This window comes from Enhydra lutris, unplaced genomic scaffold (genome assembly GCF_002288905.1).
Source record: "Enhydra lutris kenyoni isolate GAN:26980312 unplaced genomic scaffold, ASM228890v2 scaffoldscaffold11, whole genome shotgun sequence".
Classification (NCBI taxonomy): Eukaryota; Metazoa; Chordata; class Mammalia; order Carnivora; family Mustelidae; genus Enhydra; species Enhydra lutris.
In genome coordinates this window covers 36,896,165-36,968,253 of record NW_019154095.1, presented here as the reverse complement: position 1 = coordinate 36,968,253, position 72,089 = coordinate 36,896,165, and the positions used below count along the sequence as shown (strand labels likewise).

Below are 72,089 nucleotides of genomic sequence, written 5' to 3'. Positions count from 1 at the left end.
ACTCCAGCCAAATGCTACAGAAAAACCATTGCCCCACCTCCACACCTACCAACAAAGACCAGTGGAGAGCATATGCTGTAACGAAGCTCTCTAACCCCTTCACAAGTATATTGTCAGAAAAGGTACAGTACAGACCCAAGACATTCATCCTCAATATGGAATAATTAGCCTTCCTACCTACGTGAGGTCAGTGGAGACCATTTGGGGGCCTAGATTACCACCACCACCTGACAGTAATAAGGTGCCCTCCCTTTCTTCTCTTGCAGTGGTATCAGAGAACACTAATGGGGAATCCCCATCCAGTGACTTCACTGGGGAGCAAGGCCTTATTGGGGAGCAATGATAAGGCATCCATTACACCTCTCAACCAAGATAGTATCAGCAGAGGTCTACTGCAGATACTGAATTCCTCCTAGTCACAGTGAAGAACACCTCCATTCCATAAGTGTTGATGGACACATAGGAGGAACTCAGACTTCCACACTATCCAGCAGTGATGAGAAGGTATCTCTCCTCTCTGATGAAATGATATCAGAGAAGGCTCACTGCACCAGAAAATATAAGATCCAGAGTATCTTAATATAATACATAAAGTATCCAAGTTTACTCACAAATCATTTGTCATACAAGGACCTGGAAAACCTCAATTTGAATGAAAAAAGATAATCAATAGATACAAGGAGATGACAGATATAATTATTTGACAAAGATTGTAGAGCTGGCATCATAAAAGAATGCTTCAACAAACAATTACAAATATAGCTGAAACAAATAGAGTATCAAGAAAGAAAGAGAACACCTAAAGAAGAACCAAATGGAAATTTTAGAAGTGAGAAAAAGAATAATCATATTTAAAAAACTTAATGAATGAGCTCAACGGTTGAATGGAGAGGAAAGAAGAATAAGGCAACTTGAAGTTAGACATTAGAAATTATTCAATCTAAAAAATACATAAAAAACACACACATACATACATACTATACATATATACTTACATACATACATGCATACATAAATGGAATTTTGGCTGTCTGTGGAACAATAAAAAAAAAATTCAATGTTTGTCCTATTAGAGTCCTAGAAGGGAAGGGAAGAAAGAGGCTGACACTCTAAAAGTACTTTAGAAAAAACTTGCCAAATTTATCAAAAGATACAGACTTATAGATTCAAGAACTCGAGCCAACACCAATAAGGATATACCCACCAAAGTCAAACTTCTGAAAACTAAAGACAAAGAAAATTCATAAAAGCAGTAAAAACTAACACTTAACTATAGAAGAAAAACAACTTGAGAATCTTTAATATGAGGAAGGCCAGGGGAAAATAGCACACCATTTTCAAGTGTTCAGAAAAGAAAATATCAAGTCAGAATTCTGTATCCAGTGAAAATGCTCTTCAGGAATAAAAGGGAAATGAAGACATTCTGAAATGAAAGAACACTAAGAAGATTTACCAGCAAACTACACTAAAAGAATTGTTAAAGGAACTTCCTTAAGAAGAAGGGAGAGGATGCATATATTAAAAAATAAAAATCCTGGAACATCAGGAAGAAAAAGCAATGAATAGAGTAAAAACATATGTAAATGTAATAGAGTATTTTGAGTTGCACTTTTGAATTTTCTATGTTATATTTTTAACAAAAATTATAACAATGATGTGGATCTGAAAGTATGTGAAGAAATACTAAAAAAAATCACATTGTACATGGAAAATGGAAAAGGTCTATAAAGTATAGTGAGGTTTTTACACTTCACTTGAACTGATATAGTGTTCAAACCAGTAGACCTTATAGATTTGTGCATATATAATGTGGTATGTGTATATATAATATAAAGAAGCAAACACCAAAACTGCTATACCAAAAAAAAAAACCCTGCTATAAAGAGAAATATAGTTAAAATACTGTAAATAAATAAAACTAAACTGTAAAATTGTTCTAATAACCCCCATAAAGATAAGAAAACAAACAACAAAATGACAGACATAAGCCCTACCATATCAATAATTACATTAAGTGTAAATGTTCTAAATACACTAAAACCCAGAAAATAACAGAGTGGATTAAAAAAACAAAATAAGGGGCACCTGGGTGGCTCAGTCATTAAGCGTCTGCCTTCTGTTTAGGTCATGATCCCAGGGTCCTGGGATCAAGCCCAACATTGGGCTCCCTGCTCAACAGGGAAGCCTACTTCTTCCTTTCCCACTCCCCCTGCTTGTGTTCCCTCTCTCACTGTGTCTCTCTCTGTCAAATAAATAAATAAAATCTTTAAAAAATAATAATAAAGACAAATTTAAAAAAAAAAAAATCTATCACCTAACCATATGCTCTCTATAAGAAATTCACTTCAAAATGACAGTATAAATAGGCTCAAAATGGAAGAATGAAAAAGTATATACCATGGAAACATTAATTAATAAAAGCAGGAGTGGCTATATAAAATTAGATAAAGTAAACTTCAGGCAAAAATATTGTTGAAGACAGGGATATTATATGATAAAAGGATCAATCCATTTAGAAGTTATAGCAATTCTAGGTGTACACATCAAACAAAAGAGCTGCAAAATATGTGATGAAAATGTAACTGGTACAAAATATAAATATTAATTCACAATTAGAGTTGCAGACTTCAATACCCCCTCTCAACAATTGATAGAACTAGACAGAAAATCAGCAAGCATATAGAAAAATTTGATAACACAACTGATGTGATTTAATTGATATTTATAGAACACTTCATCCAGCAATGGTAGAATAAACATTTTTTTCAAAACTCACAGGACATAGATCAAATATATCTTAGGAAACAAGCCTCAGCACACTAGCAAAAAAAAACCCAGAATCAAACTAGAAATCAATAATAGGTAAGAGGAAAATCTCTAAATACCTGGAAACAGATTTTCAAATAATCCATGAGTCAAAGAGGAAGTTTTAAGGGGAAAAATATATCCGTATATTGAACTTATTGAAAATGAAAATCCAACATATCAAAATGTGTGGGACAGAGTGAAAGCAGTGATTACAGGGATAATTCTATGACTTAATACTTATATTAGTAAAGAAGAAAAGTCCGTGGGGCACTTGGGTGGCTCAGTGGGTTAAAGCCTCTACCTTCAGCTTGGGTCATGATCCCAGGGTCCTGGGATCGAGCCCTGCATCTGGCTCTCTGCTCTGCAGGGAGCCTGCTTTCTCCTCTGCCTCTCTGCCTACTTGTGATCTCTTTCTGTCAAATAAATAAATAAAATCTTTAAAAAAAAAAGAAAAGAAGAGGAAAAGTCTAAATCAATAATCTAAGCTCCTGATATAAAGAGAGAAGATCAATATTTACTTAAGGAAATAATGAAGACCAGAATTCAATGAAATTGAAAGCAGAAAATAATAGAGAAATCTAATGAAATAAAAAGCTGATTCTTTGGAAAGATCAATAAAATTAAAAGAAATCTCTTGGAAGACTGGCAAATGGAAAAAGAGAGAAGACATAAGTTGTCAACGATAGAAATAAAGGTTACCATTACAGACCTTACTTGAAAATATCAATTGAGAATACTACAAAAACTCTACTATAGACCAGTATTTTTTTATGAATATAGATGTAAAAATCCTTAACCAAATAATAGCAGATTATTTGAATTCAGAATTCAGCAATACATGGAAAAGGGAGGCACCATAACTAAGTTGGTTTTATTCCAGGGATGCAAGACGTTTCCGTATTTGAGCCTGAGGCATTGCCTACTGTGCTAAGGAGGCACCTTGTTTCAGTGTTTGAAAATCAAAGGATGTAATCCACTGTATTAACAGGTAAGGGGGGAAAAAAACCATGATTATATAAATTGTTCCCCAAAAAAAAGATTTAATAAAATTCAACATTTATTCATGGTTAAAACTCTCAGGAAGCTAGGAATAAAGCACTTTCTCAATTTTATAAAGAACATCTGCAAAAAGACCTATGGCCAACATACTTAATGGTGAAAGACTTAATGCTTTTCTCCTAAAATAAGAAAAATTAAATATGTCCACTACCATTCAATGTCATACTAGAAGTTCTAGCCAGTACAGTAAGATAGGAAAGAGAAATAAATACAACAAGGTTTGAAAAGGAAGAACGAAAACTGTGTCTATCTGCAGATGACATGATTGTCTTTGTAGAAATCTCAGAATCTACAAATGAATGCTTAGAACAAGGAAGTGAGTTTAGCAATTTCGGGATACGAGATCAACATACAGAGATTAATTTTATTTGACTACATTAGCAATAAGATCATTGAAACTGAAATAAAAATACAATATCATTTATGATCACCTGATAATATGAAATATTTAGGTATAAATCTAACAAAACACGTACAAGATTTGTATACTAAAAACTGTAAACCATGGTTGAAAGAAATCAAAGAAAAGCTAAGTAAATGGAAAGACATACTGTTTTCATTGATTCAAAGACCCAACTTAGTAAAGATGTCAGTTGTCCTAAATTGATATATAGGTTTAAAGCAATTCCTATCAATATTCCAACAAGACTATTTTGCAGATATTGACAAGATTATTCTAAAATTTACATGGAAATGGAAAAGAACTAGAATTGCTTAAAAATTTTGGGGGGATGGCAGTATAAAGGGGGAAGAATAACTACCTCTTTTTCAGAGTTATATATTATATAGCAATAGCAACCTAGAATGTGTAGTATTTGAGGAGCGATAGACACATATGTCAACAGAAAATAACAGAGAATCCAGAAGTAACCACATATCAGTGGAGCCAACTAACTCTTTTATTAAAATATAAAAGCAATTCAATGGAAGAGGGATAGTCCTTTTAATAATTGATGCTGGAATAATTATATATAAATAGACAAAAATAAAAAAATAATAAAAAAATAAAAAAGACCTTTGACCTAAACTTCACACCTCACACAAAAATTAACTCAAAATGGATCATAAATTTAAATATAAAATGCAGGGCACCTGCGTGTCTCAGTGGGTTAAGCTTCTGCCTTCGGCTCAGGTCATGATCTCAGGGTCCTGGGATCAAGCCCTGCATCGGGCTCTCAGCTCTGCAGGGAACCTGCTTCCCCCTCTCCCTCTGCCTGCCTCTCTGCCTACTTGTGATCTCTCTTTCTGTCAAATAAATAAATAAAATCTATAGAAAAATATATATAAAATTCAGAAACACAGATATGTTTGAAGAAACCGTAAGAGAAAAGCTCTGAAACCTAAGGCTTGATACTGAGTTTAGGAATGTGTGACACCAAAAACATAATCTATAAAAGAAAAAAAAGGACGTAAATTGGACCTTATCAAAATTAAAATCTTTTATTCCATGAAATACATGGTAATGGTACAAAAAGACAAACTGTAGACAGGGAGAAAATATTTTCAAACCACATGTCTGACAAAAGACTCATATCTAGAATATATAAAGGACTCTTAAGACTCAATAATAAAAAATTAAACAATCCAACTAGAAAATGGGCACAGACACAAAGAGATATTTCACTCAAAAGGAGATAAGGCAGGCATATAAGCAAACTAAAAGCTGTTCAACGTTGCCAGCCCTTAAGGAAACACAAATTAAGACCACAATGAGATGTCACTACAACTTTTCAGAATGGCTAAAATTAAAAATAATGACAATACCAAATCCTGGCAAGAATGTAGAGAAGCAGGATCTCTCATACATTGTTGGTGGAAATGTAAAATGATACAATCACTTTGGAAAATAGTTGGTAACTTCTCAAAAACAACAACAACAACAACAAGAAGAACATACATTTAACCTTAAGATTTAGCAATCACAGTCCTGGTCATTTTTCCTGGAGAATTGAAAATTGAAGTTCACACAAAGACCAGTACAATGATTGTATCTAGTAGGCTTATTTGTAATAGCCAAGAACAGGGAACAGGTCACATTCCCACAACAGGTAGATGATTAAAAAAACTGTGCTCCCACAATATCATGGAAGACCACTCAGCAGTCTAAAGAAATAAGCTATTGATACATCAAGAACTTTGATGCATGCCAAGGGCATTATGTTGAATGAAAAAAAAAAAAAAAAAAAAGCCAGTCTGAAGAAGTGGCATGCTGTGTGATTCCATATATACAGCAGTTTTGAAAGGACAAAATTATAGAGGTCAAGGACAGATACATGGTTACTGGGGGTTAGGAATGTTGGGGAGGAGAGGATGATTTTATGTAACCATAAAAAGGAATAAAAGGGATCCCTTTGTGGAAATACTTTTGTACCATAATTACAAGTTGTAATTACATGAATCTACACAGTTGTTACAATAACATAGAAACACACACACACACACACACACACCCCAATATCCAACGTCTGTTTTTCTGTTTCAATACATAACACTATTAATTACCTAAGATGTAACCATTGAAGGAAACTGGATGAAGATTACACAGAACCATTTCACATTATCTATGCAACTTTTTGTGAATCTGTAACTATATTAAATAAAGTTTAGAAAATAATTTGTTATATAGCCTTTCTTGAGTTCCATGAATTCCTAATATCTTTTTAATAAACCCCTCTTTTGCTTAATGTGGTATGCCTTGCTTTCAACCAAATTACACTAACTGATATGTAACATTTATATAAATAATTCATCTCATCCTCAGAAAGTGAGTAAGAAAAAGACTTCTAATGGAAAAAGGGATCAGAGATTAGAATTGTCCTTTTCTTCTCTTATGTCAAAATGAGATTATGTTAAAATTGACTTGTGTTGTCCTTTCTGCTGAACACAATCATGCATTTCACACACAAAACCTGACCCCCAAGTCCCTGCCCCAGGCACTCTGCCTTGGCTTAATCTATCAGGATGAGCAGAGCCATCCTTATATTTGGTAAAGGAGACACTATCTTTTTATTATATTTATTGGACTTATATAGTTTGTTGCAAGGGTAGGGAGTCACCTAGCTAAGTAACCACCAGGATCTCAAAAGGGGAACATTAATTTCTTTCATGTATAATGGTATGGGAAATCTTTTTTTTTAAGTCAATATTTGTAGTTATTCATAGACCTTCTTTGAAGTCTTACAGTGTTTCTCCTTCAGTGTGAGTCAAATATTCGAAATGTAGTTGTTTCTCTCTGTCAATTCTGCTATCAGCTGCTTGACATGAATTCCAAGAGGTCAGGGTTAACACAGTAGAAAACATGGCCGGCTAGGTAGCAGGGACTATAGATGGAGCAGATTTCCTTATAAGGGAGAAGGAGCAGAGCAGGAAACAACACACATCTTAAGTGTGGCCCTGCTTGAAGAATGCTGGAAAAGCTCCTGACCTGTCCAGCTGCTTGAAATCAAACGTCTATTCCTTTTCACTTACAACGTCTCTGTTTTCAAAATCCGGAAGAGCTGCAGTCCTAGTGCAGACATATTCCCACACTTGGGGTATTTTCTTTTCAAGCACTACTTGATATTCTGAATAGGTGTCAAATATCAGCTGTGTAGGTTGGTAAGGTTGGTGTGTACTTTCAGGCCAAGTGGGAAGAGAAAACCAAGGGTGGGATGAAAAAGACAGGTTGAGTGTGGCGTGCTTAAATGGGCTGATGTAGCTGGAAGTTCAGAACCCAGACTAAAAGTTACTTAAGCAAAAACAAAGGCAGAGGCATGGCCAGCATGAGAAACCCACTTAGCACCAGGGAGAAAATAAAACCTCATCCAGGAATCTGTGAGCATGAAATTCTGCTGATAACTCTGAGGTCACATCTGGAGGAGTTAAACAAGGAAGCGAGGTGCAGATTCCAGGATAGGTACACAGTGAGGACAAATAGTTACAGACAGTAGTTCATTGTGTCCAAGCTTTTTTTTTTTTTTAATATAATGAATGTATTGACTTAGGAAACTGGAAAGTCCAAGGACAGTGCCAGCCAGGTTTAGTTACAGTGGTTTGGAACATGTCTTTAAACTCTCTTCTGTCTCTCTCTCTCTTTCTCCCCACCCCCATCCCCTACGTTCCTCACTCCCATCCCTGTTTTGACTCTACTTCCTGCTTCCGTTGGTTTTATGCTCAGACAGTGTTTTACCTACATTTTCATGAACTTCTCTCAGCACCCGGATGTCCAAAGTCGGAGAAGAGTCTGACTGACCCTGTTTGAGTCACAAACCAACCCCACTGGCCTGGGTACTTGAGTACCCCATTCACATGTGATCAAGTCACCCACCCACATCTGTGGGCAGGAGAACTGGAATTGGCCCCACTGGTAATAGATGAAATGGAAAACAGCCAACCTCACCTTGATCCTAAAGTACTAACAGGAGTGGGAAGTTGCTCTTGCAGGTAAGGTAGATCCAGGCATGTGGGAAATTAGAACTTGGGTATAAATACACTAGAACATTTGAGAAGATTATATAAAAGGAAACAGAAGTGAAGGAGGGTACTGTAGACAAAAAAAATATATACTTCAGCCTTTTTTCAGAGAAGGTGTGTATAGAAGGAGGCCACACATGGAGCACTTCTGACATAGAGATATGACATTAAGATACTCACACAGAAGGTCAAAGGAGGAAAAATAAGATATCTGAATTTCCCTGTGACTGCACCGGGCTGTCTATGAACATGACAGTTACTCTCAGTGTGTGCTTACATGGAGTAAGAAGTCTTCTACTTCAGAAAGAAATGAAAAACAGAGTATGATCATCAAGCCTATGTTATCTATCTTCCTCAGCTCAGTAATGAAGGAAACTGAAAGCCTGCACTCTGGAATAGTCTGCAGCTGCCCTTAAAACCATGAGTGAAACATCATGGGGGTAGACCAGGAACAGAGGTCATAGAGCAAGTCCTATTAAAATACGTAATACTCATGGAGTGATAGATGTTTTGGAGCTTTTTGTCTGGTATAAACACTGAATGTTAATGCACCATTTTCTGCCCAAGGTGGTTTGCAAAGTACTGCATAACACTGGTAGTGTGAACCTTACCCTTCATCTGAGTTTTTGGATAGACTAGCAGCTCTTTGAGGACATGTCTTGAGATCATTCTATATGTATATTATTTATATATTTCTCTTGCCTGGCATGAATAATGTAAAGTCTGTTCTAAAAATTATCATTTATTTGATGGTCTAGAAGTAAGTGCTCTGAAGATCAGGCCTTTGAAGTATGTCCTTTTTTGAAAGCATACAATCCATTCCCTAATATTTTCATCCCTTTCTAAGATCACTACATTGTTTTAGTTTTGTTATTTTATTGTGCTGCACATAAATGCTTATATGCCAACCATGATTTGGCCCCTTAACCATAAGAAGTGCCCCTATCAGTGCCCCCATCAGACAGCTCTTTGACAGTATTATTAAGAATTTCAGTCTAGGATCTTTTTTATTATGCCCGGGTAGTAAATCAAGCCTTTCTTTCCTCTTGGGACAGAACAATCCCAGTCTGTAGCTTTATGGCATCATTTGGGTTTCAGAGATGAGCACTGATGAAGCACCAAACCAAAGTTGTTCCGCTCTCTCCACCCAGGGAAGCCCCGTGGAAAGCCGGAGAGGATATTTCAAGTCACACCTGTGGAGCTCCTCCCTCACTGCTGTCATAAGCGGCGATCCCTGTGTCCGGATTAATCCCACAACTCGGAGGCCAGATTGTAAATGCACTTTGGATTGTTCCCTCTTTCACCATTGAGGCATCCAGGAGGTGACCACACAGAGTGGGGAGGGAAAGGGAGATGCCGTATTAGTGGGTATTTCTGCTGAGAAGGAAAAGGGACATCTGCTTTCATTTTCCACTCTCTTCTCTCTGGGAGGGGACTTCTTGCTATCGCTGTTCCCGTGGCCCTTCGCTCTTAAATTAAAGACGTCTGAAGTAAATGGAACTGTTTATGAAGTATGAATTTAAGATTAGAGTTAAATGGCCTGACTCACTGGTGATTGAAGGATGATTCACCGTAGGGGAAATCTCTGTGCAAAGCCATTAAATGTAGACTCACCAATTAGGGCCATCACATTAGGATCCTGTATCTCTGGGGTACTGCTGCCAGAGTGACAGAAGCTCGGAGTTGCAACCCTGGGACAGGACTCCAAGTGACTAAATGCTGAGGCAAGAAAACCAAGTCCTCTGTGGAGAAACATGAGAGGGACAAAGATGGGCTGACTGACATTCTCCTCCCACTGCCCCCAGGACAACATGTGCCCCAGTGTTTAAAATCGCTTCTCCTTTGACAACCGTGTCATGAAAGAACAGTACAAAGCCACTGCATCTGGAGCCAAACAATCTGGGTTGGGTTCTAGTTCCACCACTTACCATGCTCTTGAGCTTGGGGAAACACCTAACTCCTTCGAGCTGCATTTTCTTTACTAGCTGAAGCAGGGCCATGATAGTACCCCCCTGACCCGGCCATGGTAAAAATCAAATGGAATAATATCTGTGAAAGCACTTCAGAAATTATACACATATTTTTATTATTACTGTTATTACTACTATTGTATGCCCTGAATGCTCCTATCTGAGCGACTGCCTGATGCTTATGCTCTAAGTCCGTCAGCACTTAAAACTTCGGTCGATGTAAATTTTAAGATTTTTCTAGTATAAAAGTTGGTGAAAGAAGGACCTGCGAGGTAATTTGCCCCAGGCTGCAGAATCTACAGGGATAAGTAGACTCCTGTTTCCTGGTAAGGCAGTTTATTCCCCTTTTACCAGAAGTTCTGTGTTTGCATTGTTGGCTCTACTGCAAATAGGTTCTCACCACGCACTCTCTGAGCTTACTCATTTCTTCACTCATTGAGAGGTTATCTACTAAATACTCCTACGCTGGTGTAAGACAAACAGCAGTGATTTCATGGAATTCATAGTTGCATGGAGGAAGCAGTTATAGAACAGGTGATTAGGACCACCCTATTAAACAAATCTGGACCGGGAGAGGCAGGTTCAGGTTTTCGTCCTCAGACAGGCAGTGGGGGAGGGGTGGTTGTTCCAGGAAGGGGCCCTGGAGCTGATGCCTGGTGAATGTCGTTGTTAAACTATGATTAATCAGTCTATTATTTACTGCTCTATTTGTCATAAATGTTGCTTATATTTAATGCAAACAAGCAGAGTCCGGCCTAAATGCCAATGAACCAACTAGGGCTTAGAATAATTCCCAATTAAGATCACAGACCGAGCTAATTCCCTGTGCACACAGCCCGCGACTGCCTCTTGTACTCCCAGCAGAGCATCACTGAAGGTTAGAAGAGACCTCAGAGACCATGCCTTGCAGCCAGCTCGCTTCATAATCGGAGAGACCGAGATTCAGTAAGACAAGGCCCTGTACCTGAGACGGGCAGCCGACAGAAGGAATCCAATCAGTTAGCTACACAAGGGTGTTCATTTGCATAAGAATCCTGATCTGTATTAAACACTTTCCAGCTCTGAGGTAGGGTTAACCTTTCAGATGCAGACTGCTGTAAACTGATGGAATGCAACTCATTGAAACCATTTACTCCTGACCTTGAGAACAGGTAGAATTTCTTCCAACCTGAGAGCAGCTGTTTACACAGGCAGGACTTCTTCTGTATCGGTGTAGCTACCTGCAAGTTGAAGATCATGTCAGGATTTTTAGTGCCAGGTGCCTGGCCTCAGGTGAGGTGGGGTTGTCTATGTGCAGGGAGTTCAAACTCTTTCCTGCCAACATTGACTCTACCCCCTTTATTCTCCTTCTCCCTCCCTTGAAAATTTACTAGCTAAATTTACTAGCTATGTTTAATAACCTTACTTGAGGGTTTCATCCTATGGTAATTCAGATTCCTTGGGCAAGGTTAATACTTTTTCATTCTTTATCCATCCCTTCTACAAGAGTGAATTTGAGATTCTCTTCTGAAGAAATGTTTTGAGAAACATGAAGGGCCCTGAGAAAATCTGACTAAGGAAGAAAGAATACAAATGGGTTTGGTTGCCCACCTCAACATGCTTTCATTCCCTTCTTCCTTTTTTAACAGAACACTATTTTTTTGCTAAGGTGTGTGGCTGTTCTGCTTAAGGACTATGTTTGCCAGTCTCTACTGTAGTAGGAAGGCTATGAGACTAAGACTTTCTTTTACAATAGAAAAGGGGAAAAAAAAAAGGAGGGGATTTCTTGGAAGTTTCCTCAAAAAAAAAAAAAAAAAAACCATAGAATTATCCTTCTTTTCCTTTCTTTTTATGACCTATAGGGAAGATAGAATGGATAGAGCTCCAGCAGCCATCATGAACCAAGAGGTGGAAGAAATGTCCTGAAGACATCAAGACACAGAGAAAGCAACTTGAGTCATTTAGGACCCTATGGAGCCACCATTCTACCCCTAGATATTTTAAAACATGAGAGAACAACAAACTTATCCTTGAGATATTTTTGATTACATAAAATACAATATTGTCCTGAGAGAGGAGATGTCACCAAGATGTAGGTAGCAGAGAGGGGAAGTTGTAAGTGTGGAGGATAAACTTCCCATATTTTACAACTTAGCCAATCCCATCAGGTAGTAGGATACAGCATTCCTTCTCCCAGAAAATTAACTCCTTCTTGCCAATATGCTTATGAGTCTTTAGCTCTGATCCTAGTTCTAGTTGTTTGTTTTTTAAAACTTTCCCTATCTCCCCTTCTCCCACAACACTGACATGATTTTAGCTTGATTTTAAACTAAATATTTTATATTATTTAGAATTTAGAAGGAGTGTTGGAGAAGTTTTTGTTTGGTGAACATGACAGCAATCAGTCTCAGAAAAATATTTCCCTAAAAAAGATGAGAAAGCAATCTAATAGAAATTTCTCAATTTTTCCAAAGGCTTTCCTCTGGGGTTCTTAGATCATAAATTTCTCCTTTCAGGTGACGCCTGAGAGGACAGAAATAAATGGAACTTTTCTAGGACTCTGTCTTGGGTTTATGAAAGCAGGCTTTCTGCCACACAATTCAACAGTGTGTCTAATAGTCCCTGGCAGTTAATAATAATAATAGTAATAGAAGCAAGTAGTTAGATCATGTTCACTCTACACAGACACTGGTCTAAGTGCTTTACATGTAATAACTCATGTAATTATCGTACTCTATAAGTGTGGTTATTACCCCAAAATGGACACATGAAGATGTTACAATTATATTCAATGGAGGAACTAGAATTTGTACCCAGGCAGGTGCCATAGAAAGGAAGGCTGTTATGAGTAGATTTGTGTGGGCTTCTTACTCTGCATGGAGATCCCTAAACTCAAATTTATGTTTATTATGTGGCTACAGGGGATTGAGTGGTACATAGTGTAGATTTGTTGTTTTCATTAGTTTCATATGAGAATTTCAAGTTCTCTGCTCAGTGGTGTTATTGGTTATTGGAAGTTAATGGACTAGGAAGATGATAAATAAGGACATTCTGAGTTTGTTTTTTTTTATGCCTCTTGTTTTTTGAAAGCGGATTGGGCTTGGTAACTGGGAGCAGATCAGCTAGAGGCCACATTGCCTGTTCCCTCTGGTACCTCGGGCCATCTGTATTTCCCTCTCCAGAGTTTGCATATCACTCCTGTGCCTGCCCTAATAGGACATCTTTACGTGAACCGCCTACTTGCAGGTGCAGATGTCGTCAGCGAGCTATTAGGACAGGAGGTGTTCCCCACCAGTCGCGCATGGCTAAATGCCACGGAGTTGGGATGGGTGTGAGGGGGCCAGCCGTGAGGAGAGAAATATTTAATGAATTACGATAGTTTTCTTTTCTTATAGACAAAACCCCGACTAACCTTTTTCTAAGCCTAAGGCAGTTATTGGGCTTTTCCTGTTTCCTGTGTTTGTGTGATCTTTCTCTTCAGTGTTCAGTCCTATTACTAATCTTCTCTTCACAATTTGACAGCATTTAAGCTGCCCTGACAGTAAAGATTCTCAGATAACACTAGTCACTGAGGTAAGACAAAGAATTCCTCTCCAGCTTTAAAAGAAAGAAAGAAAGAAAAAAAGATTTAATGTTTTTCTTTTTAATAAAGAAAAATATAAAAAGAGAAATGCAAATTATCCACAGTCCTAGCACCCAGAATATCCCTATTAAAATTTATAAAGGAATAGAATATCATTTGCTTTTGGACACAGACATCTATCTGGATTGATTTAGCATGGTTCTGTCTGGAGGCAGGGTTCTGAGTGATAACCTCTCCAGATTCCTGGACCGAGTCCTGCTGTGGAGAAAGAGATATTAAAAAAAAAAAAAAAAAAAAAAAGAAAGGACAGACCTTTGGCTTATATCAGCTGGGAATCCATACCTTGCTTGGAGCTTTGGGTCTGAGCATTGCAGGTCAAGATTGCCCTCTGGTGGTCTTAGGCCAGACATACAAGCAAAGTTTGAAAATTTCACAAGCTTTATCCTGCGCCAGGCAATCCTCATCCCTAATGCTTGCTAGGGACAAATGGACATCCACGTACCATTTCTGCTCTACACATATGTAAAAGCCATAAATCAGGCCAGAAAATAAATAAAAGGTGTTCTCTTATTCTACCTAGAAAAATAAACTTTTTAAATTTATTTTTTATATTTTCAAATTTTTATTTAAATTCTAGTTACTTAACATATAGTGTGTAATATTGGTTTCAGGAGTAGAATTTAGTGATATCACACCCGGTGGTCAACACAGCAAGTATCCTCCTCCTTAATACCCACCACCCATTTAGTCCATCCTCCTGTCCACCTCCCTCCAACAACCTTTAGTTTATTGTCTATCGTGAAGAGTCTCTTATGGCTTGTTTCCCTTTTTCTTTTTTCTCCCTTCCCCTATGTTCATCTGTTTCATTTCTTAAATTCCACATATGAGTGAAATCATATGGTATTTGACTTTCTCTTGACTGATTTCTCTTGGCATAACACAGCCGACTGTGTTATGTTGTTGTATGTATGTATGCATGTATGTATGTATGTATGTGTATGTATGTCCGTCCATGTTGTTGCATATGGCAAGATTTCATATTTTTGATGGCCGAGTAGTATCCCATCGCGGGGATGGGCGTTTGAGCTCTTTCCATAATTTGGCTATTGTTGATAATGCTGCTATAAATGTCCTGGTACGTGTGCTCCTTTGAATCAGTATTTTTGTATCTTTCGTGTAAACACCTAGTAGTGCAATTGCTAGGTCATAGGGTAGTTCTATCTTTAACTGAAAAACATGCTTTCAAAATAACCTGGAAGCCCATTCTGGTAAAAGTCTCTCACTCCTTAGAATTTTGTATCAAACATGGAGACATGAGGACAGTCTCAGATCTAGCCTCACTCCAGATCGGCTCTGCTGTAATTTCCAGGGACCACTCCATCATGCCTGTAGACACCCCAGCCTCCTGCCTGAGCCCCACCAACACACCTGCAAAGAGCCCTGACTTCCCTGTGAGGTACATGATTACCAATGGCACGGTGAGGAGCAAACCCAAAAGACAAGACTGTGCAGGTTCCAGAAGCATTCTTGAGGCCATTTGTGCATTCTGGAGCTCCAGGCCCCCAAAGCATGATCTGGAAAATGGTGGTTATGGAGGTGGCGTGGACTTTTAGAGGGCAGTCCTGGTGACTACACTGGGTTACCTGAATCTGACTTGCTTTTAGCACTGGAAGTCCCATGTCCTGTGAAACCCTTCACTGGGATGTTAAAAGCCCCACTTTTCAATCTTGTGTCGGAAGATTAAGAGTGAAAAATCCCGTATGATGGCAACCCTGTTTCAGTGTGAAATAAATATGGTGCAAATCATCTGTCTTCCATTGTCCTTGTAAGTGGGTTGTCTCCTGATCATTTCTGTTGGCAAAGACAGTTTGTGGTCCACAAAGACAGATGGCCCCTGGCTGCTCCCTCTGAATGATGTGACCAAAGTCCGCATCTGAAGGGGGTCCTCATTCTGAGTAGGAACGGGAGGCAGCAGCTCTGCCTGTGGATTAACTCTTGTGTTTTATATTGAGATAGTATGAGTGTGATTTTTCACATTGTGAGTATTATGTTTCCAGAACTCTTTTGAAAAGTTTAGATAATTAAAATGAAAGCAATTACAAAGAATCTGTTTAGTCTTACTAATTACTATTTACTGCCACTGTTAACTAGCCAATTGTTTTGTTTAAATAATAGCATTTATGCAAAAGAGAAGTAAATAATGACGAACGTGGTAATATAATTTCAAATGGATGCTTACTTTTCATATGTTAGTGACACATTAATAACACTTATGTCCATTTTTATATTTTATTATTAATTATTATCATTATCATTATTTTGTCTACCATGGCTGTGCCCTTGACTGGTTCTTTAAAAAGCTGATCATCCTTAAGGCAAGTTCTACTTGCCCCAGGACTCCTTGTCTTGTGAAGAAAGTTATGACCTATGACGGGTCAGAGTGGGGTCAAAGCCCCACTACAAATGGCTCCTAATGTACAGGGACACCAAATTCTGATTGATACTTTAAAAAAAAAACACTATTTGTGTGTAATTAAAGGCAAATACCATAATTGAGTATGGTTTGAATTCTATACAGCTGCCATAGAACCATGTGGACGAATAGATTTGTGAGTTTACAAAGGAAATTATTTTGCAAAGAAAAATCATTTATTTTTGATGATGCTCACATTCAAGATCTCATTTTTTAATGTTACTGGGAAGCAGATGCTAAACTGCAAAATTAACTAGCGATTGCATTTCAGAAAGCAATGATATCCGACTCTTTATTAAGTTTACCGTTCCGTGAAGAAAGAGAAGAGCTTTTCTTCCATTAGCAAAGCAAATAGTACATCTGTGCATAAGAAAATGCAAGACAGAATTTGGTGGGCGAAATTCGTTGTTGTGGAAGGAATAATTGGCTTGTAGGTACCGCAAGTTTTATATCCCAGATCTTAAATCAGATAGGATCTCACAGGTTTCAAGCATTTCTTACCCTTGGTGTTTAGTTTTATTTTGATTCTAAGCCTATATAGATTGTATTAGGACAACAAAAAACAAATTTCAGACTAACAATGAGGGAGGAGAAACTCAGTCTCTGAGCCTCACTGTCTTGGCTTGATGCTCTGTAAGCTGAGAGTTTGGGGGATCCCTTCCACCTGCATGCGGCCTAGGAATGAGGAAAGTGTTGGCCTCACAGAATGAATGTTGAATATTACCCATGCAATCTGACTGAATTCCTTTATAGTTTTTGTTTCCTTTTGAAATTGTCCCTGAGTCTTTACTAAAGTCTTCTAAAAATTACTAAACTAATCCTAGCTGTATGTAAGCACAGTATGAAGTCCCAAGCAGGACTAGATCAAAGGGGAGCATAGGTGAAGGTGACCCTTGTATACGAGGTTTAAGACTTTAAGGCCTGTTCCCTTTCCCAGGTGAACCTTAGCCCTACAGTATCAACCTCGGAACAGCAGGTTATTATTTTTATTAATAGAGACAACGGTTTCATTCTACATGGATCACCCAGCATGGGAACTTTAGTTGGCAACATAGTCAGATTCTTCTGGGCAGTATTCTGTGCTTTTCTCTTGGGGTTTCCCTCCAATGCACTGCTGCATCCCTTCCCAGCATCTCTTAGGGCGTAGCTAAACTCTACACCATTTTGTACCTCCTCTCCATCATTACAAAGGATGATTTTTCTCTAACAGAGATATGGGGAGCATGTGTGTCAGATACCTAAGTGTATCCTAATTCAGGTTCTTCTCAAGGAGGCTTGTAATGACTGATTCTATGTCACCTTGACTGGGCCATGGTGCCCAGATAGTTGGTCAAACATGATTCTGGATGTTTTTATGAGGGTGTTTTGTTTGGATGAGATGAACATATAAATGAAAAGGCAGTTAGTCTTTCAACTTGGAGCTCCCCAGGTCTCTAATCTGCTGGTCTACCCTGTAGATTTTGGAATTTCCGGCCTCTATAATCACATGAGCCAATTTCTTAAAATTGGTATCTATCTATCATCTATCTATCTATCTATCATCTCTCATATATATACTATACTATAGCATATGTATAGTATATATTATATAGTCAGAGTGGGGATTAAGGGCCTTGGGGGTTGGAAAATAGTCAGGTGTTTTTCCAACTGGCATGACAGGACTTTGAGGGCTGAGTAATCTGAAAGGCCTTGTGGAAAGGATGAGACAAGCTGCAAGCTCCGTTTGACCAGTATCCATCCTGGGGGGGTGAGGAGGGTCTCCTCAGCAGGTGCTAACTTGGGCAGAGGCTGCCCCCAGTCATCAGGGATCACTCCTTGAGGCCATGACACTAGATTGGCCCTCTGGAATGTAGATACTATCCCAGAAACATGTATGTATGTAGGAGGATACTATAAAAGCACAAGATAAAAATAAAGATAATTTCTAGACCAAAAAAAACAAGAAAGAAAGAAAAGAAAGAAACCAAGAAGGATCATCATGTATACATATGAAACAAGTATGAGCTTTATAAGGCAATAAATAAAGTACCCACCTTTTCCAACCAGCTCCAAGTCCTGACTTCCTTGCTTCTAACCTTGATGATCCCATTTACCAAGGCAGAATATAATGGAATCACATGTATGTGAGTTCCTATTCTACCTCCTACCTGTGTATCCTCCTACACATAGTAGGAGGCAAGACTAAATTACTGAAGTTTACCCTAAATTGGCAAGACTTAAGTGTTCTAGCTTTCTACTGTTGGATGAAATGAGATCTTGAGATAGAAAATAAATCAATAAAAGTTACATCTGTTTGTACACTAAACATGTGGATTTAATATTTATTCCCATTTTGATCATTGGCTTCTAACGGTCAATTAATTCATTTTACAAACACAAACTTTCAGTGTAAGAAGAAAGAATCATTCTCCTAAAAATAAAGAAGGAAACTAGAATAGAATTTGCAAATTGATAAACCACGTGGAAGAGCCTCATCTGTTCCCACATCATTAACTATTCATTGTTACACTGCTTACTTCCAAGACGTATGTGAGCCTGCTCTTTCCTCCACATCACTACTGGAGCATGTCCAACCTCCTGCCACAAACTCAGCACACACAGGGAGAAGAAGGCTGGACTGGGGCCACCAAAAAATCTCTGCTCTAATCCCTAAACCAGTGCTCAGCAGGAACGTAATAAGTTGTTAACTGAATGAATGAATGCATGAATTTTTAACTTGCTTTCTAAAGAAATCGACAAGGGGATCTGTCTACAGGCAGATTTTATTTGGTTTTTGAAATTTAGACTGATTTTTCTATCACTTTGCAAACAGAACAGGGGTACGCGCACTCCACCGTGGAGTTTTAAATGAGGAAGTGTCCCAAAGCTTTTCGCTGTTAACCGGTAATCAGGTAGGGAAAGGAAAGTTTCTGGCCATGAAAATTCTTCTCTGTGAAGGGAACAGCTCTCAACAAAGGAGGAGATGGTGTTCTGTAGGGCAGGAGCATAACTAAGGCTGAGGTCCCTTTCAGATTATTCCAGACATTCTTATTCGCCGGGCTTACATGCCCTCCAGTGGGGGAGAGGATAGAGGAAAACCCATGTTTGCTGGGTTTGCCTTGTTGGGCAGAGGGCAGTTTCTTAGTCACTTTGGTGGAGAACTGCCTCTAAGGTCTTGTCCCTGACACTCTTCAGGAAGCTCAGGACTACAGTCCCACCTGTGCCCCTCTCTTCTAAGGCTTGAGATGGCCCAGGGAGACGGTTTGGCCTGCCCTTTGCTTTGGTGGCTGCTGTGATGAGGTATTTGGTTACCACAGCTATGTGGTAGCTGCGCAGGTCTGCCAGGGCTTCCACACACTGGTTATAGGCTGTCCGAAGCTGGCCATTTGCAGAGGACAAGATGTGGTCTCTCAGTGACGGGCTTGAGTGGATTTCTTCTATAAAGGCTTTATGGGAAGGAGGCATGTACTCCCTCATCCTATGCAGAAAGTCAGCTGAAAGAAACAAACCAGAACAATATCACAGCTCCACATGGAAAGTTAAGAGAACTTGTCAGCTCTTCCAGACATCAGTGCAGCAAAAACTTGCTTTTGTCCTAACTGTCCAATCTGCACTGCTAGATCTTTTGCTCACAGACGTCAAATGCTATATTTTTGACCACTGATAGGAGATGGAGAAGGAAAAAAGAAATAAATACACCCCTGATCACTGCATTGGAACTAGATCTATCATCCCATGTATAAATATTTATCCCATACACAAGATGGGGCAAAGTATCTTGCTAATCATGAGAGATATCTACAAATATAAGACATAAAACCCTTAAAAGTTATTTGCTAAACATTCTGCCAAATTTTGCTTCCTACGTGCTTTTGTTTGGAGGGAGTGCTAAGGAGGAGGAAAGTAACAGAGTTTATAAGGGCAAGAAAATGAAGAATGACTAACCGTTTTTTGTAATAGCCCCTTGAAGTCAAGGTGTTTAAAAATAGAATAGATATTTATAGGAAATGTGGAAAGAGAGATCATTTATAGGATATCCGTTAGGATATAGGATATCCATTAATACTGCCATGGTTCTTGTCAACTGACTTTTGTGGCCGAGACTGGATCCTATGACACAAAGTTCTAGTCATTTCTTTTCCTGATCTAACTTGAAAACTCTGTAGTCTGCAGTGCCCTTTTGCAACTATAAACAGTGGCTTGCTGCTGGCAGGTAAGGAAATGAACAATTTCAAGCTTCTAAACTGGTAGACCCCTCTTCTAGTCTAAATAGACTTGGCCTGCGGTTACAGCATTTTTTTGGAGAAAGGCTTTGGTGGAGGAGCTCAGACCCATCCCCAGCTGTATCCAGACTTAGTAACTTAATGCCACAGCCTTCAAACTCCAGATCTCAATCCCATTTTAGAGAAAAGAGGCTACTACCTAAGGATCCAGACAAAACTACAGAGAACAGCCAGACACACAGCAGTGTTTTAAGCTTTGGACATGAAACCCAATCTCCTGCTGAGATCAAATATTCATTGACTTCATTGACAATAACATTGTTCATTGACAATAACATCTGGCAGGCACACAGCCTCCTGGTTGACTTGCAGTACAGACTTCATGGCATTTTAACTTACACTTGGTCTCATCAATTGGTAAAAACATCTCTGTTCTTCCTTCCTGTTAAGGAGCAGAAAGAGAAAGGAAGAGTCTGACTTACCACTTTCCTTGCTATGGCGAATGCCTAAGAACTCATCAAAGGCGTGAAGCACTGTGCTCTGAGCTGCACTCCCCCCGGTGTACTGCAGGGGCGCTGTGGAGACTCCTTCGTAGATCAGCCCCACAGGCATTGCTGGGTTATCCTTCCATCTAAGCCAGAGGAAGAGTCAAAGAGAAAGCGTGTTTTCTGATATGGAAACAGCAAGTAAGAAAGCAAAAACAGTGCCAGTGGTAATTTTAGAGCACAAGGCTGGATATTTTTGTAGGATATGTAATTAAGCATACTTTGATTTCATAACAAGCCACGGAATACAGCTGTTCCTTTCCTCAGTTGAAGGATCATTGCAGAGAAGTGAAGGATATTTAGAGAGGAATCCTTAGCACAGGTCCTATGACATATTTATTAGAAAAATTCATTTATAAAGATGCTATCAGTGCTGATGAATAGGAGCAATTTAGGGGTTCTAGAAAAATCTTTACCTAATCTCAACCTTGATGGCCTGATACCTTTAACTCTGCAAATAGTCTTTGAGAGCAAACACACACACTCACACACACACCCCTTTGCCCTTCCTTGAAATAGCTTTAACAGCTGTCATCCTGAACTATCAGTTTTAAATACTACCTGACTTTGTGGGAACACCTTTGTCAAATATGTTCTTGATAGCAGGTATTGATAACAAGGGCAGCAATAAAGAGAACACAGTACAACCCTGCAGGTTACCAGAGGGACGTGGAGATGGACTGGAATTGAGGCTGAGTCTTGCTTTCACAAAATGGGTTTTCTTCCCTTCCTCTCTTCTGTCTCCTTGATTCCATTCCTTCCAAGGTGTTAGCCTATAAACCCCCTGCACATTCATGTTCTCATTTGACCTCTTTTGAGTAGATGTAGGCAGTTTTTAAACCTCCTTTACAGATAAGCAAACAAAGACTCAAAGCCGTTAACGCTCCAGGGCCACATTGTTAGAAAATGGGGAAACCAGAAGGGAAATCCCAAACTTGTAATATCTATTTTTTTTTAAAGATTTTATTTCTTTATTTGACAGAAAGAGAGTGAGAGAGAAAGAGAGAGAGAAGAGAGCAGAAGCAGGAGAAGCTACAGTGGGAGAGGGAGAAGCAGGCTCGCTGCTGAACAGGGAGCCTGACTCGGGGCTTGATCCCAGAACCCTGGGATCATGTCCAGCCAAAGGCAGATGCTTAACAGACTGAGCCACCCAGGCACCCCAAACTTATAATTTTCTATTTTCATTTTCTCGAGACCCCTGCATGAGGATTTGCACTTTTACTAAGAAATAGTCTTTTTTTCCTCTGATTGCCAGGAATGACCCACAGTCCCTGTTGTGAACAGTTTAAATAACAGGCTTAAGTTGATGTCTCACCTTCTTCCTGTAATTCTAAAAGTCATTTTGTTCAAGAGAAGGGAACCACATCACACACATAGAAAAGCCAGAGCCAACCTGCTCAGCTTGCTGTTCATGACTTTTTCCAATACTTCCTTGAGATAGGAAATGCTACAAGGAGTTGGGCTGTCTTCTTTGCAGGCTGGTTTGGTCAGCTGTTGTATGGTTTGCCACTGCATGAATGTCAGAGTGATCTTTGCAGTGGGGGACGATATCACTCTGGAAACAGATGAGGCACAGAAAGCAGAGCCGGAGGACAGCAAAGGAAGGTTTCTGATCGTAAGATTAGAGCACGTTGTAGCTGTTGGGGGAAAGGGCTCTTTTTCAGGCAGATAGACAATGTAATCTCAGCTTTGATATTTATTAACTGTGACCCTTGGCTTAGTTAAACATCTCTGAGCCCCAGGATCCCTATCCAAGTGATATTAGGATCTACCTTACTGGGTTGTTGTGGGAATTAATTAAAATACTACCTGCTCAGGGCCTGGAACATACTAAGCATTTGCTAAATATTAGCCATTTTATAGTATTCAGAGCAAGTTGGAATCCCTGCTCCCTTCATTCATTATGTTGTAACTTTGCACGTACCTTCGTGAGTCTTTGTCCTAATTTGCACCTACTTCCTAAAGCTACTGCATAATTAAATAGGTTCTAGAGAAGTTTTATGACTTGTCATAGTTCAGTACACTGCTTCAATAAAATTTCTACACGACATTTTGTGGGGAAGGACTATGAAAAACATAAAAGGAGCAAAGACAGAGGCCACGCGGGTTCAGAGTTGTCTTTGCCATTCTGTGGATGATCTTAGATGGTCATTTTGGTCTCTTTCAACAGTCCCTCCTCATCATGACCACTTCCGTATGTTGGACTTTCTCAGGGCTCAGTCCTTGGACTTCTGCTACTTTCACTTCCCAAGCAGTCTTATTTAACTCCACTGATTTAGAAAGCAACTGTATTAGGACTACTGAAAAGCAAACACATATACCTGGGCTTCTCCCTTATGGTCCAGACCCATGTATTCAACTGCCTACTTATAGATATCTTTACCAGAAATGAACATGTCCGAAACTGAGCTCCCAATTTCCCTTCTTTTTGCCAAATTTGTTCTTCTGACAGCCTTCCTCATCAGAGAAAATGGCAGCTCCATTTTTTCAGTGGTTCAGGCCAAAACCTTAGAGTTATCTTCAACTAATCCTGTTCTCCTTCCATAAGCAATCTGATAGCACATCCCATCAACTATACCATCAGTCATGCCCCAAATGAATATTTCTCAGCACCTCTGCTGCTTCCACACTAGTCCAACCACCATGCTCAATTGTGGGATAGGTTCTTAAATGCTCCCCTGTTCCGTTCTTGTTCTCAAATCATCTATTTTCCATTTAGAAGATAGAGCAATGATTTGAAACTTAAGACAAATCCTGTCATTTGTCTCCAGACTTGCTACTGCTGCTCTTCTCTTGTAGAAAGGAGCCAACGAGCCCCTACATGATCTGGTCTTCCACTATCACTTGTATCTTTCTTGTTCTTCCCCATGCATATTCCATTCCAGTGACACCATCACTGCAACGATTCCTCCATGACAAACATGTTCCAACCTCAGAATCCTCGCAATTTTTGTTTCTTTTGCTTGGAACAGGTGTCTACATGGTTTAGGTCTCACTTCCTTCAGGTATCTGCACAATCGTCACCTAGAAGTGTGGCTTTCCCAGATAATAATAAATAAATAAGAAACTTCAGCCACCACCCCTACCTCTCCCCCTTGATGCCCTGTGTCTTACTTTACATTTCCCAATATTGCTTACTGTTGTAATATGTATTTTATGATACTTTCTCTAATTATATTTGTTTATGCATTATCTGTCTCCCATGATTAAAATGTAAGCTCCAGGATGCCTGGGTGGCTCAGTTAGTTAAGCATCTGCTTTAAGCTCAGGTCATGATCCCAGGGGTGTCCTCTGGCCCCTTGTTCAGTGCGGAGCCTGCTTCTCCCTCTGCCTGCTGCTCCCCCTGCTTATGCTCACTCTTTTTCTTTCTCTGTCAAATAAATAAATAAAATGTAAAAATAAATAAATAAATAAATTGATAAATAAATAAAATGTAGGCTCCATGGGAATGAAGTTGCTGTTTTGTTTTATTGTACCATTCCCAGAACCAAGAACTATGCCTGGTATATGGTAATCACTCACTAAATAGTGAATGAATGAATGAATGAAAAAAAATCATTCTATAATTCCATATTATATATCTAGAATATGTGGATCCAAATGTTTGTCTGGAAAGGACCTAACCAGCTTTAAAGAGCTATCAGATACTCAAATGGCCAAGAGACATTGATCAATCTCTTTTTGATGCCCCAACATGAAGAGGATGTATTAAAGCCACATTGAAGGTGATAGAGAAAATACCAGCATGTAAGGCAAAAAAGATAAAATAAGGGGATCTACTTTCAAAACCCATGTTCTCTCCCCTGTGATGAGATTAGTCTGAGGAAAGGAAATGGGGTTTCTCTGACTAGCTCAAGTATTGCTTCCATACACTCTCAGGCCCAAACTGCTGTTTGTAAAGCAAAGGAATTAGTTTCCTTTCAAATCTCTGTAGACAAGGTTATTTTTAGTCTTTCTCATAGCATATTTATAGGAAACCCAAGAGGAAGTGTAAACAGAAAGAAAAAAAAAGGAAAGAAAGAAATGAGATGACATTTTTCCACAGTGCTGATGACTTTCCTGTGAAATTTAATGTGATTGGGAAATAAAAAGAATATGTTTAATCTACAGATGATGAAACTCTCCTAAATAAAAATATTTTTAAAAGGTAAATAAAAACAGTAAATCAAACATAGGACAAACCAAAAATATAGGAGTAGATTTCAATTTTTCAAGACAACACTCTTGAGAATTCTTAACAATCCAGATGATTTTAGCCATCAACACTTGTCAATACATTTAAGATTTGGTGCTGGCCACTTGGTTGTGCTACATGGAAAATATCTTTGAGGATCAGACAGAAGGGAAGCATTTATGCAGATCACAGATAAGATGCATCACTGACCCTGAATTTATTTTAATGAAAACAGTATCACCCTGCAGTGACCATATCATCATGATGGGTAGAGTTTAAAAAATATTGCCCCAAGATTTCCATCCTAATTCTTAGAACTCCTCATACTCTAAGCTATCATGCCTGTCAATATGATGTATTGTACAGCAAGACCAAAGAGACTTCATAAATGTTATTAAGGTTACTAATCAGTTGACTTTAACATAGGGAGTTTTCTGCATTGTTTCTGTGAGCTCAATCTAATCATGTAAAACCTTAAAAGCAGAGATTTTCTCTGCTAGTGGCAGAAGGAGAAATCAGAGGGATTTAAGTACTAGAAGAATTGGAAGCACCATGACTGTGTTGCAGGATACCATGTGATAAGGAAAGCAGGAGGCCTCTCTAAACAGAGAAGAGATCCTATCTAACAGCCAGCAAGGAAACAGACCTCAGTTCCAAAACCACAAAGAACTGGATTCTACCACAAACCTGAAGGAGTCTGGAAGCAAATGATTCCCCAGATTCTCCTGATAACAGCTCAGCCCAGCAGATAGCTTGACCTCAGTGCTTGGAGACCCTAACAGAAAACCAAGCTGAGCTTGTCTGGCCTTCTGGCCTACAGAAATGTGAGTTAATGAATGTGTGTTGTTCTAAACTGCTGTTTTAATTTGTGGTGCTCTGTTATGCAATAGTGGAAGACTAATACAAACTTAGACCCCAAAGTGAAGCACAAAGAGATTTCCCAGATTTAAGTGCTTCCTAAATCCCTATTTAGGAATTTAGGAATGTCTATTTAAAATGTTTTTTAAAAATGGCCTTTTATTCTCTAATTCTACCAAAACCTATCTGCAAGTTTTGCTTAACATTTGTTGCTAGGATCACCACTGTACAATCAGATCTTTGTCTGAACCCTGAACACGTGCAAAATGCACAGAGAACAAGAAGAGTTCTAACGATATATAATCTCTTTAGGGGAGGATTTTGGGACTGAATGCGTACACAGCAAAAGTTTGAATTCTGAGAAACACTTCCAATTTCATTCTGTATCTTCCCCCCTTTTTTCTTGTTTCCTCATCAATCAGGTACCTGTTTCTTTCAAGTTATTCTCTAGAAACCTTCCTGCTTCCACTCTCTGAGCCCTGCAGTGAGGAATGCCTACCCAGGCTGGTCACCCCTTAGGCTGTCTCACACTCCAGACCTACTCGATCTAGAGGAAATACAATGTGAGTTCACATTGTCACCCCCTTCCTGCACCAATGTAATATACCACTTTATCTATTGATAAATCAATAAATCTGTTGATTTGGATGTTGGACTTGTCTCTTACTACTTCTAGGCACAGCTTCAGAGTCTTTCTGTCCATAGCCTTCTGGCATCTCCTAGTTATCAAGACGGAACACTAGATGAATTCTATTTCACATTTTTCACCTCATCCATTCACTATCTCTACTTTCCACTTCTCACCATTAAAAAAACCAAACAAACTTAATTGTCTCAGTTTACATGGGTAGGAAAGCAATTTGATTAAAACATGTCAAGGTATAACTAGTGTATTTAAAAGAAGAAATGTATCTAAGGGTAGAGTTCTCTATCTGGAGCAATTAACAGGCCATGTGACAAAAGAGACCTGAAAATATGGACAAATGACTTGTGGTGGCTCTTCCAGGAACTTTAGAAGAAAGCTTTTAAGCCTCTTTCTCTGCTCCCATCTGCCTTAGTAAGGAGGAGGAGAGAATGGATATAAATGGTAGAGCTTTGTGGTTGCATACTGGGCTTTTTTTTCTGCCATTGAGATGGGATTTTAAGTGAATACAAATGAATCTAACATGGTGGCCTAAGGAAAACTATCCTAATCTTAAATGTTTAACTCCAGTGTCATTTGTCATGTAGATGGTACCCATCTATACCTCTTTCACCCAAGAGTGGATCCAAATTATCACTTTTCCAGCAAGAGTTTCTTGGTGTGTTTCTTGCTCTAGGAATCTTCTGTCTCCTCTCATAAATTTGGAATATGTTACAGAGGACTCGTGCAGGAAAACAGTTGAACTGTACTTACCCAGAGAGAAAGATCCGGATGACTGCATAAAATATGTCTGGATCAACATAATCTGGAGAAGCAATCAAAATGTGAACTTTACTACAGGCAAAAAAAGCAATTGGTAACATGTGCTTGGGTCCTGCTGCTCTCCTGGGGTCGCCCCCTCTATCTGATCTTCATGGAAACCTGGAAGACAGCAGCAGGAGGGGGATGGAATGTTCTCTTCTGTGGCCCCTCCCTGGCACTTTCAGAACTTTTAAACTGTTCCAAATGCTGCCCCTTTCTATTTGTGGCACTTCCCTTTTCTGAACTTCATAACAACAAAAGGAGAGGTCAAGGCCATCTTTAAAAAATTAATATTCTGAAACAGACATGATATTTGAAAGAATGTAGGAAATAGAAAGAAGAAAAGCAGAAAAAAAGAGTCATCCCTCCCAAGGCTTTCACAATAGAGGAAAACTAAAGTCATCGGTGCTCAAGCAAAGCTCTGCACAGGCAGGCGACCAAGGACAGAGGGGAGAGTGTCATGCTGGGGGGCTGCTACCCCAGGTCCGGTATAGGTTCCTAGAGCTGCATTCCTTGGTCTGTGCAGCTAGTGCTGCACACTCTAAGCCAGTGCGTGGGGTTAACTGACTCCACTAGTTTACTAACTTGGGTTTAAAGAAACATGTTCTCACATTTGTACCACATTTCTTTTCATTAACTTTTGAAGACTGTTCCTTCTTCTCCGCATAGTAGGGCCCCTTTGTGACCCGGCATGTTTCTCTCACCTGGATTCCTATGTTCCCTCATTTCTCTTTGAGGGAAAAAAAAAGAAAGAAAAACAAAACAAAACAAAACCCCAAAAAACCAAAACAGGGGTGCCTGGGTGGCTCAAGCGGCTGCCTTTGCCTCAGGTCATTATCCCGGGGTCCTGGGATCAAGCCCCACTTCGGGCTCCCTGCTCAGCGGGGAGTCTGCTTCTCCCTCTGCCACTATCCCTGCTTGTTCTATCTTGCTCTGTCAAATAAATAAATAAAATTTTAAACAAACAAAACAAAACACCCCCAAAAACATCTTTTTTTTTTTTGAGACCCAAATCATGTCATCTCTATACCATCAATTCCCTTTTCTACCATCATACCTACTCTCTGTTCCTCCATCTCTATGTTCTCTGAAACCCCATAGGCTGAGGTCACTTATATCTTCCTTAAGACTCAGCATTTCCTGGTGCTTCTGAGTGATGTCACAATCTCTCTGCTCTTCTGTGACAATGTCCCATGTGCTGGACTTTTATGTGGGCCCTGTTTCTATGTCTTCCCCATCTGGTGCTCTGTTCCCACAAAAATGCTAACTATTACGTACAAATTTTTGCTGAAGCAACAATGACAACCAACAATGACCATTATAGTCATAAAAGTAAAATGATTAGTCAATAGATATAAAATTATTTTAATGTAAAAAATTGTCAATAGATAGAAAAAATCCATTTATGATTATAATAAACAAAAATTAGCCAATTAAGAATAGGGGGAACATTATTGAACTGAAAAAAGAAATCCACAGCCTATTGTACATTTTGTACTTGATATTGAAAGATTAAAAATAAGTGTTTTAAAATGTGGAATAAAACAAGTATCATCACTTCCATTCAACACAGTGTTAGGAATCCTAGCCAGAAGAGTATGAAAAAAAAAATACTTAAAGAAATAAAAGTTGTAAGTATTATAAATGAAGGAACAAAACACGATTCTCAAATAATATTTTAACATTGGAAACCCAAGTAATCTGCAAATAATTATTAGAATTAATAAGAATGTTTATCAAGGTATTAGGTTCAAGGTTAATAGTCAAATATCAATTTCATTTTATAAACCAGCAACAAATAGTTAGGAGTTATTTAAGTCAAAAGACACCATATTCGGGGCATCTGGGTGGCTCAGTGGGTTAAGCCTCTGCCTTTGGCCCAGGTCATGATCTCAGGGTCCTGAGATGGAGTCCCACATCGGGCTCTCTGCACAGGTGGGACCTGCGTCCCACTCTCTCTCTGCCTGCCTCTCTGCCTACTTGTATTCCCTCTCTCTCTGTTGAATAAATAAATAAAATCTTAAAAAAAGACCATATTCACTAGACACAAAAATATAAGGTAATTTTAAGAAAAAAAACTAGAAGATATCTAAGTCTCTAATTTTGAATGAAATTTAAAGAAAATTCAAGAAATTAAAGAAGAAATCTATGTTAATAGAGAAGAAAACTCAGTATCAATATCAAGGAGAAGAAATATATCTAAAGAAGAGTTCTCTATCTGGATAAATTTTAGCCAGTAGCCAACAATATGAAGGCAAGATTTGGAGTGGCTTGTCCAACAACCCTAGTTGGTGTTTCTGTGCTATTCTCTGACTCTCCTCTTTCTTGATCATAAGACAGAAAGACTGGACATAATATCAGAATCATGTCATTTTTCTCCAAATTAATATATGGATTTAATGCAATGTGAGCAAAATTTTTAACAGATTTTTTTCCCAATCAATTTGAAAAGCTGATTCTGACATTTTACATGAAAGGCAAAGGGTCAAAAATAGCACAGTTACCTCTGGAAAAGAAGGGCAAGATGAAAATGAGAAATGCTATGAAGCTATAGTTCTTAAATGAGATTCCTGCTGGGAAAGACAGACAATGAAAAAAAAAGGGGGGGGGGGACCTGGAAACAGAGCCAGTCATTTCAGAAAATCTGATATAAGACAGTGCCAATATTGCAGATTAGGGATTAAAAAAAAAAGGAAACAAATCATTTCTATGTCATGTTACATAAAGATAATAATTACATGAATTAAGGACAAAATGTGAAAGACAACAGTTGGAAAATGCAGGAAAATATACTTATGATCTACGATCATGAAACAATAACTTGGGCAAGACCTTCTAAAAGACAGACTTCTGCAAAAGAAACGACAGATACCTTGACTGTATATAAATTAGAAAGTTCTGTTTTCAAAAGTCATGAGACAAACCGCAATATCTGCAACACATATAACTCATAAAGAGCAGACCACCAGGATGTACAAAAAAAACTTACAAAGGGATCAAAGATAAAAGGCCGTTAAAAACGCATTCACAAAAGAGAGACTTCAATGATGGGACCCACCAGCACGCACGCGCGTTAAGTCAGAGACTGCTGGACTGACGTCATCATCATCGCAGAGTAGGAGTTTTCACTGTCTGCCCACAAAGAACACTGTTCGGACAATCACGCGTCAACCAGAGAGGCTTTGTGACGGTCCGGGAAGTCATGCACACCGTCCGGCACACCCCTGGGCAGAACGACCAGGAACTGGCCGTCGTGAGGAGGGTAAGATCACTGCACTTGAATCACATCACCGTGTCCACAAGGCAGTACGGCTCGGTGCTAACAGACACCTTCCAGGGCTGTGATTCTTCCCGCGAGGGAAAGTGGGAGCCTGTGAGTGAGTGCCCGGGTCCCCCAGCTGCGTGGAATCCTGGCAAGCAGACCCACGTCCTTCTCACCGCATCCAGAACACGAGGCGTGCTGTGCCGATGGGGGAGACGGCGTGGCGAGGAGCTAGGAGAATGCCAGGGCTCTGGGGGCATTAAAGGGACGCAGATCATACTGGTCACCTCACAGGTTCCATTCAGAAACGCCCCCATGAGATGCTACGAAAGCTTCCCAGGCAGATCACCCCAATACCCTTAGTGCTCCAGGGTCTCACCCAGCCTGTGGCCAGCTCCTTGTGTGCGCTCCCGAAGGCAGAAAGAGTGAGCCTTTGCTGAGATTCGTGAGCTCCTGTAGCAAGCTGGCTGATTCTGTGGACTGGGAGAAAGCACATAAACTCTTGCCTTGGACACCGCCCTTGGAAAGGCAAATGGAAGGCCGTCTGCACCCAGCCGGTCTTTGCAGGATCAAAAGGCACACACAGTTAAAAATTTTGCCACCAGAGGGAGCAAGAAGAATGGAGCGGGATCGCCATAGACGGTCTGAGAAAGCCTTGGAATCCCTATCAGGGCTGATGGAAGGTGTTTCTCTCCTGAAACCAGTGGGTAAATCCTGGAGGAGGTGAATACTTAAAATATTTCTTGAAGCAATGCAGAGCTTCGTGGAACATTAAAAAAAAAAAAAAAAAAAAAAGGCAAGGAAACATGATACCACCAAAGGAACAAAATAACTTTCCAGCAACTGACCCAAAAGAAAGGCAGACCTGTGATATTTGCCTGATAAAATTAATTCAAAGTATCGGTTTTAAGGAAGCTAGGTGAACTATAAGAAAACTGAGGGTTGCTAGAGGGGAGGGGCATGGAGGGATGGGGTAACTGGGTGATGGACTTTGGGGAGGGTCTGTGTTGTAATGAGTACTGGGTATTACATAACACAGACCTGTACCTCAGAAACCAATAATACTTTATGTTAATTAACTGAATTTAAATTTTAAAAAAGAAAACACAGAAAGGCAATTCAATGAAATCAAGAGAACCGCACATGAACAAAATGAGAACTTCAACAGAGAGATAAAAATCATAAAAAAGAACAACTAGGAAATATATTTTGGTGACAGACTCTGAGCACTGTTCAGAAATACGAAGTAGAAAACTTTCTGCTTCATTAACATGTAAGGTAGGAGAACCACGTAAGCACTTTGGCTTCTGGGTCGAATGTGTGCTAAGAAGGATGGTTCTTAAAAGCCAGTGTCACAGAGGATCTAAGAACACACCTGAGTTACACCTCCTCCTTTTCCTTCCACGTGGCTTGCCAGTAAAGTGGGAAAAAGGCACCAAGGACTACACCTTCTGCCCAGATGGCCAGTTGCAGGTCCATTTAGTGCCTGGCCAGGCATCTTCCAGTGTTTCCTTGGTTGTGTTCAGCCAAACACAAAACCTGTGGGTCAAGCATCCTTCTCTTTTAAATCCAAGTGAATCTCTAGAGAAATAGAATGTCTGCTTTTGATTCATTTACACCGATAATAATTTTGTGTCATAAGCATTATTTTTGATTCATTTGGAAAACCTAAGGAGACTTGTTGTTAAAGTTTTCAGGGGTAGAAATTTAGATTTTATATTGAGAAGTAGTCTTTACACAAAGCAAAGCTAGAAAACCTTTGCTTTGGATCAGTGCTGGAAAACCACAGACATGGAATTACTAGTGTTCTCACATTACTTTAGTAACATTCATCTGGTCCCACTCAGGGAAGTAACACAGCAGGTACTCTGCCCCCTACGATAAAGCATTTTAGATGCATAACAGAACCATACATCTGATGCTCACGACCACCAAACTGTAAGTTTTTCATGTAATTCCAACTGTCAAAGCTGCATATTTCTGCTGGATGTCTTGTCATCACCTTAAGCATGACCTACCTCAAAGCAAGTTCATCATCCTTCCTCTGTGTCCTAGTTACTTTGAAAACCAACCAACCCATCAAGCAGAACTTGATTCAATCTTCCAAGTGACAAGTCTTTGCCAGAGGCATTGTGATTTTTTTTTTTTAACAGTTTTGAAATCATATTTACTTCCTGGATGCCTCTTGCTGCCTCTGATCATACCTACACTCTGCCAGTCCTTCGTCCTTTTCCTTGAAGTCTGTGGTTCATCTCTTCTGTGGCTGTGACTGCTCTAGCCCATTCCCCTTTGCCCAGACTTGGTAGCATTGTCGGCAGAGGGTAAGCGGCTACATATGCCTGGATGACAACAGGGCTTAACCCTGATGTTTATGGGAGCAGCAGTGAACCAGGCAGAGGGCGAATAGGAAAGAATGTACGAAGCAGAAGGAATACTGTGTAAACTAGCCTTGAAGTTGAAGAAAGTTGTAGAGAGCAAAATGGAGTCTCCCGCGTCAAGCAGGGGCCTGTGTCAAGCAATGACAGGAGCAGTTCAGGTACTGCAGCTAGGAGATAGCGCGGGCACCCGCGTCAGCTGATCCCCAGAACTGATCACCAAGAACCAGAGGAGGTCTGCAGAGACCCCAAACTGATTAAATCCCTTTCAAAAGGTAAGGAATTTCACCGCAAACCTTCAGACTCCTCAGATATGACCCCATTCTCTCCGACCACTTAAAAAGTTACATTAAGAAGGTAATTGCCCCCGAAGGCTCTGGCCCATTGATCGCAGTGATCTTGGAACAGAACCAAGATCCTTATCTCCTGGAGGTACCCTGTTCCTGAGAATACTGCTGGAACCTGAGGAGCAGTTAAATGCAGAGTGCAGACCGGAGGAGACCTAGGCTTTATCTCAACCACACGCCCACAGACTGACTTCGGGTTTGGTACCTTCACTGCCTGCACCCTTCTGTTATCTTGTTCGTTCTGTGACTTGTCTTCTCTCCTGCCTTGGGTGCTGAGTAAGAAGCCAGGTTTAATCACCTGGTGAATTGTCACTGAGTTTGGAATCCTGAACCTGATTTACAACTGATTAACTTTGCTTTAGGACTGGATAAAGCTGACGCTGTGGAAAGACACAACTCGTCCGTGTGTCTTCATAGCATGCTCTTGAGAAAAGTGCTTTTCAAGGGGTGCCTGGGTGGCTCATTCGTTAAGCGTCTGCCTTCGGCTCAGGTCATGATCCCAGTGTTGTGGAATCAAGCCCTGCATTGGACTCTCTGCTCATAGGGAAGCCAGCTTTCCCTCTCCTATTCTCCCTGTTTGTGTTCCCTCTCTCACTGTGCCTCTCTCTGTGAAATAAATAAATAAAATCTTAAAAAAAAAAAAAAAAAAGCACTTTTCAGGAACTAAAAGCTAGTGTCAGAACAAGTGAAAGGAAACATGGTGTCAGATAAAGATAAATTGAAATTAAAATATTCTGGGGTCAGATCATTCTGAATCATGCAGAACGGATTAAGGATTTTGGTCTTATTCTTACAATAATGGATAAAGTAGTGCCGGCAATAGGAATGTAATGTGACAGGCATATGTAATTTAAAATTTTCTAGTATTCACATTTCAAAAGTTAAAAAAAGTTGGCAAAATTAATACCAATACTATATTTTAGTTAACCCACAATACCCCAAATATTTTAATTTCAAAAGATAATCAATATAAAAATTACTAATGTGTTTTTTGTAGTAAGTTTTTAAAAATTTCTGTATATGCTTACAGACTTAAAATTTGTTTTATACATGGAGTGGCTGGACCCCACATGTAAGCCAACGACTCTTGATTTCACCTCAGGTCATGATCTCAGGCTCCCTGCTCAGTGCAGAGTCTGCTTGTCCCATCTCCCTTTGCTCCCCGCCTTGCTCGCTCTTTCTCTCTCTCAAATAGTTAAATTAATAAAATCTTTAAAAAAATATTTTAAACTTACACTACATTTCAGCTTGGATGCTTAATTTTCAACAATTAAGTGAAATATGACCATTCAGTAGTAAAGCTGTGTTTAACAAAAAACTATTTTACATTGATTCCGTTTTTAAATGTCAACTTCAATTGTTTAAAATAAATAAAATACAATTAAAAATCAGTTCCCCAGTCACACTGGTCACATTTCAAATGTTCAGTAGCCACATATGGCTGGAGGCTACCTTCCTGCATCGTTCCAGGAGAGAAACTGAAGAGTTTTAGCAGTCAGAGTGGCGGAACCTGCATTTCCGGCTTGTGTGTAGAGAATGAGTTAAACTAGGAAAAGGGCAGATGAGAGAAGAGTTGTGGAAGGTCGCGGCAGAGTCCTGGCAAGTGGTGAGGAGACCCAGGTCCAAAGCAAATGATGGAAATAGAAAGGAAGGAATGCAAACGATTCTCCAGAAAGACTTCCATTTGGGGTAATGGAGTGCTACGTCACTCAGACTGCTCTTTCCACTAAAAACAATCCAAAAAGAGGGATAAGAGATGCAAACATCTTAAAGGCATCAAGGAGCTGAAGAAATAGCAAGGAACAAACAAGCAAAAAATTAAGGGAAAGTGGGAACCCCCAGAAAGGGATGCAGAAAACTAGTGGCAACACCACTTTTCCCCGAAGGCATTTGCCAATCCAGGTACACCGGGGCTTGGTTTTGGTGGCTTCAAACGGTACGTGCCATAAGTAGGACCCTGGTCCCAGCCATGGTGAGACATTTTACAGGATACCCTGCTCATATTAATCTTGGGGTCCCAACTGCCTATATCTCAACATCCGTGTGTGTGAGAGCTCCCACCCTACCACTGCCTGCCCTAGGAGATAAAATCAGAGCTACCTCGGCATTGAGCAAAACAGAAAGACAACAAACAAACAAACAAAACTTGTCCCTGCAAAGCTGTGACTTTTTTTTTTTTTTTCATATTTTCAGCCTAAATTTAATTGCCTGATTGGTACTTGGGCCCTCGCTTGCTGAACTTGATTCAAGATAGTCCAGAATGTTAATGTCCCCAAGAACCAGGAAGAACTGGATTTATTTACCGCAGTTCCCGAAGACTGCCTACAAACAAGGTTTCCAGGACAATGAGCAATACTTGGGAGAGCAGGGCGGGGAGAAGAAAAGCCAAAAAAGCAAGCACAGACATAAGAAAACACGAGAGCCAGTAGGAAAGAAGAAATAACAAGGAAGAAACAAGAATCAAGTTTCCAATATTAGAATCATCACATATAAATCTAAAACAGCCACACATACATAGTATGCTGAAGAAAACCAAAATAAGCTTGAAAATGTCTACAAAGAACAGAACACTGTAAAATAAGAATGGGTTAGAAAATAATAAAATACAACTTCGGGAACTGAGACAATAACCTATTGGATGTGTGTATTCAGCAGCAGGTTGAAGATACAGTTGAAGTTGGAAGCAGCTGAGAATTAATTAGATCAGAAGAATTAATCCAGAATGCAGCACAGAGAAATGAAGAGATGGGACAAAACAGCAAGGCTTTAAGGGATGGAGGACGGCGGAGCGGGATCCAACCTCCTGAGTCACAGCTGCGGTAGGAAGACAAGAGGACAGCGAGGCACAACCGCAAGGAGCTAGTTGAAGAGGACTTTCCAGGTTTTATTTTATTTTTTAAATTTTTATTTATTTATTTGAGAGAGAGAGAGATCACAAGTAGGCAGAGAGGCCGGCAGAGCAGAGGGGAGGAAGCAGGCTCCCTGCTGAACAGAGAGCCCGATGCAGGGCTGGATCCCAGGACCCTGAGATCATGACCTGACCCGGAGGCAGAGGCTTAACCCACTGAGCTACCCAGGCGCCCCGAAGAGGACTTTCCAGAATGACAAGTTCTATCAGTTAAAGAAGCACAGTGAAGCCCACGCATAATAAATGGAACAATGGGAAAAACAGACCCATAAAGAGAAACTCACAAGCAGTGGGGGCAAAGATAGGTTGCCCTAAACAAGTAACAGACTGACCTCTAACTTCTCAATAGTGACCATGGAAACCAAAATTATAGTGATCTACTCAACATCTGAAAGAATACAGCTGCTAGCAAAAATACTCTTCAGGAATGGGAGTGAATCCGGCAACTGGTAGACGAGAGAGTTTGCCAGCAGCAGGCCCTCACTAGAGGAAATCCTAGTGGCAAAAGAAATGTGTGTGATGGAGTGTAAAGTTGTTGTTGTTGTTGTTTTTTTTAAAGATTTCATTTATTTATTTGAGAGAGAGAAGACAAGCACAAGCCAGGTAGAAGAGAGTCAGAGGGAGAAGCAAAAAAAAAAAAAAAAAAAAAATTGTAAATATATAAGCAAATCTGAGTGAATCTTAACCATATGCAACAATAATCATCATTGTATATTTCTGGGTATTTTTGATGTGTGACATGCAATGTACATCCTTCCTTGTAACTTCTGTGAAGACTTATGGTACTCTTCTGCATTTGGAGAACTGTTTTTGTGTCGGCATGCTTCTAGATTTGGTGCAGTGACATACTAAAATTGGATTTAAGATAAAATACGGTGGCTCAGGTGACCAGGGTATACCCAGATTACCGTGTGTAAATAATCCACGAGAGAAGACAACTTTAGAAATATGCAACTGGTTTTATTATCCCATGGTATTTACTAGAGGAAGAATTCTGGGTTAATTATTTATTTTCCGATTGGTTTATTTATTTATTTTTTAAATTTTTTCGAATAAGCTGTCCTTAAGCTGGACAGCTTTTATTGCCAGCAGAGGCTCTGACTCACCAGTACGTGGCTCTGACTGTAAAACCTTCTGCAGACAGCACAGGGAGCTCTGGCTCCAGAAGTCAGTTAAGAGAAATACCAGTAGGTTGCGAAGGGAAGGGGGGGAGTAGCTTTCATCAAGAAAGTCCTAAGACCTAAACATAAATCTAGGATACTGAACTTAGTGGTTACAGATTACAAACCCAAAGCACAGAGCTGCCCCAATATCCACACAGTCTTTCATACTGACTATGAACGCATGAAAACAGATCAGTTACAAACAAAACAAAACAAAACAAAACTTAGTTGTTATGCGGTTCTTTGGTGAGCACCTGGATATGCAGCTTTATCACAAACTGTTTTATACAAATATCAAAAATGCTTTCAACAAATCTAATGTCCTAATTACACGCCATTTTTAAGCTTCAATTTAAAATAAAACTGGAAACAAGAATTTTGTTTCCAACTGGTTTTAGACAAAGTGGGTTTTCAAATTAGGGGGGAAAAAAAAAGCCCTTAAACAAAATTAAATGGACCAATCAGATGGGGACGGTCGCTGAAGTTGACACTACCATTTTGCACAAATTCACTGATTTAGGAATCGGATTTAAATACATACCAAACTATTAGAAGGAAACGTTTGACTCCTTGCTCTAGTATTAAAGAAAAAATTCTTAACAGCTACCAATCAATCAGTCAGGGAGGCTAGAAATTGTGTTGATGCAGAAGGAAATACAAGGTAAAAATTTCCGTGGCTTTTTGGAACGCAATTTATTCCTCAGCTGTTCCAAGAAGGAAGGAAATTCTTAAAAACAAGAGTTACTGAGAAACATGCCAAAAGACACGCCAGTGTAATCTGGATGCTTGGAAATCTGAACATATTTTAGCCTTCCAACAGAGCACAACACTCAGACCGGCTGAGATTTCTACAAATCACTAAGTAAAGCGGTGCTAGGCCTGGATCCCCCAGGCGCCCAGGGTCGACTGGCAGCACAAACAACGCAGTGGGGTGGGCACAGGCGATCAGTGTGGTGCCGGTACAGACTTCTGCCTTAAAAAGAGTCAGGCTGTGAAAACAGACTGAGGATTACATAAGGCTATGAGGTAGAAGTCACGTGTGGGCTGGACAAAGGGTTCTCAGCAAAGAAAACTGTGGTCTTAAAGAGTACCTTCTCCTCTGCTTTGGGCGTGTTTTCAGGCTGTCCTGCCTGGCAGTGAGGTACGTATAGAGGAAGGGAGTAGAGCCCACCACTCTTGCCAAAGTTGAGCTCAGAAAGAAAGAACTTTTGGGAGAGCTTCATTTGTGGGGAGAAAGCAGAGGGAAGACGGGCAGCTGAGCTCTGTTGATCATGCAGGAAGAAAGTCATTAACCATAAACCAGACACAGTGACTAACACATCTGTGTGATTCCGTTGACCCTGCAGTTTCTAGTATTTGTTATTTTTATAATTTCATTTCTCTGTTTACTATGGCTGCATAAGAAACTGCTCTGAAGCCAGTGGCATTAAACAGCCAGTATGTGATGCTCATGGATTCTGTGGGTTGGAAATTTGGACAGGACACAGGGAATGGCTTTCCTCTGCTTCATGGTGTTTGGGTCCTCAGGTGGGAAGACTTGAAGACTGAGGATGATCCGAAGGTGGGAACCTAGAATCATGCCAAGGGCTCACTCGTTCCCGGGTCAGGGGCCAAGGGGGTTATCTACATGTGGCCTCCCTGTGTGCTCTGACACCCTCATTCACAGCACCATGGACCCAGAGTGGGTGGCATTTTGGCGTGTTGGCTACCACGTGGCAGTCACAGCCCCTCCTCCATCCTGTTCTCAGCTCACATGGGGTCACTTCTGCTGCATGCTGTCGATGACAGGCGTGTCCCGAGCTGGCCCACATCACATGTGAGGACACAGACCACAGGCATGTCAGAATCGCGTTGGAAAATGCAGTCTCATGCATTCATCTATTTCACCGCAGTGACCACAGGTAAAACCTTTAAAAGAAATTGTCTGTGTGGGAAAAGTTGCCTTTTCGGGGAAACAAGGGAAGTGGCTCTGGTACCTCTGAGGGCCATCAAACCTCCTACAGATGATAGTCAAGAGAGCAGTGGGGCTGGGCCGGGCTGGAAAAGTAAGTGCCTCTGACAAGGGGCCCCAGGAAAGCCTGTGACGGACAGGGCTGTGCCATCTCACCGCGGGCACTGTGATGGGGTGGAGGGCCTCGCGGGAGCTTCCAGACTGCTCACTTTGACTCATTCATATGATCTGAGTGCACCTGCAAAATGCCTCCCCTGGTCTTGGTGTCCTGAGTAATAAACTCAGGGTCCCTTAGCAAGGCTAAAAGCCACGTCACTCAGTGTGGAGAGCTTGTTTGGCAGGAGACCTCCTGATGTGATCAGGAGGGCTTTGAAATTAAAATTCAGGGAAATGGAGGAAATGTGAATCTGAAATATAAAACAAGAAGTTGAAATTAATGTATCGTTTACATAATACGTCATGCGGTGATTTCAGATGAATTTCCACTTGTGCCGTGAGCCTGAGATGGCAAATAAAGTTACTCCTTTAATAGAAGGCAATAAAGCTGGGCACCACCCCTTGTCCTCCCTCCCTCCCGCCTGTCCTGTTTCCCATAAACCTCTTCTTTCCTGGATTCCCTCCATCTGTCAGTGAAGTGTGACTTGGGGAAACTGATACTTAGATCCTCACCTCTTGTTAAACAGATCACACCCCTCTCCCATACCTTCCTCAACACACACTAGTTACATTTTCTCGATTCTTTTTTTAGAGGAAGTTGAAGAGCTGCGGACATCAGAATAAGATATAATCAATCACAGGAAGAGTGGACCACTTAACTGGCCACACCCAGGATAACTCATCCCTAAGCTAGCCACAGAGGAGGAGCACTGCAAGGGCCCTCAGATAAGGCCCAAAGCCAAGGTCGGTCATCTCAGATCCCACATCAGAACAAAGAATCAAAGAGGCTTTAGAGACTAGGCACCAATTCCCTCGGACCAACCAAAGGTTGTTGAGTAGAGGCGTGTATAACCAATGCTGTGTGCTCCACCCCTCCCTCCCCAGTTTCATACAAGACCTTGACATGCAAAGAAATATGTGGTCAATTAGAAGAAGAAACCACAGAGATTGTTTTCCAGGATCACGAACAATTGGTTGCCTTAAAACAAAGCTAATGCACCAGCACTGTCTTGTGGACGTTGCCAAACCTCCAGGCCCTTTTGACCCAAGTGGAGCCCTCTCTCGTCAGGAGCCTCATACCATGCATTTGTCCTAAGGTTCTGGTGATATCCTGAATGGAGAGTCTCAGTTGCTGCAGGGCTTGGAGCAGGGAGTTCTGGCTGTGCTGCAAGATGGCATTCACTCCCTGAACGAGTGCCTGAAGAGGAGATTCATTCTCTTAATTCATTATCATTCAGTCCATTGAGGGGGAGTGAGCTGCAGAGCTGTGGGAATCCAGAGGAAGGGCACCCCTGCGACTGCTGGGCTCTTTGGCAGGGCTCCCTGGGGGCCATTCCTGAACTAAATGTGCTGTGAGGTCTTCCTGAGAGCCAGAATCTTTCTGGACACCTCCCAGATAGATCCCTAGTTAAATCCTTCTGGACCTTTCCCATTGGCTGCTACTTCTTGTAACTCTCAAGGACATAACCCCATCAATTTTGTTCCTTCTTCTGGATTTACCTCACATTATGATCATTTCTACTTCTGCTTGCTCCTTCTGTGATCTTGGACTGAGGCACCTTCACTCTTGACCTCTTTTGTACATAAAATCAGACTCTATAGATCCCTCAGCTTCGGAGTCCCCTCCACTAGGAAGCCTTCCTTGTCTCCAGCAGTCTCCACCTAATGTAAGCTACATCTGGAAGACCAATACTTCTCTCCGTGTCTTTTAGTGAACAAAACACAGGAATGAGAAGTAGAGTAACCATACAGTTTCACTTTTGAGAGGTCAAGAGAGGTGTCAAAATAACTGTACCACAATCTATTCACTCCGCTGAGGACACAGTAAGCACTCAGAGCACGTTCACCAGGGAAGGCAGCAAGCAAGGGAGAAGAAGGACACAAATCTCACTTAAGTGTGATTTAAGGTAAGGTAAGGCACCAAACTGCTGTGGTCACCATCCACTTCACCTTCTTTTGTTTTACACCTTACCTTTCCATACCTGCGTGACCCCTGAAGGAGTTCAAGTTTGCAACCCCCTGGGGTGAGGAGGTCTCAGTGGTGATTCATTGACCTCTGAGGCTTTGCATAACCATTCTCTGGGCCAGGAGGAACCCCTTATTCCCACCCCCTGCTTAATTCTGTACAGCACTTGAATTTTAACTCCAGCTCTCATTTCCCTGTGCCTGACCCTGCAAGTCTGGGTTAGGTTTTAGATGTCTTTTCGTGAAACACTGACTTTTTTTTTTCTTGTTACCCTGTGCATGGGTCCATCTTCCTCCCCTGGATGGTGAGCTTCTGTGGGCACCAGAACAGTGTCTCTCTGATTCCGTGAGACATTCATTGCTTAGAACTAGGCTTGTCTGCTGAATGGACAAATGGTCATTCCAAGTTTTACCTTTGTTGATGAACGGCAGGTTTCTTCGTGGGCTAGAACTCAAACCTCTTTTCTCAGACATAAACCAACTAGGACAAAGTCTGTGCTCATCTCTATTGATTGGTTCACCACAGGGAAAGGGACTTGGTAGGAAGTAAAGCTCGCACTAATTTCTCATTTAGAAGAAAAAAAAAAGTTCTGTGGAGAAAATACCTTAATCCCAGGTACTGCTGCTTTCTCCACCAAAACAGTCACCAGTATAAAGCCACGCAGGCTGTCTCCCCCAGGAAATGAGACAATGATGTCCAAGTTCCTTGGGAAGGAAATAACCACGTGGTTAGCGAGGCTTGGAGACAGTGAGGCGCATAGCCCCCAGGCCACCTCAGAGTCAGACAACTGTGAAAGCAAATGGACTCTGAGAGAAATCCTCAGGGCTCCACAGGACAGCCCTGGGGAGGAGCATCCGCCTCCAACTGCTGAATATCCACCGGGCCAACCTGGGGCTCGTCACATCATTCCCATCAGAAGCAGAGAGTCCCAGAGCTGCAGTGACCACAGGCCAGAGCTAATTCCCTGTGCCTGTTTTAGACCTGAAACTAAGGCCCAGAGAAGCATGATGGTCTCCCCAGAGTCATGTCGCTGATGAGTCACTGGACCAGGGCAGGAAGATCTCCTAATTCAGACTAGAGCTCTTTCTCATCAGTGATTCCCCCCACCCCCACCGCAAGTGCTGTATTATAGTAAAATGACAGAAAGACTATTATACAGGGATCAATTTTAAATGAGCAGTCATCATATAGATTCAAATATCCCAGAGGTCGATCCAGTCTATAAAACTGAAAACTTCATCCATCAATCACGTCTACCTCTAACATCTTATGCATGACAAGAGATGAAAAACAAACACTAAAGAAAAATAAGTCAGGAACTCCACCGTGCCATCAGGGTCACTAGAGTGGAAAGTGGCATCTTTGCCCTTCCACCCTCCCTCTTCTGAGCTACAGCTTTTATACTGAACCCCCTCATGGGCTGAGGTTTGGCTCATTTAGAGGCTGATTTTGCTCTTTGGGTAAAGAGGAGACTGAGGATGTCTGGCCCACGGGCACCAGTCCATGCAAAACAAGACATTTCCAAGGCATTCTTCTGAACGGCCTGCCATTTGGCCATTCACAGACTTTATGGCAAGACCAGAGATCTTTTTCAGATCCTCTAACTTCAAAGAATCACAGGGAATTAGAAAACTGGTAAAGTTTTTTTTGTTGTTGTTGTTCTTTCTTTTTTTTTTTCTTTTTTTGCATTGCACTTTACTTGTTTCATTATACACTGATTGGAAAACATAGCAAAGAAAATTAATCCCCTAATCCTTACAAAGCTGAGGCACCACCATTAACTTTTGGACTGTTAATTTTTGGTACATGTCCTCCCAGTCTTTTTTTCAGGCATTTTTAGATTACATACCCTACCTAAAAACTGGTATGCTTTCATTTTTGTTTATTTGTAAGCTAGGAGTTCGTATGGATTCAAAAGTGAGTGAAGGACTTCTGAGAACTTACCCAATTTCCATGGGTCTTCAGTATTGGCAACCACAAAGAGAAAAAGAAAATAAAAGGACAAATCAATTTATAAGCTGGATTTGCCTTTTTACAGTTACCTATACACAGCCATGCACGTCTGTGTGCAAATGCACTTACAGCACACACACACCCATGCACACTTCGGATGTCACAGGAAGTGACTACGCTGTGAGCAGAACATGCCACCCCAAAATGCCCCCTTGGGCACATTATTTATTTGAATTAACATTACTTCAGAAAGGGCTGGTCCAAGAAGGACACTCTGACCTCCTTTGTTCCCCTGAGAGCAGGAAATAAATCTGCTACATGAAAGGTACCTCTCTGTACCAGGAGAATAGAAAGTGTCCTTATCACCTGCAGTAGGGAATTCAGGGCTGAGAAGCCTGAGGAAATACACCTCGTTACTCCTTCACTAATTTGCTGCCCCAAGTCCAAACCCCTTCATCTTGTCAAGTCTTCCCAAGTGTATTGCTTTCTTGTCTAAAAGGTATAGAAGCTGCTTGTTTGGGTCACTTGTTTGAGTCTCATATTTTTAGAGGCTTCCGTATGTACAAAACTAAGTTCATTTTTCTCTTATTAATCTCTCTTATGTCAATTTAATGATCAGATCAGCCAAAGAACCTAGAAGGGAAGAAGGGAGAAGTTTTCTTCTCCCGCAAGGCTCTGTGTGACAAAGAAGGAGCCAAATCTCAGCTCCTACAGGAGCCCCAGAATGTTTAGCCGGTGCCCAGCATTATAAATTATCTCCTTCCTTTTATATGTTTGTGATTACCACAAACCCACATTTCTGTTATAACTCTTCTACTCTTACTCACCTTTAGCATGTACCTTAGATGAATTTCACCCCCTCACCAAGGTGTTTCCTGATTTTTTTTTTTTAATAAGTCTGAACTTAGTTTTTCTTAATGGGGTAATTCACTTGCGTTTTTTTTATGAGTTTTTTTTTTTTAATTTTAAAGATTTTGTTTACTTATTTGTCAGAGAGAGAAAGAGAGCACACAAGTGAAGGGAGAGGCAGAAGCAGGCTCCCCACTGAGCAGGGAGCCTGGTGCAGGACTTGATCCCAAGACCCTGGGATCACAACATGAGCCAAAGGTAGACACTTAACCAACTAAGCCACCCAGGCACCCTGGCCAGAATCATTTCTACACATATATTTATTATTTTTTTTCTGTCAAAACTCTGAGCCAGATTCAGCAGCTTTAATGAGAATATTGGTCATCAATTTCATTATGAAAGCAGAATTGGTCAAAGATCATTATTAATACTTATGGAAAATGTACCCTCCCAGGGCTCCAAGCTACTTAGAGAGATGAGATGGCCTCGTTTCTTCCAAGGGGGACACAGATTAGTCCAGAAAGTTACATTGTTAAGTGTTTAATCCTCTAGAACAGATTCCCATCATCTCCTCTGAAATCCTGTGGTTACCCACAAACCTTATGCTGAGGAAGTACCTCCCCGTATTTGACCTAAATGTCCCTTTAGCTATTTTATTAAGTCACAAAGCACTATCTCTTGCATCTACAGCCTGAAATAAATTTGGCTGTGATAATAAAGTTCAAAGGGAAATTAATACTTTCTCTCTTCCACCCACTCTAATGATTGCTAAAAACTCATGCTACTTCTTCTTTAGACTAATGCCTACCTACATTCGCAGCCCAACTTTCAGAGGACTGATGCCGGCTAGGTAGAAGAGGTAGCATCAGCCATCAAATTCTCAATCCAGCTTATCGAGAGCCCTAATTCACCCTAATTCACCCATAATCATTCATTTATGATAACTACATCATGATCACTTACTGAAGGCACTGGTCCTAATTTGACAGGACTGGAGGGCATCTTAGAAAACAGGAGATAATTCGGTGAGAAAGTATGAGCAAAGTCTAATTATGCAGGAGCTTGAAGGTCAAGTTGAGAAATTCAGATTGGATATGGAAGCAAATAAGAAAAATTTAGCCTATACCAATGTATTCAGAGTGAAACTGCTGGGACGTGTGATTTTTGAACTTGAGTTCAGGTTCATCCTTCTTTACAGCTATAAAGCGGACAATAAATATGAACATCTCTAATTGCAAGGGGCTGAAAAAGCCAGGGACTTTACTTCAGGGAGAGTAAAAGTCACAGGGAGAGTAAAAGTCTCAGTTTCAGTCTGTTCACATCCAAAGCACTCACTCCACGTCTTACCTTTCTGGATTCCTAGGGGTCCAGTTTGTCAGTACCAGGTCTGAGTGGACCAGGATCGGAGGGAGCCCCAAGTTTCTGGAGACTTCGACAAGGGGAAGGGCAAGGTTTCTTGGCAGAACCTTTTAGATACGAATCCAGATAGATACGATTACGTTATGATAGACGGAATATACGGCTGATAGATAAATCCAGATACATATGACTACGATATGATACAACAGAATATACAGTTAGTATATTCTAGGAAAAAGTGCAGCTGAGGAAGTAGTCGTGGTTGCCCGAAATTCCAGCAATCCTGTGGCAGAGAAAGGATCTGGGCAATAAAACTGGTATTATCTGAGTGATCTGTAAACGCACACTTTGCTCTCATAGTTTTTTCTGTTTACTCTAGTGGATCTATTGTTTATAAGTACAAGCTGAAATTTATATGAATATTACAAAGCTGAAGCACATACATACAGTTACAGTATAAAATAATCTCTGAAAGTTGACTGCAAAGAAGGATATCACTAAATGTTTTGAACATGAACTGGGAACTGAGTTGATAAGTAGTAGGACAAAAATCTCTGTATCTATCTACTTAGCTATAGACACAGATGACTACATAAATATGTTGATGTATCTGTTTATGTGTATAAGACCTCAAGCACATATACACATGCATGTATGAACACACACACACACACACACACACACGTGTGTGTGTTTATGTGTCAATTGGGAAGAGTTATGGGGAGGATAGAACATTTCATCCTGTGTGGCAGCCAACTTTGTCCATCATTTTGTAAGTCAAACCCAATAATAACTTCAAGTAAGTAAGTCACCTCAAGACAGTTCCCTTTCAACCCCTAAGTTGTCTGAGGACCGCTCCAAGGAGACTTATCTGCCCACAAGTCCAGAATCTATGGGAGACCTGTGGGTTTTTTTTTTTTTTTTTTAACTGCAGACAAGGCTAAGTTAGTTTAGATTCAAAAGAACATTCTCATGCTCCCTACCCCCCACTTCCATTTTTATTTCCCCCTAAGATAAAAGTTTCAATTAAAGGAGTCCCTCTTCTGCCTTTGCTTTCCCTTAGATTTTTAGATTAGACTTGGGACAGAACAGTTTTTTAGGTAGAAAACAATAAAGAACTTTAAAGAGTCCCTTGGGAATCAGGGAATGAGGAGGGCAGTGCAGAAGGGAGGTGTCTATTTCAGTGAAAAGTTAAAAGATGAGATGCAGAGAAAGAGGTGATCTGAGACTGTAGACAGGGGCTCCCTGTTCATCTGGAAGTATAAGAACAGACCTTGAAGTTAGAGACTCCTTCTCCTCCCAGGGCTCAGAGCTACTTAGAGAGATGAGATGGCCCCATTTCTTCCAATTCTTTCATATGATTATGGTTTGGAGAACACATGGGAGGTGGGGAGCCTAGTGGAATGGTTGGTAGTGTGCCTAGATTTCAAACTTTCTTATATCAGACACACAATTTAAAAAAAAAAAATAAGGGACGCCTGGGTGGCTCAGTTGGTTGGACGACTGCCTTCAGCTCAGGTCATGATCCCGGAGTTCCGGGATCGAGTCCCGCATCGGGCTCCCAGCTCCATGGGGAGTCTGCTTCTCCCTCTGACCTTCTCGCTCATGCTCTCTCTCACTGTCTCTCTCTCAAATAAATAAATAAAATCTTTAAAAAAAAAATAAGATGTCTTGACATTTAAAAACTCTGAAGCAACTCTATACCCTCCTCCTCTCTCCTTTCTCAGCCTTCCTTCCTTTTCTCATGGGGAGTTTCTCATGTTTACTTGGAAGAAAAGAGGCAAGATCAATCAAGCAAGCCAAATAGGCCAGGGCTGCTCAGTGAACATGAAGTACTAGAACAGTGCTAACTCTGATTCCTGGAAAAGGGACACTTCTGCAAAATGAAAGGGAGTAGTCTTTTCTACTGCTTTATGAAACTCAGAGACTTCACATTATAATCTTCAGGTTGAAACCATAAAATGTTAAGTCAAGATTCAGAAGAGATTTAAATAAATTAGTAAGAGACCAATAATCAGTAGAAAGAAAGGAGTATTAAAAATTAAAATTAATCTTGTTAATGTCAATGAGTACCTCTAGGGAAAGAAGGTTACACTGGTGAATCAGAAGGTCTGAACGTGGACTTGGATTTTACCCTCACTTGCTCTCTGACCGTGGACAAGGACTTTATCTTCTGTAGTCCTCAGCTGTCTATAAAATGGGCACAGTAGAATTTCACTTACCTGATGGGATTGTGAAAATCAAGAGATAATGTATGTGCAGAGGCAGGCAAAATGCCCTAAGAGGTAAGCTATCGTTAAGTACTTTGAGACCTCAGTTGTTGCCTTCAAATACATCGGGAAGCATTATTGCCAGAAAGAAAATAGATGTGAAAGCTAATGAAAGGGAGAAATGGCTGCAAGTTCTAAAAAAGAAAAAAATTAGTTTCTGAGGGGAAAAAATTCTTTCATTGAAGTGGGCCACTTGTCCTTCCTTCAACGGATAGCCGGATAAAAGAACAAGAAGGGACCTGTCTTCAGAAAAACAGTGTGGGGCCAAACAAGGAGGGTATTCCAGGAGCAGTAGAACAGGCAGAAGATAAGGTAGGCATCTGGTTGTCCTTTACCTTTTGGGGCTGTGTCTCTCCTCTTTGCCAGACGTAGCCCATGGTCATTAAGCTCAGAACCAAGTGGGCCAGGCGCTGTTCCCGGTAACTCTGGAGGAACTGGCAGTTCAAGAGGGGCATCTGTTCAAGGCAATACCCACACATTATCAGCTGCAGGGCTGAGGCTGGGCACAGGGGATCTCTAACTTAAAGGGTTCTTCGCATATGGGGAACAGCTTATATTTTTGTGGAGGGAGAAAGAGCCTCCGTGCACTCCCATTCTCCCTCTGATCTGAGGACACCGCAGTATGGAGGGATTCCAGGCAACATTGTTTGGGAAGTACCGAACCACTCCATCCAAGCTCCCAAATGGCCCCCATGGTTGTGCCAGCCCCTGGTCACATCCACCAAAGAGCTGACAGATTGGTCAGAGTGTTCTTGCATAATGAATTCCCCAGACCAGGATTGTTTCCTTCCTGGAGTGTAACCGTGGCAGCTCCCTTGGCATCATGAAAGGCAGACGACAGACCTGCCTTGCAGGCGTTACTCTCTCAGCTTAATTCCCTCCTAAAAGGAGGCCCAGTACACTTGGGAATTTGACCAAATTCCTAGAGGGCATTAGCTGAGCTGGGCCAAAGGATTGGGCAGTCTTGTTGGAACCCTTCCAGTGACCCTGAAGGGGTGTTTTCTCTTCTTCATGTCCTTTACCTGGTGGAAATGTGTCACTTGGAAGTTTACAGATGGTGTCCTCATGAAAGTCACACCCTGCCCACAAGTTACCCTGCCTAAACAAGGACTAGTTTCTCACTTTTGCTTGGAATAGCCTTGCCTGTCCTGGTTGACTCCAACCAACAAGGAGCTGCAGGTTCCTGACACACCCCCTCCCCACCTCTGCTCTCCTCCTTCCCTCCCATGGCTGCCCCAGCTCTAGAAACAGCCTGATCCAGCTCTTCCCGTCTCTGGGGTCCTTAAGTGCCACAAAAGGTGGTGGCGAACGTCTTGTGTATCCTTTTTTTTTTTTTAATTTTATTTTTTCAGTGTTCCAAGATTCATTGTTTATGCACCACACCCAGTGTTCTATGCAGTACTTGCTGTCCTAAATACCTACCACCAGGTTGAACCATCCCTCCACCCCTCTCCCTTCCAAAACCCTCAGTTTGTTTCTCAGAGTCCACAGTCTCTCATGCTTCGTCTTCCCCTCTGATTTCCCGAAATTCACTTTTCCTTTCTTTTTCCTAATGTTCTCCATGTTATTTGTTATGCTCCACAAGTAAGTGAAACCATATGATAATTGACTCTCTCTGCTTGACTTATTTCACTCAGCATAATCTCCTCCAGTCCCGTCCATGTTGATACAAAAGTTAGGTATTCATCTTTTCTGATGGAGTCATAATATTCCATTGTATATATGGACCCTATCTTCTTTATCCATTCATCTGATGAAGGGAATGTTGTATCCTTTTAAGCTCCAGGCACCACAGAGCAGCCTCTGACCCGCTGCTCCTCCCGCCCAGGCTCCCTACCAGCAGCTCATGGAATCCTTTGCTCTCTGCTAGAGGGCAGCCTTTCCGTGTCTGTCCTCCCCACTCAGCTGTGTGCTTATTCTTTCTAAAAATTGGCTCTGAAAGAGTCCCAAAGGCAATGTGCTCTAGGTTCACGTGCTTGCCTGTGTGTATGGGGTTGGGGGTGGTTGCTGAGATGTTGCATTTCAATAGGAAGCAGCCAGAAAATACTAACAATAGTTATTTATTGAGTACTTGTTATAAGCCTCTTAACTAAAGTGTTCCTGAGGCAGGATGCTAAAAACTTCCCAGGCCAGGTCATGTTCCACTTTTCCCCCAAATGCACAGGCCAAAACTGAGTCAGAGAGGCTAAGCACAGGGTCACAGAGTCAGGAGGGACTGAGCCAGGGTACTACTTCAGTTTCGTCCACTATCCCGCTTTCTCAAGTTAATCCTGCCTGGTAGAAATGAGAGCCACATGTATAATTTCAAATTTTCTGGCAGGGACGTTAAAAAAAAATATACTAAAAAGAAACATAACATTTATTTTAATAATGTATTTTTCTATATCAGTATATCCATAATATTATATTATTTATATATATATATATTATAATGTATTTTTCTACATCAGTACATCCATAATATTATTAACACATAGTCAGTACAAAATATTGAAATATTTTGCTCTTTTTATAGTAAATCTTCAAAATCCAGTGAATACCTTACATATCAGTTTGTCTTAACCACATTTCCGATGTTCAATAGCCATAAGCCCCTGTTTACTTATAGTGCCATCTTAGGGTAAAGGAACAAAGTCTGATTTGGGAATGTGGCTCTTGGTTAGAGACTTTTTGGAAATTTCTTGCACATTCCAGAGTCCCTGGGCTCTCCTTTCCAATCAAACACAAATAATTTTAAAAAATGATTTAGAAAAAAATAAACAGCAACAACAAATACTCTTTGTAACAGAAGTTTTTTTCTACAAAAAAACAATGAAATGGTTAGGGAGAGAATGAGTCATAAACTTAATGTTTTCCTGAATTTAAAGTAATGAACTTGATTTCATATTTGTGTTTTATTACAAGAGGGAATGTAAATACAGAAATTGTAAAATGCAATCTCATTACAGTTCTAATTTTCATTTTCCTGATTGTTAATAAATGTTTGCATCTTTCATATGTTACTTGGTCATTCATGTTTGCTATTTTGTAAAATGTTCATGTTTACAGCACAGTTTTTTAACTTGGTTGTTTGTCTTTCTATTTTATCTCCAAGACTTTGTATATCCAGGCTACAATCTTTTTCTTAGCTATATATGTGATAACATCATCTTTCAGTTTATGGCTTGGCTTCTCATTTTCTTTATGGTCTATTTTGATGAATGGAGGCTCTATTTTTTTTTTTTTTAAGATTTTTCAACTTATTTCACACACAGAGAGGGATCACAAGTAGGCAGAGAGGCAGGCAGAGAGAGAGGAGGAAGCAGGCTCCCTGCTGAGCAGAGAGCCCGATGCGGGGCTCGATCCCAGGACCCTGAGATCATGACCTGAGCTGAAGGCAGAGGCTTTAACCCACTGAGCCACCCAGGTGCCCCTGGAGGCTCTATTTTAATGAAATTAAGTCTATCATAAAAATATCCCAGTTTTAGTCATTAGGAAATCTTCCTTAGTCCAAGTACATATTCTTTTAAATTTTCTTCTATAACATTTAAATTTTTGTCTTTTACATATAAATTCTTAATCCATCTGGAATGAACTTATTTTTATGATAAAAATAGCCAATCCAGTGGTCCTCTCTTTTTATTGCCCAGGTAACTGGTAAGACGTTATTTCTGGGTGTGTTTTCGAGGGGGTGTTTTTGGAGGAGAGTAGCATTTAAACTGTAGGCTGAGTAAAGAACATCGTGCTCAGCGATTCGGGTGGGTTTCATTCATTCCATCAGAGCTCAGATAAAATGAAAAAGTGGACGAAGGATGGATTTTCTGTCTGCTTATGCTGAGACAGCCATCTTCTCCTGGCTTGGAACATTGGTGCTCTCCGTGCTCGGACCTTCAGACTCAGGCTGGGACTTAACACTCTTGGCTTCCTTGGCCTTCAGCTTTCCTAAGTCCCTGATTTGCAGGTTGCAGTCTCCATAGTCATGTGGGCCTGTCCCTCCTAATAAATCTTCTTCTCTATGTCTGTATCCTCTTGCTTCTGCTTCTCTGGAGAACCCTGACTAATTCATCTCCTCAAAGCCCCACCCTCTAATACCATCATATTGGGGACTAGGAGTTCAAAATCTACATTCAGTCCATGTACTCTGAGAATTTGACTATTCTCCTGTTCAGAGACAGGCTGGTTATTTCCAGTTTGGGGGATTATGAATCAAGCTGCTATAAACAGTCACATGCAAGCTTTTCCATGCACATTAATTTTCACATGACTTGGGTAGATACTTAGGAATGTGACTGCTGGTTCATATGGAAAGTCTATATTTGACTTCCTGAGAATCTGCCAAACCGTCTTCCAAAGTAGCTGTACTATTTTTTTGTATTCCCATCAGCAGAATGAAAGAGTGTCTCTTGGGGCACCTGGGTGGCTCAGATTGTTAAGCATCTGCCTTCGGCTCGGGTCATGATCTCGGGGTCCTGGGATTGAGCCCCACATCGGGCTCCCTGCTCAGTGGGGAGCCTGCTTCTCCCTCTGCCTCTGCACTTCCCCCTGCTTGTGCTCTCTCTGTCTGTCTCTCTCTCAAATAAATAAACAAATCTTTAAAAAAAAAAAAAGAAAAAAAAAGAAAAAGAAAGAGTGTCTCTTTTGGTGTATATCCTCATCAGCACTTAATAATGCTGAATTTTCTTTTTTGATTTTAGTTATTCAAAGGGGTGTTAAATTGCCACTTAATACTTATTATTATAAATAATCCTGTTACTCCATAAGTAAACCAGTTTTGTTTTTTATTGTTTCCTGATTAAAACTTGAAAATTTTTCTTCTTATTCTAAAAAATTTGAAATTTCACAGGGATATCTATATGTGTCCCCCCAACCCCAATATCTTTCTGATAAAATACTCAAATCTTTCCTAAGATCTGAAAACTTTTTCTTATGTGCTTGAATCTTTGCTTTTCCTCAACCTATGCCACTCTGCTTTGGGGATTTCTACTTTGTAGAATTTGGGTCATCCATTTCTCCTTTTCTATAGTTTATTTTTTTGAGAGTTGATGTTTCTTTAATTTTTGCTTTATACTTTATGAAAAGTGTGTCCTTTTTCTATAACCAATGCTTCTCTGATTTATGTGAGATTATATTGAGTTTTTTGCTTGTTTATTTCTTTGCTCCCCAATAGTTCCTTTTATGTATAACTTCACTTATTTTTACAAAGTAAATAAACTGGAGAGATTAATTAGAATTTCAAAAACATTGATCTTATCAGAGCCATTAGTTGTGAATGTCCAATCCCTTCCTACTGTGTTTTGACTTATTCCTTCTTTTCATATGACATGGTAATTTGTTATTATCGATTCATGTTCAGGGACTGTGGTCAGTTCTATCATAACTAGTAGCTATTAAAGCGTCCCTTAATCATGTTTCCAGAATGCTGCTGTCTCCTCTTGTGTAGCTTCCTGGGAGCAAGTCAGTTGCCTGTAGTGTTTTGTGACAATGGAGTGGAGAAAGGGGACTTGTTCTGGAATAAGATGGATGTATCTAAATAAATAAGCAAGTTTTGTTTGTTTGTTGGTTGGTTTTTTACCAAAATACGGATGGGTTTCCTGGGGCTTTCTAAGAGCAAGGTGGCTAGTCTGGAGGTACTTTAAGATAAAAAATGTAAATCCAGTTATTGTGTTGTCTGTGCCAACTAAAGGGCTCAGGAGAACAATTTTTTTGGTCTGAAGCTCCATGTATGGTCCTGGAAGCCATAATATTTGCTTTTCATGACTGATTTCCAATTGATTCAGTCTTAGCCTATGCTGGTGATGCCTTTTTTTTTTTTTTTTAAGATTTTTTTTTTAAATTTTTAAATAATTGCTACACCCAACGTGGGGCCTGAACCTATATCCTCAAGATGAAGAGTTGCATGCTTTTCTGAATTAGACTGCCAGGGGCCCCAGTGAAGTCTTAAAAGTGGATTCATGTAATTAGATGTTTTATACATAATTAGAAATGTAGAGACTGGCCACAAGTGTTGTAGTAGTTTCCTAGGGCCACCTCAACAATCAAACACCAACTCAGAAGCTTAAAACAATAGAACTGTATTCTCTCACAATTCTGGGCATTAGATGTCTGAAATTAAGATATTTATAAGGTTCGTTCCTTCTGGAGTTTCTGAAGGACAGACAATCTGTTCCCTCTTCCCTTCCCAGTGTCTGGTGATTACCAGCAAATCTTGGCACACTTTGGCTTGTAGATGATGCATCTCTTCTCTCTCTCTGCCTCTATGTTCACATGGTCTTCTTCCCTGTGTATCTGTGGGTCTGTGTCCACATTCCCTTCTTCTTATAAGGACTCCAGTCACACTGGATTAGAGTGCACCCTAATACAGTATGACCTCAGTTACCTTGATTACATCTGCAAAGACCTTATTTCCAAATAAGGTCAGAGTCCTGGGTTCCAAGTGGACAATTTCTGGAGACACACTATTCAACCCAGTAGAAGTGTCAGGGGACTATTTTCACAGCTGTACTAAACTCTTTTGCCAACTTCCATGTTTTTAGTAGCCAGAAGTTAGCTGTACACTCCTGGCCTTTTCTCCCTGTTTTTCACATATGAGGAGCACCAATTCAATGAATCCTTCACTTCACTCTTGACAGTGTAATCAAATAAAGCCTAAGGAAAGCCTGGTGCAGAGAACTGTGTAGTTCACATATAGAACCTTAATCTGTCCTTCTACAAATCATTCTTGGATCCACCTTGCTTTTATGTCTTGCTACTCTTAACTGGGAGAAGGAGGCTACAGAGGTTCAGTTTGCTTTGGTGGTATGCTTTGTGTGGGTACAATACACTCTGATAAAATTTGCTTAATATGAAACAAACATTCTTAAAGTTTCATCCATCTTTGGTACTTTCTCTTGTTCCCTGCACTTAAAGATATTTTCTTATTTTTCTTCTTCTTTTTTTATTTCTTTGGTCTTATTAATGGGACTTTATGCAGCAGGAAAATAAATTCTTAGGTTTAGTTTGCTATCTTCATAAACACTGAAGTCAGTCTCTTACATCTCTTACAGGATTTCCAATCTTATGCCTGCACTTAGCAGGCATCTAGTAAGTACGTTTAAATCCATTAGTATTTAGTATTAGATATTAAATATGTTTAAGTCAGTGATGGAGAATTTGGGGGCATGGGAAAGCTTTCTTGTATCTCTGAAATCTCACAGCACTCCAAATTGGAGAAGAGATCAGAGGGAAGTATAAATATATACTCAATGCTGCTGAATGGCAGGGACAGAAGAAGTGATTTAGTCCCTATAACAATTCCATGAGACCAGAACTTCTCCCCTTCTGTAAAAAAGGAGGTAGAACTACAGGGGTGAAATAATTTGTTTTCAAGTTGATAGCTACTATATAATAAAGCCAAGATTCAAACTCAGGTCTTCCTGAATCAAAGTCATGTTTTCTTGTTACATCATCTTATTTATTACTGTGGGATACTGTAAGTGCTCCAGGGACCAAGAAGTTTCACTGTTTCTTACTCACTCTTGGGAAATAATGCTCCTCTTATCAACTGTTTCTGCAGAACCTACCAGCCTGACTTTATAACTCAGCAATTCTCTTGACTCAACTATTCTATAAGACCCTGATGGTAAAATCAAGGGAGAGGAGTGCCAACCATGTGGCATACAAGGAGGACACTGAGAATTTCAATGCTTACCCTTCTCCAGCTAGATCTTATCCATCAGCTTACCTATAATTCCCAACCAGATGGCCTTCCCTCTGTAAACAAATATTTGTTCAGTGCCTAATGTGTTTCAGAAATTATTTTGTGCAGGCTGTGGAGATTTTCAGGAAATGCATGTGTAATATGAGGAATAAATCATTCCACTCTTCAGAAAAGCCGAAGTCACTTTCTTGGTAATCTCAATGGCAATCGTTGGTGTCCCTGGGTCCATTGACCCATTTTCATAATTCTGAGAAAGAAATGTGGTGTGGGGATGAAAATATGATGATGAGAAGAACTTAAAGAGAAAAAGTACTTAAAGAGACGAGTGAAAAAGGTATACCTTATTTACTCGAGCTTGAAGCTGCTGACTCTGAATCAAATGAGGGAGTTCATTGGCGATTTCCATCCAAGGCCTGAAATGATCTGGAAGTTCTTTCTGCATTCAAAATGGAAACACCTCAGTATTTTATTTTATTTTTTTAAAGATTTTATTCATTTATTTGACAGACAGAGATCACAAGTAGGCAAAGAGGCTGGCAGAGAGAGAGGAGGAAGCAGGGTCCCCGCCAAGCAGAGAGCCCAATGTGGGGCTTGATCCCAGGACCCTGGGATCATGACCTGAGCCAAAGGCAGAGGCTTCAACCCACGGAGCCACCCAAGCACCCCCATCTAAGTATTTTAGACCTTTCTGGGAAGCAGCCTGGGGGAGTAACTGCTTTCATATTTCAGTTTTAAATTAGAATTCAGGTCAGTTCAGTTCAACAAGTATTGAAAATTCTCTCTATGCTGGGCCCTGTGCTAAGCATTACAAACACACAGATGATTGAAATACAGTCCTTGGGTTTAAGGAGCATGTAATCTAGTAAGTCAGAAAAAAATGTAGCCAGATATATCCCAATGCAGTGTAATACTTTCAGTTATTGACATGTGGGCAAGCTTAAGAACTTGCAAAGAAGAGGAAGTTGTTAATTCTGTTAACAGTTGCGGGAAATAAAGGGAAAGTATTTGTAGAAATATGACAATGGGGGCCAGTGTTAGAGTCTGAAAGTGACTTTGCTGGGGGAAATTTGAAAATGGGAAAGAAGTAAAACAGAAGAGTTCGTGGATATAGGAGAGAGCTGTGCTTCCTGGGACTACAGGTGACTCAGTGTTACTGCAATGTAAAGCTCAAGAGAAAAGGTGATCAGTGATGAGACCAGAAAATCAGATCAAGTGTGCTTTTTATAAAGTGCATAAGAATTTTCTTTCCATGTAGTTGGTGACATGGTTCGATCTGAATTTTAGAATGATAATTTTGTTGATAAGATTTGAAGATATAAAGTCAGATTAGGAAAGCTTTGAAGTACTACTTGAGGACTAAATTTGGACAATGACAATGAATTTAGAAAGGAAATATTCAAGAAATATTTGGAAAGGGGCACCTAGATGGCTCAGTCGGTTAAGTGTCCAACTCTTGATTTAAGCTCAGGGTGATCTCAGGGTCATGATCTCAGGCTAGGGGAAGAATGCTTGTTTTCTCTCCCTCTATCCCTCTCCCAGCTTGCACTTTCCCTTTCAAATAAATAAATAAATAAATAAAATTTAAAAAAAAAAGATATATTTGGAAAGTAAAATTAAAATGATGAGTGATTAAATTTAGAGAAAGGGACTAAGGGCAAGATGACTCCTAGTCTAATAGCATTGACTGTGCTGGACCCAGGGTTTAGCCAAGTAGAACATAGGCTGAATTTCAGCAATCCTAGCTCCATCCCAGGAAATGGCACACTATACCTTCTGCTGTAAATAAACTTATATTGCAACACAGTTACACTCATATGTTTACATATTGTCTACAACTGTTGTCACATTACAGCAGCAGAGTCAGGGAGTTGCAACAAGAAAGCTATATGGTCTGCAAAACTTCAGGTATTTACTATTTGACCTTTTTTTTTTTTTAAAGGTATTATTTATTTATTTGACAGAGAGAGATCACAAGTAGGCAGAGAGGCAGGCAGAGAGAGAGGAAGGGAAGCAGGCTTCCTGCTGAGCAGAGAGCCTGATGTGGGACTCGATCCCAGGACCCTGAGATCATGACCTAAGCCGAAGGCAGCAGCTTAACCCACTGAGCCACCCAGGCGCCCCTTTACTATTTGACCTTTTATAGAAAAAGTTTGCCAACTCCTGATCTATCCCTATGGTCTGGACCTCCTTTTTTCAGAGTATAAACTGCAACTGAATGTTGTATCTGTGGGTTAAGAAGGAGAGGCCATGTAAGGATGATTTCCATGTTTAGGAAATAGGTTACTGAATGTATCAATGGGAACACAGATTGAGACAGAAATGCAGGGAGAGTCAAAGAGAAGGCATAAAAATAGTGAGTTTATTGTTCAGTATTTATAGCCTAGAATGTCAGGATATGGCCACATACTGGACAAGTGCATTTGCAGTTTGAGGTTCAGGAAAAAAATTAGTATTAGAAATGCACAGTTGGGAGGCATAACTGTGGTAATAATTTCACATGAAGTTAAAACCACAAAAGTGTATGAATTCATTAAGGAGAAGTCCCCAAGTGAAAGGAGAAGGCCCAGCTCAGCACACACTGGGGAACAATGGCAAAGCAGGCAGAGGAAGTGAATCCAGAAGCACAGATCAAAAAGAGTTTCAGTGGGCCAGAAGAGAATCACCCTACAGAAGTCTAGACATTAGAAGACATTAGAAGACATCAAAGAAGGGACTTATCAGAAGGTCAGGGTGTTTCCGTGGAAAGTTAAAGGAAGACTGTCCACTTTGGAAAAAAAAAATTAAGAAGGTACCCATGTATATATCAGTCTTTATATATATATATATATATATATAAAATTTAGGTCAGGGTCATGGAAGCAGGGTTCAAATTTTAGTGTGTTGAGGAAGTGAGACCATAGAGACCGAAAGAGTAAATTACTATGTTTAGGAGAGTCTTGGGCTTTAGCAAGAAGTCATGCAGGTTTGAGAGCTATCTCAATTTTAAAATGAGAACATTGAGCAGTTTAGTCTTGAAAGAGGAAGATTTTGAAGATAAAGGACAGACAAGAGTAATCACAGGCAAAATGTCAGGGAAGAAAGGGAAAAGGGGAGTAAAAGGCCAAATGAGGCACCTGGCTTTGAAGTGATAGAAGGTGAAAGTCAGGAGTTCGAGGGAATTTGCTCTTTATGAACTCAATTTCTCACCAAAGGGGACTGAAGTCCAGGTTCTATGACTTGAAGAAAGGGGTTGGTGTTAAATTAATTATAGATGGGAGAAGGAACAAGAAATTAAACATAAAAATACAAACAGTACACTGTCTTATATTATGTACATTATACTGTATTATAATACTATATGAGACCCTGCACAGTTTGAAGAGGTATGGACGTATAAGCTACCCATAAATTACTTGTTAGAGGCGGTCTTCTGTCTCTCAGAATGTGAGACAAATTGGGGTTCAAACTCCTAATTAATTCATAACCTGGGTGAATCTAACGTCCAATCCACAATCTCTGAAAATTAGACTTTATTTAATCCTGTCTTTGCTATCTTTAAAACTGAATCAGTTCAGGACAAACTGAGAATCCCCTACTAGTTTTCACAACAAATTAGATTATACCATCATCATCATAATGTTTTTATTATTTAAAGATTTTATTTATTTATTTGGCACAGAGAGAGAGAGAGAGAGAGAGAGGTGGGGGGACGGACATAAACAGGCAGGGTGGGAGAGGGAGAAGGCAGGCTTCCAACTGAGCTGGGAGCTTGATGCAGCGCTCAATCCAGGGACCCTGAGATCATGACCTGAGCTGAAGGCAGAGGCTTAACAATTGAGCCACCCAGGCACCCCAGCATCATATTAGTTTTATTTTTACTATAGATTCAGATGTCATGGAAAGAAAATTCCATCACACTCTCCTCCGCAGGTGTTCTTTTTTTCTTTTTTTCCTTTAAACTTTTATTAATTTATTTGTCAGAAAGAGAGGGAGAGAGAGGGAGAGAGCACAATCAGAGGGAGTGGGTGGCAGAGTGAGAAACAGGCTCCCTGCTGGAGCCAGATCTGAGACTTGATCCCACAACTCTGGGATCATAAGCTGAGCTATAGGCAGACGCTTAACCAACTGAGCCACCCAGGAATCCCATTCTCACACTTTCTTCACACAACACCCCTGCTTCTGGGAAGGAGTCTACCTTGCTCTGTGCTCTTCTCCCTGGGAGAAAAAGTTTATAAGGATGGTAGTATAATCTTCCCCAGCATTGCTCAGCGATGGGTGCAGAGTCGAAGAGGCCTGATAATTACATTGACACAAGCTTGGGGATTTACAGAGCGGACGCAGAGTTGACTATTAGCAGGAATAAAGGCAGAGACATTTATGGTAAACGGACTCTGAACTGGCAACTTGTTTGTCATCTCATTTGTATAATACCTATGTTTTATGAACAAAAAGTGAATGCAATTTTACAGAGACGATGGAATACAATCTGCATAAAAGAAACAGATGCAGAGTTACAATGTTCAGAGGGTCCTTTTAAAGTGGATTTTAAGGGGCACTTGGATTGCTCAGTTGGTTGACCGTCTTGACTCTTGATTCTGGCTCAGGTCTTGATCTCAGGGCAGGGGATTGAGCCCCATGTGGGGCTCCGTGCTCTGCACAGAGTCTACTTGTCCCTCTCCCTCTGTTCCTGCCTCCCCCCTGCCACACACTCACTCTCTCTCAAATAAATAAATAAAATCTTTAAAATAAAATAAAGTAGGTTTCAACAAGGAAAATTGTAACCAAATCATCACCTTCGGCCTTCCTTCTTTGATGCCTAGGCTAGCGATCCTATTCTGAAAATTAAATGGAGGCATCCTGTATTTCTGCTTTTCTCACCTGCATGGAAATCCATACATACCACCTTCTGCCTTCAGCTAGGCTGCGGTGGAGTATTTACGTTTTCTTTTCCCTAGAGGAATCTCTGCCTTCCTCCTGATTTTTCCTCTCCCCTCTTTAGAAAGAGGGAAACATACCATAAGAGATTCTTAAAAACACAGACGAAGCCAAGGGGTGACGGAGGGAGGGAGGTGGGGGGAGAGGCTAGGCAGTGATGAATGTCAAGGAGAGCACTGGGTGTGATGAGCACTGAGTGTCGTATGCAAGTGATGAATCTTTGAATTCTGCTCCTGAAACCAACAGTGCACGGTGTGTTCACTAAATAGAATTTCAACAAAAATTAGAAAAAAAGAAAAAATTAAAAGTTCTGATGTTTGTGATTCACACATCACACAAACACAAGAAAACCATGCTTTCATGATCATCTGGGCTTTCAAATTGTGCTTCCCTAGTCCAACAGCATGGGAACTTGTTAGAAATGCACGTTCTCAGGCCTCACTCCAGGCCTACTGAATCAGAGACTCTGGGATGGGGCCCAGGGTTTGCTAAACACACCCTGCAGGTGAAGCTGATATGCTCCAAAGTTTGAAAACCACTGATGTGGGACCTTGAAAATGATCAAGAAGGGGAGAAAGGATTTTGAAGGTATTTCATCATCTGTTAAGAATGTAGCGTCTCTTTCTAGCTTTTCCTCTAAAGACAGAAGAAAGTATTGAATTGTTAATTATTTTTTGATTGCCAAATTTTTTTTAATTACAAGGTAATTTTTTTAATTACAAGGATTAGCTGATGAGTTTTTCATAAGCTAGCACCTTTTTTTCTGTCAGTTCACACATATCTAGCACATCTGTTTTAAAAACTTGTATGGTATTCCAGTATTCTATTAATGAATACTACCAATTGTTTTTAATTTTTCACTACTAACAAATCTGAAACAGTCATCCTTATACATATATTTCTGGGTATTTTCTTATTATTAGGACAAATTTCTGAAAGTGGATTTGCTGGATTAAAGATTCTTCACATGGAAAGGTTGAAAACCACTTCTTGATTTTTTAACAGAAAAATTACATAAATTTATAATTGTAGTTATGGTATGTGATATATAATGGGAGTGCTGCTTAGCAATGATTCTAGACATGGGCATTACCAAACGTTTTTTCATTTTGCTATGCTTTTAAGATAGGATATGTATTGTATTATTGCATTAAAGTTCTATAATTATTTTAATGTTTAATAAACTTATTAAAATAACTTCACAAGAAATATATATCTTTTGGAAATGATAATTAAAAATAATGCAATCAATGTTTATAGCAAAACATTTCAAAAGCACAAAATTTATAAGATGGAAAGTAAAAGTACCCTAATTCTCATCCTTCCATCTAGTTATAACAACACTTGCAAGTTTCTTGAGTAGTTTTCCAGAAATTGTACATGCTATCATATTATCGTATACATTTATAATTCAGTGGTTATTAACAAGATTGAATATCTTTTCATATGCTTTGATCATTACATTTTGTGTAGTGCGTGAAACTGCCGTTCACAACAGGATAGTCAAGTGAACCAATATTTTCATTTATGCCATTGGGTTTTTACATTATGCTTTAGAAACTTCTTCCCATCCCAACAATATTTCTTTTAGGCTATTTCTAGTTTAATTGTTGATGCTTATGTCTGTAATCCGTCTACATTTGCATTGAACCTGTCCTGGGTTAGAACGTATTATCTCAGGATGCCTGGGTGGCTTTGTCAAAGTGTCTGCCGCGGCTCAGGTCTTGATCCCAGGGTCCTGGGATGGAGCCCCACATAGGGCTCCCTGCTCCTCGGGGGGCCTGCTTTTCCCTCCCCTCATCACTTGTGCTCTCTCATTGTCTTTCTCTCTCTCAAATAAATAAAATAATAAAAAAAGAACATATTATCTCATTTCCATCTTGAAATAGAGCCCAGGGATGTTGGATGACTTTCTGCTTTCCTGAGGTTACCCAACCTACTCTGACTCAGAGTTCAGTGCACTAACACCAACCACCTTGGAGTAAACACAGGGAGAATGGAGGACATAGGGGGATGGAAGATGGGTGTAACTGGGTAGGAGACTGAAACTTGTGTGCTTTTCTTACTCTCATTCCAATAACTGGAAGATCCAGGCGTGGGATGGGCAAAGATAATAAAATTTTTGGCTTTCTTTCCTTTATAAAAACCGATTTCCTATTACACCTCTGTCAAAGTATAATTTTCAAAAAGTTAAAAAAATTGTTGACATAAATAGAGAATGTATGTCCAAGATACATTTGGTTCCTTAATGAGGAATCAGCAGGATGGAAAAGTTGGTTCAAAAGCACTTGTTAAACTGGGTATTTATAGAGTTTTAAACAAAGAATGTTGAAATCAAATTACTAGGCTTGATGATAACAATGATCCAGGGGTGCCTGTGTGGCTCAGTTGTTAGGTGTCTGTCTTCGGCTCAGGTCGTGATCCCCAGGACCTAGGATCCAGCCCCGTATTTGGCTCCCGGCTTGGCCATGAACCTGCTTTGTTGTCTTCACTGTCGAGATCTTAGGACAATCGTATTTCTGGTTGCTCAGGTCCCTCTCTCCCTGGAATGCTTTTATCTTTTCACCTCACTCCCATGGTGGAGTGAATGTATGCCTCCACGAAGGAAGGAAGGTAGGAAGGAAAGAAGGAAGGAAGGAAAGAAGGGAGGGAGGAGGGAGAGAAAGAGAGAGAAAAGAGAGAGTAAATAAGAGAGAAAGAGAGAGAAAGTTAGACCCATGTGGAAACGACGAAAGTGACCTTATCTGGGAAAAGGTGTAGTTTAGTTAATGATTGCAAGATGAGATCATCTTGGATTAAGGTGGCTCCAAGGACAAGTGTCCTCAGAAGAGTGACAGTGAGGAGGAAGAAGATAGAGACACAAAGAAGGCCACATGGAGATCGACACCGAGAATGGAGCTGTTCTGCCATGAAAGTGGAAAACCTGGAGCCTCGGGAAGACAGGGGAGGCCAGTAGGGATTCTCCTGCAGAGCTTCGGGAGGGAAACTAGTCTGGCCAACACCTTGACTTCAGACTTGCTCTCCAGCATTCTGAGCATACATTTCTGTTGTTTTAAGCCACCAAACTGTGATAACTTTGTCGCAGCAGTCCCGGGAAACAAATAAATGCCCTGAGCCTCCTTTTGAATGAAAAGAGCATATTTGTATTTTCCTATGGCCATTTTTTTCATTCTTTCTTAGCATCTGTCAGCTTGTCTCCCCTTATCGTCACATGTTTCTCTGCAGCTCGGATTTCCTGCACCAAAAACTTTAAGTGGCATCAGTGTTTAAAATTCCAGTTTTCAGAGGACTGTCTTAGCTAGCCCTGCTTCTACTTGCTTATCTCTGTCTGCCAATTTCCCCTTTGGCTCGACTTGCCTTTCTTGGTTCCTTTATTTTTTTTTTATTTTTTGAGATTTTATTTATTTATTTGAGAGGGAGAGAGAGAGAGAAAGCATGAGAGTGGAGTGAGGGGCAGAGAGAGAAGCAGACTCCCTGCTGCGCAGGGAGCCTGATGTGGGGCTCAATCCCAGGACTCCGGGATTGTAACCTGAGCAGAAGGCAGCTGCTTAACTGACTGAGCCACCCAGCCACCCCCTGCCCCGACCTTCCTTGGTTCCTTAATTTTGGTACAGAAATCCATACGCCATCCAATCTCCCTTCCCCCAAACACATTTTTCCAAATTGATCTACATTACCTATTATGAAATCTGATCTCTTGGTCTCTGTCTTTACTTTATTGCCATCACTACCTCAAATCCCCCTTCAACATGATCAGGCATGCCCCAGAAACTAGGGGAGGTGGCAATAATTTCTCAAGAAAATATTTGAATATTTCCTACCTACAACTTCTATCTGAAAACTATAGCCTCCAATGCTACAAAATAGTACTGAAGCAATTATTTTTCTATTCCTCCTCCTAAGCATCTGGGGTTCCATCAAGGATTGTGAATTTCTACAGGGCAGTATATATGTGTCTCTTTTTCTCAAATAGTTATTTAAGTCCTATAAAAGAATAAAGTTCAGTAAACTAATGGAACTTCACAATGAAGGAAACAACAAAACCAAAAGGCAGTTTTTGAAATGAGAAGTGCCCAGATGTTTATAGCAGTATTATTGACAAGGGACGAACTATGGAGAGAGCCCAAATGTCCATCAACTAATGAATGGATAAAGAAGATGTGGTATATAAATACAATGGAATATTACTGTTCCATCAAAAAATAAAATCTTATCATTTGCAATGACATGGAGGGAGCTAGGACTTATTAAGCTAAATGAAATAGGTCAGAGAAAGACAAATATCATATGATTTCACTCATACCTGGAACTTAAGAAAGAAAGCAGATGAACACAGTAAGGGGGAAAAGAGAAAAAGGAGAGAGGGAAACAAGCCATAAGAGGCTCTTATTGACAGAGAACAAACTGAGGGGAGATGGAGGGAGGTGGGCAGGGGAATGGGCTAGACGGGTGATGGGTATTAAGGAGGACACTTGTTATGATGAGCACTGGGTGTCCTTTGTAAGTGATGAATCACTAAATTCTATTCCAGAAACCAATATTGTACTGTATGTTAATTACCTAAATTTTAAATTAAAAAATGAGAAAAAAGTCCAAAAAAAGAATAAAGTTCCCAACATCCCTAAGACTATTGGCACCAGTCCTTTTCTCCTGCTCCATGGCACACTTAAAATTCCCCTTTTCCTTTTTTTTTAAATTTTTTAAATTTAAATTCAATTTAGCTAACGTATAGTGTATTATTAGTTCAGGGGTAGAATTTAGTGATTCATCAGTTTGCATGTAACACCCAGTACTTATCACATCAAGTGCCCTCCTCAATGCCCATCACCCAGTTAACCCATCTCCCCACCCATGTCCCCTCCAACAATCCTCAGTTTGTTTCCTTTGTGTGTGTGCGTGTGTGTGTGTGTGTGTGTGTGTGTGCGCGCGCGCTAAAGAATCAGTTATGGGTTTATTGCCAAACAGTGAGAACTTCTGAGCCCTGGACAAAGATCATCTTTGGGAACGCTAAGCCATCAGAAGCACTGCCAGCCTCATCAGAATTTTTGTCAAGCATAGTTCACAGGCAGTGAGGAATGTGCACTTCTCTTAGGAGATGCATTGTGTCTGGTTCTGAGCCGCCATTGACGATTCTTTCCTCCATCCATTATTTCACTGTTTTTTTTTTTTAAGATTTTATTTATTTATTTGACAGACGGAGATCACAAGTAGGCAGAGAAGCAGGCAGAGAGAGAGGAGGAAGCAGGCTCCATGCTGAGCAGAGAGCCCGATGTGGGGCTCGATCCCAGGACTCAGATCATGACCTGAGTTGAAGGCAGAGGCTTTAACCCACTGAGCCACCCAGGTGCCCCTATTTCACTGGTTTTAATAAGATGGTGATATTCCTTTTTTCCCCACATAAAATATGTTTAATAAATATTTTGATCAAAATTAAACTAAGAAAAAAACCCCAAATAAATGGTTAGTAATGCTACTGAAGCAATCCAGAAGAAAATAAAATATGACAAACCAATAGAAAGAACATTAAAACTATGTCTAGGTAAGATGATGTGCGGGAGTCCCCTCTGTCTATCCAAACCGACCAGTTAACCTTGCAAACTTGCTCCAAGTTCTGTCTTCTCCAGGAAGCTTTCCCCATCACTTCTGGTATGCACCAGGATCACCTCTGAACTCTTTAAAGCTTCTCTTCTCCAGAACAGCTTTAATCCTTTCTACCATTGCCCACATGTCATCCTGGAGACCCTTTAGCATTATAGTCCTTCTTCTTCAGCTAAATTCCCACTCAGCGCTAGAATCTTTTTGACAGAAAGCACCCTCCCACCCATTCCAGATGGAAGACCTCATGCTCCTGCCTCCTTTCCTTTGCTGCTGGTGCCTTTACCTCCAGGCTGTTGCTGCTTCTCCAGTACTTACCACCTGCCAGACATTCTCCTCCAGATGTGCCTCCCTCCAACACCCCCGCCGCCCCCCTTCAGAACCTTCTTAATAAGAGCTGGTCAGATCACATTTTTTTTCTCCTCTGATACCTACAGCACAGCCCGCATTCCAAAGAGGATTAGAATGCAGGGACAGCACCTGATTCACAACTGAATTTCTTGTCTTCTTCCCACTCTTAACCACCACCCCCCTTCCCGGTGCCCGTCCAGTGCTGCCTTTCTCCTTCAGGCTGGGCTCAGTAAAATTTTTTTTTTTTCATTTTATTTCTTTTCAGTGTTCCAGAATTCATTGTTTATGCACCACACCATGCCCTTCCTAATCCCCACCACCAGGCTCACCCAATCCCCTCACCCCCACTCCTTTCCAAAACCTTCAGTTTGTTTCTCAGAGTCCATCAGTCTCTCCAATTTCCCCTAACTCACTCCTCAGCAAAGTTTTTCTCAGGAGGTTCCCCTAATGGCAGTCCTCCTGCATAGTCTGTGACTCCACTGACCATCCTGTCCTCCCCATTAGAGAAACACCCCCAGCAGACCAGAACTGCAGGAGCAGGTCTGGATTTCTCTCACACCCACCAGCACTCACCACAGTACTCAAAAGTTACTTGGAGCAGGAGTGTATAGTGAAGAACTCTCCGTGGGCTGTCTGTGGCTTTTTTTTTTCTTTTTCTTTTTTTTTTTTTTTTGGTGACAGCTATGCCTACATTTGGTACATTTGGAGAGAGAGTGATACTCTTTTTTTTTTTTTAAAGATTTTATTTATGTATTTGACAGACAGAGATCACAAGTATGCAGAGAGGCAGGCAGAGAGAGAGGGGGAAGCAGGCTCCCTGCTGTTCAGAGAGCCCAATGCGGAGCTCGATCCCAGGACCTTGGGATCATGACCTGAGCTGAAGGCAGAGGCTTTAACCCACTGAGCCACCCAGGCGCCCCGAGAGAGTGATATTCTAATTCCATCATTTCTTCTTCACTTATGAGTTACTTCTGGATAATGCCTGGGAACTAACTCTTTAGCTTGGAACTGTTTAAAAAAAAGAAAGAAAGGAAGGAAAGAATCAAGTGTTTTTTCCTGCCCTGGTAAGAATAGTAGATCAAAGATAATAGTTGACAAGAAGTTTATGTTCATAGAAGCATCCTGTAGTTTTGTATTGAAATTACTTCTGAGCTCTACTCAGTGCTTCTTGTAGCCATGACAACTTTATTTCTATAGCCTTCATCTCCCACCTGGACCTGCATTGTCCTCGACGCATTTTGTAGCTTTCAAGCACTAAGCCATTTAGCCTGGAGATTCTGAATTAACTGTTGGGGTGGGGCTCTGGCGTCAGTATTTTTTAAAGCCCCCCAAATGATTTTGGTGTGCAGTCCAGGAACTGCTGCTCTAATTCACCCTGCACTTAACATCCTGCTGGGAAAATATTCAAACACCAGCTGGGTTATCTCAGTTGCCAGATGCGTGAAATACAGATTCCTGAGCCTAACATTGGAGATCTCTGTTCCGTACTCATCTAATCTATGGCTGTAATCTACTGTAGGTTCCTCCTTTCCTGCCAGACTGGTTTCCTTGTATTCTTTTTGTCTACAGAAAAATGACTTCCCACCTCCCTCCACCCAAACACACATACAGAGGCACAGGACACATGATCTGGCAAACGATTTTTGCAGCATATTTATGGACAGGAGCCTGACAGGTGTACATTTTCCACACTGAAACATTAGCCCCAGGAAATGTTTGAGAATGGACAGAAACAGTGGGGTAGAGTATTTAATACTCTTGGAGCCAGCCCCCCTTCCCTAAAGCCACAATATTTGCTTATTCATTAGCTTGACTGTTTTCTTCAGAGTCTTTTTTTTTTTTAATTTGACACAGAGAGAGAGAGATCACAAGTAGGCGGAGAGGCAGGCAGAGAGAGAGAGAGAGAGGAGGAAGCAGGCTCCCCACTGAGCAGAGAGCCCGATGCGGGGCTCGATCCCAGGACCCTGGGATCACGACCTGAGCCGAAGGCAGAGGCTTTAGCCCACTGAGCCACCCAGGCGCCGCTTCTTCAGAGTCTTGAAGTAAATATTCATAGTAAGCATCCAAGCTTGCCAAAAGAGTATCTTTGGGCTAGTCGACATGACAGAAAAGCTCTCCCATCACTTGCCTTTACACTAAAGGAAAACAAGACCTGTTTGTGCCCTTAGCAGAGTCAGTGTGAGACATTTCCTAATTTGTGATCAATTTCAACACCTCTCTCGACACCAGCTGCCTGATACCACTGACGACAAAAATCCCTTCTGATGGATGGAGCAACCTGGGGCAGATTCTGATTAGAACTTCTTCCTCAAACCTCTTCCCAGAAACAGAGATGTTTAAAATTTTCACACAAATCAAAGGAAACTAAAACTGAAACACAGAATCACATTTTCAGAAATCTGACATATAACTACCCTAAAGAAGGCCCAGTTTACCAGGGAATTTTTTTTTTTTCTTATATAAACTCAGAAATGGAAATTTTTTCTAAGGGGTTATCCATTAACCAAGTCACAAGATAAACAGGATCTGGCTCCAGATATCACAGACACTGGATACTAGTTATTGTTTCTTATGTAGTTTTCTTATTTGTCAAAAAGGAAACACAGAGTGGAACTCAATCATTGTGGTGTTATGAAGTTACATACTTCATAAGATTATTTTTCCTCAGCTTAGTGTACACATTCAATCCCAATAAGAGTGTGTTAGCCTATTGGCCTTTTCTTCCTTGTGAACCAGGGATGATGAGAATATTCCCGAATCAAGTTTTACACATGGAATGGAGTTCGTAATGAGCATTGGACTGAAGGGCAGGAGAACTGCTTCTAGTTTTTCACTGGATTTATTTAAAATATTTCATTCCACAGCAGTCTAGTGGGAGGGGCACTAGATCTCCATCCACTCCATGTGAAAACAGGGTCAGGCAATTCTTGTGATAAACACAGGGTTACAAGAGTTAGTAAGTACAAGTCAGAGCAACTGACCCCTTCTGGTTTGCCCGGGATTTTCCTGCTTTAGCCCTGAAAGACCCACATCTTGGGACTCCTTTAAGTCCCTGGCAAAAGCAAATTCTTGGTCACCCCAGTGGCAGTCAGAGAATACAATCTGTACTCTGGGCTACAACCCTACTCTCCACAACATGCTGAAGTCATTACTTCTGATGTTCAAGTTACTTGTAGCTCTATGACTTGTTCTCTCAACTAATGGCTCTACAGACAGCTTTCGAGACCAATGAATAGATGATATCTTCATTGGTATTCCTCAAATAACGGTTGAAAGTAAATGAGCATTAGAGTAGGTATTCAATAAAAACTCATTGAATTTTAGACCATTCTTTAATCATAGTTAAATGACAAATTAGGCTTATGGGGGGGGAATTGGATCTATTAGGTTATTGCAATAACTGCAATATTGGACCCCTCGTTCTCAACCAAGTAGTTTGGACCTTATCTATGATGTAGTAGGAAAAAAAGGTGTTAAGAGCCCTGAGTACTAGTTCTGCTTTTGACACTATATGACTTTGGCAAGTCCCTTCCTCTGAACTTTAGGTAGCCCAAATGTAAAAGCAGGAAGTTGGGACAGGATGGTTTCTAAGCACTCTTACAGCTTAACATGCTAGAGAGTAAGCAGTGCTGTTAAAAGTTAAATAATGAAAGAATTGCATTACATTGTAACTTCAGTACAATTAAGGAATAAGTATTGTTAGTTCTCAAGGGTTACTTCCTCTTCTCAGCAACGTCTGTGAATATCTGATTCCTTCCACCAATGCCCAAAGTACCCCGACCTCCAGAGTTCTTTTTGCTCTCCCACTAGCAAGCCAAGAAAAACTGATTTGTTCTTTTAATTGATCTATAAGTTCCAACTTTTTCTTGGTAACTACAGATTTGCTCATAAGTTTATTGGACTGACTGACAATCTATTAAAAGCGGCTGGTCTTAAAACATTCTGTTTGAGCTGTGCTATGCTGAGCTGGGACTGTCACTTTTCTTTTGTTTATAATTAAACGTTAAGTCGTCGCACCTTGTCCAGGTATTTAGATCACCTGTCTCCCGATGACCACATAAATTAAGCAAACAAAAGAAGGAACAAATCGGCATCTTGAGAAACCTATTCTGCCCTGGTCCAAGGCTCCATACTTACCAGAGGATTTGGAAGAAGGAAGCCATAGTCTTCAGAAATGTGAAATCTTCCTAAAGATAATAATGGTGTTGTCTTCATATTCCGACTTGGAGGCTCCATAATTTTGTTTGAAGTATCTACATTAAAGCCTAAGTTCCTGAGTGCCCTCTCCCCCACAAATATCAAAGGTCTGGGGTAAGGGACCTTCAGAATAGCATCCTCCCTCTGAGGTTAGTTGTGCAAGTGCCTCAGCAACGGAGAAAGACCTTGGTCTGAGGTTGAATTCCAGACTGCCATGAACTTTCTCTGACACAAGGCTGAGTAAGCAATTAGAGACTGCTGATTAAAACAGGCAAACAAAACCACAACAGAAAAAAAAAAGTATTTTTTTTCCCTCAAAGGTGTAGTATATGAGAAGATTGGTTTTGAATCCAGACGTAAGTATGTTTTCCTTTGGAAAAGGAAAACTAAACTAGAACTTTGGTCGTGACTGATCCCATACACCCTGACAGTAACCTTAACTGTATAGACTTTTGACACACTGGGTCTTTATCTCCAAGGAGTAAACTGTTAAAACTGGATGTTAGTTCCATTTAGACAGATAATTCAGTGGCTGGTGATGACTGGCAAGGAGAGGAAGACTCCAAATGCATATCAGAACCTCAGAGGGTTTCGAACAACAACATACTCCAACACACTGAACAACATACTGTAACATACAATTGCTTTGATTTTCTTTGAGAAATAATGTTTAATCATTTTTCAAAATCATTAAGCACAATAAGGAAGGCATATATATTTTTAAGTTGAATGAATAGGTAATGGATATTAACAAACTTAAGAGCCTGAACAGATGATTTGACTTAACCAGCTCCCTTTATCCACCATCTTTTGAGAACCTACCACTAAGATAGGTGATTTTACCTATGAAGTACCTACTAATTTTATGATTTTACAGGTTAATAAATTGGGGCACACACATGTGAATAACTCTGTCTATTGCCACTCCACTAATTATTGGCCGAGTGAGGACTAGAGCTGAGGTACTTTGACTTCCAAACCTTTGCTGTGTTCACCAGATCAGGATACCAGACTGTCTTTTAAAAGTGCTATCAGAGTCTGAATTCACTTAACTATGCAGCCCAGTGATATGTTCCAGGCCATAGATCTGCACTATGGAAATTGTGAAGATTCTGCCTTTTTCCAAATGGACCCTGAACTTGGTTCATAAAGTTGTAAACAAATTTATTTGATGTATTTTAAAAGATTTTATTTTTTTTTAATTTTAAAGAGAGAGAGAGAGAGTTAGAGAGAGCACATGTACAGAAGTTG

General features: G+C 40.5%; 1 protein-coding gene across 1 annotated transcript; it reads right to left on the bottom strand.

Annotated features, from left to right (window-relative positions):
• Positions 1–19,068: 19,068 nt before the first annotated feature.
• On the bottom strand, positions 19,069–70,943 carry LOC111144562 (indoleamine 2,3-dioxygenase 2). The gene is made up of 10 exons (XM_022498895.1): positions 70,779–70,943; positions 56,122–56,217; positions 48,442–48,561; positions 45,825–45,943; positions 43,620–43,634; positions 42,280–42,379; positions 40,790–40,907; positions 27,500–27,551; positions 21,009–21,157; positions 19,069–19,797 (listed from the first exon to the last, which is right to left on the bottom strand). Exons 1-10 carry the CDS (start codon positions 70,875–70,877, stop codon positions 19,445–19,447), a joined length of 1,221 nt encoding a protein of 406 aa, XP_022354603.1. The 5' UTR covers positions 70,878–70,943; the 3' UTR covers positions 19,069–19,444.
• Between the last annotated feature and the right edge of the window lie 1,146 nt (positions 70,944–72,089).

Excerpts from the sequence above, each read along its gene's own strand:
- LOC111144562 (XM_022498895.1), bottom strand. The coding sequence starts at position 70,877 with ATGGAGCCTCCAAGTCGGAATATGAAGACAACACCATTATTATCTTTA. Across the intron at positions 40,908-42,279 it reads CAGCAGTACCTGGGATTAAG|GCACTCGTTCAGGGAGTGAA; the intron begins GTATTTTCTCCA and ends TCTCCTCTTCAG. Across the intron at positions 21,158-27,499 it reads ATCCGGATCTTTCTCTCTGG|ATGGAAGGATAACCCAGCAA; the intron begins GTAAGTACAGTT and ends CCTCTGGCTTAG.